Consider the following 72,089-nt stretch of genomic DNA (forward strand, 5'->3'; position numbering starts at 1 on the left):
CCCCTGCCCAGCCAGCCAGCCAGCCTCCTTCCTTCGCGAGGAGCTTTTTATAGCAGCCCCGACCCGCTCCCCGATGGGAGGTTTCTCGCCGCGCTCACGTTACCGTGCGGGTGCGATGTTAAATAAAGGAGGGGGAGGAGGGGAAGGGAGTTCGGCGGGCGCCTAATTAAGAGCCGGCGTTAACCAGGAGGGCTAAAAATAGCTCCGAGAGCTGCAAACCACCCAACCGCAGACAGCGAGCCCCGTCGATCCCCGCCGCGCCTCCGCCGGTGAATGGAGCGGCCGGCGCTGAATGGGCGGCCGGGAGCATGAATGGGGAAGCGGAGCGCGGCTGAATGGGGCGGCGCGCCGTGCCGCCGCGGGGGGGCGCTGTGGCGCCGCGCGGCAGCAGCTGGCGGCCCGGCCGCGCACGTGCCGGCGCGGGGGCGGCTCGGTGTCACCTGGCGGCAGCGGTGGCGGCGGGCGGGGCGGCGGCGCGGCCGGGCTATAAAAGTGTCCCGCCGCGGCACATGCACACTTCGGGAAAACTTCCTGCCTGCGGTGGCGGCCGCCATGGGAGGTGCGCCCGCTCCCGCCAGCGCCGCTCCGCCCTAGGGCGGGCAGCCCCGCGGCGCGGGGCGGCCGCGACCCCCGCCCCGACCTGACTTGACCTGAGCTGCCCCCGGCGGAGGCAGCGCTGGCGAGCGCGCCCGCTCCGCCGGTACCCGGTTGTGCCCTGCGGGGCGGCGGCAGGATGAGAGTGAACGAGAGCGAGCTGAACAGCTCCGTCCTCCCGCGGGACCCGCCGGCCGAGGGCGCCCCGCGCCGCCAGCCCTGGGTGACCTCCACTCTGGCCGCCATCCTCATCTTCACCATCGCGGTGGACCTGCTGGGCAACCTCCTGGTCATCCTCTCCGTCTACCGCAACAAGAAGCTGCGGAACGCGGGTAAGGGGCGGCGGGGCGGCCCGGGGGCGCCGCCCGGGCTGGGGTGGGTGGGGGTCCCGCGGCCCCGGGATGCAGCGCCCCGGCCTCTTCTTCTGCCGGGGAAACTTTCCCCGAGCGCCGAACTCCGGGGCTGGGCTCTCTGCCTCCGTCCCCAGCTGGCGGTTATAGGCTGTGACAGATGCCAAGAGCTCCGTCTTTCCTGGCCAGTCGGTAATCGAGCGGGAAAGGGTATTTTTAGCTCCCGCCACTGAATCCTGGTGCTATTTTTAGCTCTCGGCAGTTCCCACCTAGCAAAAGAGAATGGCAAGTAAGTCGGATCTAAGAATGAATTTTAGACACGGTACCGGGGATGCTGCCTTGGCATACAGTGTGTGTCTGTGCATGCTGAATGCTATTCTTCTGATTGATTTTCTTTGAGTTACAGAAATGTCTCCAGTAACAAATTCTATGGTTGGAGCTTCAAATCAAGCGAATACGAAGTTATAAACATTGCAGTATTCAGACAATTCCCTCCCCCCACCTTTGTTCGCCTCCTACTTGCTGTCTAGGTCTTTGGGAATGGAAAACATCTAACAGAAAACAGCTTTAGGCACTTAAAAAAAAAATCTCTAATTTTGATAGGATAGAATCTGTGCTGGTCTACTGAGTAAATCCCTCTTAGTTCATGGATTATTGGTCAGACAGGCAGGAACTTCTTCAGATTCATTCTGTTTTATCGTGTCAGACCAGCTGCTGTGCACGTGTACCAAATCTGTGCACTCCAAACCCTATGCATCTTTCATTGAAAAAAATACAGGAGCATGGGAAGAGAGCTGTACTGGTAATGAAAGCAGAATTTTACTCCATGACAACTGAGCAGCTGCTTTTTTTTTTTTTTTTTTTAATGCAACTGGGCTGTCAGGGTCTTCATTACAACTGCACTAAGTTCTTTAGTTGGCAGTTTAAAATTCATCTGAGGGGAAACTTAAGCCTGGGCTTTGCTCTGAGCTAGCCTAAGAAAGGTATCTAGTATTGGACTCTGGCAAACAGTGGCATGCTTATCTTTCTAAGGTTAATTCAGGTAATTCAAGTGGCTTGTCTGCTTCAGTCATTCAGCCATAGTGGAATACCACACACAAGATCAAAATGAAGAGTAACAGATTTTAACTTTCTTCTCCCTACAGTTGCCACTGATGTAGATGCTAAAAGTTATATTATATTCCTGCTTTCACTGGCAGAAATTTCATTCACTGGAGCTGGCAGGGTAACACATGCAATAGCATGTAATTGAGAGGAGACTTCAGTTCCAGAAGTCCAAGTGAGCACTTGACTACTCTTGTTCCCTGGAGAATTTTTAGATGGAGAGAGAAAGGGTTGAGACAGGCATGTTTCTTGGGTTACTCTAGGGGAATGGGTGATATTTGCCTCCTCCTTAATTAATAAATCTGTGCTCTAGCACTTCTGTGCTTAGTTTGCAATACAGATGAGTCTGCTAAAGTCTGAAATGAACGTGGTGTCTGTTTCTGGAGACATAACTGAATCCTTGGGCTCTATGTTGTGCGTACTCTCTGCTGCAGATATCGTGTAATCCCTCCTGACTCTCAACACGTGCTCACTTGCTCACTCTTACTGCATTTCTTGTTCTTGCCTTTTCTGTCATAGTGATTTTAAGAACTGCAATAAACTGGCAACAGCTAGGAGAATAGAGCATTCTTCTGAACACAAAGTGTTTGAGACTGGAACATGAACTAGATACTGCTTGACCCTCTGAAGTTAAGGATTAACTAAAACAAGTAGATACTTGGCACAATGTGGTAAATAGTTTATAGTCTTGATTTAGGAGAAAAATAGGAGCAAGCTTTTAAAGTTCTTATGTTTGGGGCTTTTTTCTTTTAAATATGGTCAGGTTTAGTAAATAGATTAAAGGAATCTTTGAAAATAACACAAGTTTTTAAAAAGGTGTTTTAAGTGTTCTTGACTAATCCTGCAAAAACCTGTAATAACTTTGTGTGAGTTATTAAATTGGGACTTCAGTTAGGAAGGGGTTACTAAGGCAAATAAACTTGTAACAGGGAATAAGTATTTAGAAGACTCTGGCCTAATATTTGTAAATTTGAAGACTAAAGTTTCCCAAGTCTTGTTTTTTCCTAATTCAGATTATTCAGGAAGAGATTACATTGAAAATAATCTGATTCATACATGCAACTAATTTTTAACTTGGTAATGCCAAAGGCAGTTATTACTTTTTACAGAAATGTAATAAGAAAGAAACTTCTACTTTTGCAACAACTTATAGTAATATAAAAGTCTTGCTGGCACATTTATTGAGGAAAAAGGACACAGGATGAAAATTCCACTGGAAAAAGGTCAGGGAGGAACAGAAGATGCCTCCTGAAGAAAATGTATCTCACTGAAGATTTTCTTCCCTCTTTGCAAGAGAGGACTAACAGAAATAAGGAGTATATAACCCTTTCACAAAAAGGTGGATTTGGTGGGGGAAAGCATCTTGCATCTATGTCCTACTCTCTATTACATATCTATTGGAAGATACTACAAATTGAACCTGTGGATTTACAATTTTAAAGTGCATTGGGGAATAGTAGGAAGGCCTAGAAAAACCTTCTCAACAAGTGGTGTAACCTTCCTGACAGTCAGAAGGTTAGTAAAAGACACTGATCAAAGCAGAGAAGTCAGTAACTCAAAGAAGTTTGTCTCAGCAAGCGAGGAGTGTCTGATACTACAGACTCCTTCATAGGCACAAGCATGGCTTCAATAGATGCTCTTCTAGACACAGAAGCTGATGATGCAACTGGTAGGATCCTCTTTTATTTAATGTACTTGACTTGTAATAAGTTTCATAGTTCTGGTCTGTTATTTCTTTTATGGTGGCTTGTAATCCAAGAGGCACCTGACACCAATTCAGTCCTGATGGGAACAGCTGCAGTTCAAAGCTGACCTATACAAAGACTGAATTTGGTTTATGATATCTGTAATCTTTTAACTTTGAAACAAAGTTCAAGGGAAACATTCAAGGCATAAGGATTTTAATGACCATATCTTGGTATCATATTCATGAACTTTGAACTGATGTGCCTTCTTTAATAACTAATTTTTGAAAAGAATGGGAATAGATCATTAAAAAAAAAAGTTTTGTGTAAATATTTGTCTCATCAGAAATAAGGCCATTCAACTGATCCACGCTGGGAAGATGCAATAACTAGCCTTAGGGAAGGTGTATTAAAAAACTGTTGGTACGTTTAACGAGTGGAATTTTTACTTGAAACTGTCAACACTGAAATAGAGCATCTCAGAAACCCAAGGAGATCGTTTAAGTAATTTATGTAATACTATGTGCAAATTTGGTGATTGCTGGTTATCCTTATGCCTTTGTTGTTACCCACACCAAGAAAAACAATGCATCAAGAACAAGGTGAGGGAGCAGTTCTAAGTCTTTGACTATGGAGATCAGTTTTCTGGTAGTGGCATTAAAATGTCAACACATGCCTGTTCTTTTGGCCTCAGGTGGATTTGGGTACTCAGTGTCTGTAGGACTGGACCATTCTTAAGGTCAATGAAGAAAAAGTTTTCCTGAATGGTGTTACACCTCTTGCTCTTCTTTCTCTTCCTGTTGAAACTGTTCTCTTGGCCTGATGAGTTGCTTTTTTTTTCTGGGCGCTTCGTGTGCTGAGGTCCAAAGGTTCCCTGACTACCCCCAAGAGAGTCCAGTGTGGGAAGGGAGCTTCCAGCAGGCAAGAAGGGAGGCCCAGCAGTCTCACCTCACTCCTGTGTGCCTGTCCTGTCTGCTAACACTTGGCATGGGTTGGGATAATCCAGGGACTGGTGCCAAGCTGGTAACTAGCACCTACCAAATCAGGGCAGAAAGCTGCATTCACCTGCTTCTCACTGATCTCTGTTCTCTGCTAGGTATATTTGGGGTTTTGTACTTTTTTCTAGTTTTCCACATCCTTGGCCCATATGTTTTGTTGCTAAAGCTTTGTTACTAGCGAAGAAGGTGTAGAGGAAGTTTGCTCAGGGCCCCTGGGCAGCAAGATGCAGCTAATTTCACTAGGACTGCACACATGCTTAAACTTAACTATGTGTGGTAACAACTTTTCTGAATGAGATGGCGATGACAAAGGGAAAAACCCCCAATGTTTGTGTGCTCAATCTGCCTCACCTGCTTTAGATCCCAAGAGTTCTGTGAAGACAGCTCTGTGAGTGCTCAAAAGAATACAATGAACTCAAGGGTAATCTCCCTAAAATCTCTTAACATCAGTGAAGTCACTATTGAAAGGACTAAGTAACACAGCTACTTTATGATTTTTTTCATTCTTTACTGAATAGTACAGCCATTGTAGAATTAGAGTTGGGAATCCATCAGTAAGAGTTTCATTTTGGAGCTCTTCAAACTCACCCTGGATTTTGATTTAAGCAGTGTAAAAAAATAGTTGAAGAGTGCTCCTCTCTTAATGCATTTTCTAGAATAAAAATTGTAAAAATAAGGATGGTGCTGTCTTTTGATAACCAGATTGGAGATATCATCAGCCTTTTCAGAAAAATATTGTTCTTGATGATGTTTTGTTTTTTAATTTTAAAATTATAATGTTAAATGTTCAAGTAAAGATTGTTTTATCTTATAAATGAAACTCCTGTTGTGAATTGAGACTAATGAAATCATTCTTTTTGTCACAGGTGAACCCTGGACTTCATTTTGTGTCCTGAGAGACTATGGGTAGCCCGACCAATACTTGACTCAAGGAAGAGAACTTAGAAGATCAAGTTATAGCACAAATTCAGGGTTCTGATAAAAACTGAGATGTTGATGACAATGAACATTATTTCAGAAATTAATAACTTCCAGTATTAAAAATGGTAAGCTGTTTGGGAGAAGGGAAAATGTCTAGAGGAGATGCTGAATCTTGCCAATTGTTGAACAGAACTGAGCATAAAAAATACAGTTTCAATAAAGTTGTTCCTCAGACTGGTTTTGATTGAATAATTTACTGAATCAAAGGTTTTCTTCAAAGACTTGTTTAAATGGTGCTTTACTGTTAGTGACCCAAAGATAGAGGTGAGTATTTCAAATAATTAATAATTTATTCTTACTAATGTGTCTGTCAAACTCAGCTACTTATTCTTTTTGCAAGATTCTGCATTTTGAAGTTTTTAGAGACATTGCTTTTTCTACTTAGCTGCTGTCAGTGGGCAGTGATACTCATGTGCTGTACTATTTGCTCTCTTTTAGGTTATTTTTTGAGGAGTTTTCCCTTTTCTCATAGTTTTTTTTCATCTTTTGTTTTATCATTAGCAATGTCTGATTTGCTTCTGCTCTTATCTCTTTCCTGTCTCTTTTCATGCTATCCACTTTTCTTTCATAGATACTTCATGTCTCCAGTGGTCAGACATCATCAGCAAGTCTAGGTCAGTGACTGAAATGCTACCAAGAGTAGGGATCCAGTGCTAGTGTGGCAATGTCCATTCTGTTTCTCTGGTGAGGCTTACTTTCCTAGGGCAGTAAAAACTTTGCAGTGTCAATTCAATGCTATGCATCACAGTTCACTTTTGCAACATCAATGAGAACTTGTCCCCGTTGCTCTTGGCAGTTTTTCTTCTAGTCACATCTCTGAGCTGCCTTAAATACCCTATTTCCACTCCTGAGAAAAATTGCAGACCTCTGTTTCAGGAGGACAGATGTTACTAAAAATTCCTCAGGATAATAAAACACAAATTGTTAACAAGGCAAAAAAATCTTTGCTTATTGAATGAACCAATAAACATGTATTGAATGTGCATAGTCAAGTAATGCTTGGGACTATAATACAAAAGCTGCTACTAAACAGATCTGAAGTTCTTTCCAAGTCCTGAAGTCACAGGTGAACAAGGGGCATAATCAAGGTTTCTGCCTTAAATGACAGAAAAAAAGATCGGTTGACTTCTTACTTTCTTTTCAAGAATAGATAAAATGTGCAAATGAACTTCACCAGTACCTTTAAATTTGGATGACAAGCATGCTGCAAGCTTCCTAACATTTCCTTTTTTATTTTTTATTTTTTATTTTTATTATTTCAAATAGAGAAACAACTGAAAGTAATCAGCAAAGCTGATTACAGCATTTAGATAGTGGCTTCTGTAGCTTCTAAATAGCTTTGTGGTAGTCCCTGACCAGTATGTACAAAAGGTTTTGTGTTCTATAGGTTGTTTTAATGAGAAGCCAAACTTCCCTTCCTTGAAGTAACAACACCAGAAATAAAAATATTCAGCTCATTCTTTTCATTTTATAAATTTCCTAAAACAGCAACATGTTTTTAGATATGCTTTTTGAAGAATAGATATTAGACTACTGGTCTTCATTAAAAATTCAGGTCTTGATTTATATCAGAGAATCCTGTGCTTGAGTTGGGAGCTTGAATTTGGTTGTTCGGGTTTTGGGCAGGGTGGTGGGTTGGGTTTTCTTGGTGGTAGACTCATCTTTCCCATTGCTAGAATTCCACTGAAGTCTTTCAATGTTTCGTTTGGACTCTCTATCCTATCCTAAAGAACCCCTGTTCTCTAAAATGAGAGAAAATAGAATCAGCCAATTTAAAACACTTATATGTGTGACCAAGCACTGAAATTCTCTAGTCAAACACAACTAAGCAGCTGGAAAGGTTTATGGATGGTTTCAGATTATGTTTTTCAGGTAACACCTTTAAACTGACTGTTCAGCTAACTTTATGGTGAAAGTTGGACTGGATATGTACTTTTTTCATTTAGGCCTACAGAAACTCCATTCAGCATGATGTGCACATGATATTTTACATGTGTTGCTGAAATATAAGGTATATTTATATCATATTGCAGTGGGGTTGTTTTTGGCTGCAGATGCAAGGTTAGTAAAACTGATTTGCCTTCAGGGGGAGGTTACCAAGCAGAGGTAGTTTGCCCCTGTGTTGACAGAGGTCAGCTCCATGGTTGGTATTGAGGTCAGTGTGACTTCTTTCTTGTCAGCTGTTCCAGCTGCACCGAGTAAAAGCCTATTGAGGTTATGGTGCAGCTGGCAGAACTTGTTACTTAGCCAGACAAAGTGGCCAATCCTGTAGAGATGAACCAAAGTGGTGAATGGGCATGAGTACAGGGATTAGCTTTGAAAACTGGTGTCCAGTCACACCATGCAGATGTTCCACCAGATCTTTTCAATCTGTGAAAAAAAAATGAATATTCTTTTTCCTCAGTAGTTACTACAGGTTTCATTTTATGTTTCTGTTTTCCAGAATGACTGATGAACAGTTTTCTACTCCTTAGTCTAACTTGATTTTTAAGGATACATTCATCTCCCTGTCTGTATTTGGGAGACAAAAGTATTTTTATTTTCACTGTCGAAATAGTCCAGTACAGATAGGGTGTGACATTTTTGTTAGGAATACTTTGAAAATATGGGAGTTGTACATTATGAGGAATCAAAGTTTGCATAAATTCAAATTAATAATTTACATCAGTTGCATTTTTATTTCATTTGGGATGAAGAATTAATAAAATTTTGTATATTTTACATTAATATGCCCTGTCTTAATTATAGTAATTATTTACATTAAAGATGTCTCCAGATTCTCTGATGGTGTAATGCTGAGATCTGCCTTCTGTAATTTGGGTATTGCAATGTGCTGCAACTAATATGCAGGTTCACATAATTTTAATCTACTTTTCAAAACCTAGGTTCTTCCCACATTCCCATTATTCCATATTACATCTCTGAACCTTCACTGAATCTCTGTCACTGAATTAGCCCTCACTTAGAAGACAGGATTGAATGTGACCTTTTAAATCATCAAATACAACTTTCAGGTGTTGTGGGTGTTCATAGAAATCCTTTTGGAATCACCTTGCCCCTGCTGAAGAAGAGTGTTGATACATTGGAAGGTGACTCAATGAGGTTTTGGGTGCCACATTCCTTGAAGTGTTCAAGGCCAGGTTTGATGATGCTTGGAGCAAGCTGGTGTAGTGGAAAGTGTCTCTGCCCCTAACAGGGGGTGGAACTAGATGATCTTGAAGGTCCCTTCCAACCCAACCCAGTCTATGAATCTCATTGCCTAAATATTTTTTCTGTCAGTCTATGTTTTTTGCTGTTGTACCAATATTACATAGCATTGCTGTTCCTGTAATGAGAATAAAAGTATCACCTCTTGGCTGTTGCTTTGCTAGTCAGAAAAAGGTTGATATCAAATTCTGTTAGTCTTTCTACAAAATAACCTTTCCCCTTTGCAAGAGGGCACCACCTCCAGGGGTATGTCCGGCCTCTGGAAATAACTTCTCTAAAAGTGAAATCTTAGTTTTACTGAAATCAATAGCAAATCTCTTGCCAAGGTCAGTGCCTGTCTCGCTTCATTTTTTTATGCTGCAATACTTGCTAGTGAATAAGAAGATTGCTATACTGCTCATAGCCTTAAACCCTAAGTGTGGTAAGCAGAGAAATCTTCCATAACTCTGGAGCTGGAATAGGATTTTTGTTGGATCACTGATAGTGTTGAATACAGGTAAGGGTCATAAGTGCCTGACCTACATATCCTGAGGGGAGTGCATTGTAGGAAGCCACTTACAATTTCATGTATAGTAGGTATGCAAGCTATTAAGTCTGAAAATTGATGCTTCAAGAACACACTTGGGAATAAAGAAAATACCAGAGACCAGCAATGATTACTACTGCAGTGGTGCCCTTTGTAGGGTTACAAATGGGAATTGCTACTTAGGTCAAGAACAGTTGTACTTGTACTAGAGCTGTCTGGTCAGATCACATAAGTATATTCTTGATATATTTGTCCTCTTCTACTTTCTAGGAACTCATTTTTCTTTATTACATTCATTAATCAGAGTAAATTGCTGCTGTAGCCTCACTGTACAGATGAGTGGCTCTGTTGTGAATTATATCATTGTATATGTATGATGTTCCTTTGGAAATTTCTCAGTCTGGCTGTCTGACCACTAATTTTTCAGTTCTCCTTTGCTGCTTTTTTCCCCTTGTCTGAAGAATTGTACTGTTGAGAGTCTCTGCAGTGCTTTTAAGCCCATCTCATTCTCCGTTCCTGATGAGGTAATGCATTCCAACACCCGTCACTAAGGATTTTCATAGCATTGGCTGTGTCTTGTCTTGGGTATGTACAGAACCACATTTATGTTAAAGCACATGTAAATGCTACTGGTTTTTACCATGTTGCAGAAGTTATTCAAACCAACGATTGTTTAATTTTGTGTAGTTTGGGTTCATGAATTTATAGATAAATCCAAAAATATTTCTTCTAATTTGGTGGGGTTTTTTTTGCAGAGAGAACTTTTTTCATTTAACCTTTTTTTTTCCTACTTCAAAATCTGCTGGCACATTGTAATTCATACTTTTGTGTATTGATTGTGGATATACACACTCCAGAAATTAGTCTCTCATATGCAGAGCAATATTCAACATTCCTGAGTGAAGGAAGGACAGTAATCTTTACCTTTCCTCCACCTAGACATAGATGCTGGCTTTAGTTCTTGGGATAAATTAGAAGAATTTTGGTGGTTTTGTAATTCATAATTATTGAGACAGCTTCTGTGGGAATTTTTGTATTGGTGAGTGTCACATACTCTTCATGGCCAAGCTCATTCTAACTGTTCTGGATGCAGATTTTCAGGACTACAGAGTTCATAAAGTAATCCTCATCAAGCTCAGTAAAAGAGCTTTTCATCTCCTCTGTAAACTGGTAAGTATGAAGAAGACAGCCATTTGTCTTAGCATATATTAAATATCTAATGTAGAGCTCAAAATACAGTCAGGTTTTCTTGCTGTTGCAGCGAAGGTTTTTGTACAATTTGCTGGCAAATAAATCTGGGCGTTTTGTTTTCACTTACAAATTTGTGTACGTACTATTGTTTTTTGCAGCTCTCCTAATTCCTTTTTCTCTTGCCCATCTAGTGCATCCACTCCTGGAGTGCGTGATAATACTGTCAACTCTGAACATTTTGTTGGTTGGTGGAAACAGTCTTGTTTTTCTTAATTTTTTGTGGCATAATACTTGTCTCTTTTGTAGGCAATCTCCAAAAATATTTTTTATTTACCTAACATACCCACTTTTTCTGCATGTTCCTATGAATTTGTCGTGCTTCTGCTCATCATATGTTTGCACTTTTTCTTTGGATGATCCATACCTATTGGGTATTATGCTGGGGATGGCATAAAGATAACCACTCCTGTACTGAAGAACAACTTTGCACTAGTCTTGATAAATTGTTTGCTGCTGATTTTTTTTTTTTTTTTTTTGTGTGTGTGTGTTTTCCTTTGGGTTTTTTCCCCTACATTTTTCCACTGAGTATAGATGTCAGTTTTTTTCTGAAAGGCTCTTCTTTTAGAGTTGTTATTGACTTGGATCTCTCCCTCATGGTCTCCTGTACACATTCTGTCAAAACTGGTATTTATACGCTCTGTAAAAATAGAATTCTGAGATGCTGCACTATTCTTAGGGGCATTAGGAATACTCTCATTTTAAATGGAGTGCTACTTTTATAATTATTCCTGGTAAGAATTTCTAATGCATAATTTGTGACAATCTAGGGGAGATTATACAGCTATGCAAAGCTTGCTCTTGTACCTTGTTAATACCACTTGCAGCTATTGTTACCTGCAATGTGACCTAAAGATGTGGCTGAGTCTTACAAATATGGACATGCAGAAGTATGAATGGAAAAAAATGAGGTGTACAAGATAAGTTTAAGTAACCTAGTGGGTGTAGAATTTGCAATCTGCTTGGTATTGGTGCTTGTTTTATAGTGGGATATCCCATCTGTCACAGGAGTGATGCATCTTTTCACTGCAAGCTTTTTTCATTGCTAGTGGGTGTTTTGTTTTCCTTTTCTCAAGCTATTGCAGTGGCAGGGCTTTGGTGCCAGAATGCTTCCTGAGGTAAAGCTGCCTGAGCACATTTTTCTAGTGCAGACATAACTATCACCAAAGCAGTGAATTGATTTTGAAGATCTTTTGGTTATATTTAGATATTCATATTATCTCCTGTCCCCATATTTACTCAGAAAACTTACTTGATCAAATTCAAATTTCACAGAAATTTTACCTGTTTCTGTCTTTTGAATTCCTGATCATTCATTGTGATGACTGGATAGAATGTTTGCTTACTTACTCAAAAACAAGAAACTGGCTTGTCAAGCAAATAAATCTCCAAATTATGAATTTGCTTGTGTGTTTTTTTGGTCTCCTCTCTTATACAGGTATGAAATAAATGAAACTTTCAGTGGTAACACTGCAAAGCGGCTCCAGTATGTTTCATTTAAGCTAATACCTGTTCTGAATTTATTATTAAATTATTAAATATTTACCAGCATTATTTTAAAGATTTGTTTTGTTGGAAACACTACTACATATTCACTTGATAAGTGCAAATGCAGTATGTGATCAAATACTTTTTATAGAAACACAAAATGCTGACGTTTTAGTACACTGGAAATAAGGGACTCTCTAATGATCATCTGTAAAGTAAAATTATTTTCTGTCTTCTATATTCAGAAACTCTGAGCCTATACTGAGGTAAGAAAAAAGTCATATGAGCTGACAAATTAGGAATGCAGTGTAACTGGAAAAATTAGATTACTATGTCAGCTATAGCAGGGCACTCATTAGTCTGTAATCCTAAACCTAACCTTCCTCTCATGGGTGTAATTACTGAGTTGGTTATTAGAAGTAAGGTACTACTGTCTGCATGTGTACCTGTATGACTGCTTGGGGCTGGAGTCTTTGTGTTAACAGAGACCACTCTGAGGATTAAAAGCCCCTGTGCACATGCAGTGATTACAGCTGCAGTAATTACAGTGCTCGTGGTGAACTGAAAGGGCCTCACCACAAACTTTGGTTCATTTGAGGTGATTTCAGTCCACAAAGTGTCATTCAGCTAGCAGCCTCAAAATGGTACTGTTCTTTCTTGCTTTCTTTAGTTTCTCTTGCTTCTGGAAAAGAAATTGGACCCTTCAGAATATTTCAGGATGAATTTTTTGCTGTTTGTGTCATTTGATAAGTGTAGTTGATAAGTATCCTTATTTGCCCTGAACTTAATTATTCAACTTAAATTTTTAGCTCCAACTTGAAATTTTTCTTGGCCACTGTGCAGAACAGTGCATCTGCTCAAGGATACTTCTGCACCATCTGTGAAATGGATGTGCATTGGAACTAGATGCCATCATAAACCTACAAACAGCTTTCCAGAAGAATCTTCTCTTGTTCATGGCATCTTGCTTCCACCAGGTTTCTGATCATCTTAGATTGCACTGTTAAGGGAATTCATTTGATTCAGTTCTTGTACCTGATCATTATCTGACAGGGATAACGAAACATTTTGTTGCTCATAAGTAAAGCAAACCAGCATGTTATCCAGCATGCCCAAAGGTCTATATAGTACATACAAGTAGGCATAGTTAATTCTGCCTCTTTTCTTGCCCTTTTTTCCTCTGGAGTGTTAAGCAGCTTTAGGTTGTTTTTCCAGCTCTTCAACAACAAATGACAGCCATCTCTCCAATGCTGTTATTTTTGTTCCTTTGGAGGAGCAGACTTAAAAGATCTTTTATTGAAGTTCTAATGAAAAGGCATCAGTTGCCCTTTTCCTTACTGTCTTCCAGAACCATCTTCCCAGTTCTCTGTAGACTTCATTGACTCCATATCCATACTCAAAGTTCAGATGTGACCTTTATCTTTCAATCTCTGTCCATATGTTGAATACTAAATTACTGAGCACTTGCATACATATGACCTCTGTTTTGTTTTCCCTGAGATTTTTGCTTTTAGGACAGTCCTTTTTGTCTTTCTATCTGTCATGGACATTTTTCCATACTTATTCCCAGCCGAAGCTTATAATTCATTAAATTTCATTTGATCCTCTTATAGATCTTGCTTTATGGCATGATTTTCAGGCTATCAGTGTAGAAAATATAAATCCATTGTCTTCTATTGCTTTTTGCAGTCCTTAGACAATTTTTTTTCTACACGTTTTCTATAGCAAACCCTGTTTCCTTTTAAACTGTGACTGTATTTAGGAAACAATGACTTTAAAAATTGCAATTTATCACTTAACATATTCTGCACCTACATCAAATGCCTTCAGTTTACAAATCATTGTGAAACACCAGGAATGTTCAACATATACAAATAGGCTTGATAGCATTCCAGTTAATGACTACTATTAGTAGTATATGGAAGAAAGTACAGCAACAATGTAACTTCAGAAAAACAATTTGAAAATATAGGATTTTTTTTGTAAGTCAGGGAAAAAGAATTGAACAATCTGAAATGTATTTAGGCTTTACTGACAAGTGTTTGTTCATTCTTGCTGTTTGACTTTTTGTTTGGATTATGGCCACTGGACAATACAATCTGCTTGTAGTTAAGCTGTTTAGACCAGTACTTAATGCTTTGCTAATTGTCCAGACAGGTGGCTTGTTTTAGTGAATCAGCATTGCCTTAAAAATTTCGTGGTGTACTGGCACTGTTCAGAGAGGAGGGGCTATGGGGAAAGGAATGAATAGGAATTTTGACATTAATTTCAGTGAAGTGAAGCAAATGGTAGAATAATTTTGAACCTGAAATTCCCATTTTCTAGTTTTGGGAATCCAGAAAAAAGAAATCATTGCATGTTTTTTTCTATCACTAGTGACTTTTACTGATAGTGTAAAAGTATTCCTTGGGTCTAAACTGATTTCCCTGATAACACTATAAAGCCCTTCAAGCAGTAATAGTGTATTCATTGTGCAAACCACTGACAGAAAAAAAAAGGTGACAGAAGTATGTAATGAAATAATGATTAAGGCACTTCTAAGTATGGAACAAAGTATTCCAGCCACATGATTTTTTTTTTTTTTTTTTTTTTTTTAGAATCTGGAAAATCTGGATTAGGCACTAATTAAAAGTGGTGACTGTCATTTAAGGTCCTGTGTATTCCATAGAGTCTACTCTGTCCAACCCTAATTAGACTTTATGCCTTTGGCTCTGGAACTGAAGATACCACTGGTGCTCAAGATTCTTACAGATCCTTAGTTTTCAGAGCCTCTAAAGTTCTGTCAGAGTCTGTTACCCTTTTCCAATTAGACTTGAACAGTGTAAAAAATTAGTCCAGAACAAAAAAGATATTAGATCACATGTTGATTCAAGATAAACAAGCAGTACTGTATAGGAAAATTGTAGGCAGAGTTAGTCATGTATTTGAAGAAGAGAAAGGACTAGGATGACCTCCTAATTCCTTTCTATACAAACTGATAGAGGAGCATGATTTTATGGTCTTTTTTTTTTTTTTTCAACCGAAGTAATGCTCAGCTTTGCTTGGGAAGCATTTTCCAGGAAAATTAAATATTATCTAGAATTGACATCAGTCAGTTTTATTTGGACCCATACTGTTTATATATTTGATGTATTTTTTGAGGCATGTGCAGTGCTAAGTAATTTCTTATATTCTCATGAACATTTCTCAGCTTCATTCTGGCACAGTCTTTTGTCCCAGTATGACAGCCAAAGTTTTTTTATCCTAAATTACTGCAGAAAATGTGATCTTCCACAGCACCTCTGTTCCATAAAGAAGCCTTGTACCAGACTATAACTGCAGCTTTTCTTCTGACTTGGTTTTTCATAGAATGAAGATATAATTAATGCATTTTATTTCTTTTACTATATCCCCAATTTTATCGGATCCATCTTTCTACTTTCTGTCATTTGCTTTCTTCAGTGTCTCGTCATATTCTCTCTGAATTTGTATGTTTAGCTATTTATTTTGTATCTTTAGCTATTGCATGGATGCCTGTAGTGTCTGAATTAGTCTCTCGGTTCTTTTGTCAATATTGCACTAATCCACTGTTGATTTTATCCCCAAAAAGAATAGAAAAATATTTATACTGTGTATCTAGCATGCACTGTTTAGCTCAGTATTTTTTAAATATAATTTTCCTTTTTTAGAGCAGTTAATTTGTTTGCACCAGCTATTTGATCACCTGATCTTAAACATTTCTTAAATTGTGTATAGACTGTTCTTATTTCTTAATAGCTGTGTTAGATCAAGATCAATACAAATTGTAGTTGGGAGAGTGCCCTAGGGCAATGCTATTAACTTTTTTCATGACAAATTCACACCGATTATATGACTCTACCATTTCTAGGTGTATTTGTGAATCTATTGGTCAAAGTCCATTTCATTAAAACTTCAATATATATATTAAAGGAGCATAAGAATCATGACAAATATGCAATACACAGGAATGTCTACAGCCTCTCAAAGAATTTCAGGTGCTGCATAATGAGATTTGAGTGATGGATGCATGTTCTGACAATGCTTAGTTTAGCATATTTAGATATAGCAAAAAAGAAGCTTTAGAACTTCAGTGGTGCTGTAAAACTTCTTGAGAGACAGTATTAACAACTATTCTTGTTCTGGACGGTTGCTTCCAGCAAGTCATCTCACCTTGGGCTTTTTTGGATCCTTTCATATCTCAAATGTGTCGGGTAAGAGTGTCAGACTGTCTTACCTGAGTGAGGCCTATTATCTCTGTAAAGTGAGTATCCATAATAATGCAGTATGTTTACTTGTCACTTTAAAAAGCTTGAGAGAGCCTCTAAATACCGTGAAGGATACCAAGTTTCTCTGAATCCCAAGCTTTATATGCTATTTATTCCATAGCACTTTAGAGATGAGGCAGAGATTTGTGAATTTGTGCTTGGGGTAAGTCACTTGTTCTGAATATGGCAAATTGTGATTTTATTTCTCACATTTGTGACCCATTACTTCAAAACATGTGTCTTAATGTAGAGTGCACAGTTTTGACCTGTGCAGAGCCAGGAGTTGGACTCAATGATCCTTGTGGGTCCCTTTCAACTCAGTATGTTCTGTGATATATCATTGCACATATTAATTTCTGATCTTCAAGTGTTATACTCTCCCTGCTCTTTTGTTAGTGTTCTATGAGTATGTCAGTATGCAAATCAGTCTTGATCTTCCCATACATTTTTAAACAATTTTTGTGTAGCTTGTGAAATTCTGTAAATGTACCTTGCATGATGCACGAATAACTTTGAAACACTTGAATTTTTTCTCCAAACATCCTTTATTATAAATTCCTTTTGCTTACAAGTGTTTTAATCAATGCAGATGTCCAATACAGCTCCAAAAATGAAATTATTCATGTAATTAGATGTTTTTTCATGATCATGTACTGACACAACTGAAGTTGTACCGATGTTTTTTGGGTGAGGTGATAGAATGAAGATAAACGTTAGGGGATGTTTGCTTAATTTTTTTTTTTATTCTAAAATATATCATTTTGAGAGGCATCAGTTAGATGGCACATCTAGGGGATTTCATGAGACTGTGATTCAGCTGATCCTTGGTTCAACTACAGCATAGTCTTTTCAGTACTGCTGTATCTAAACATTTGTTACTGGATTATAGGTGTTGGATACTGTGACCTCCCTCTAAAATATCTTAATTTCCATATTTTCATATAATATCATTTAAAACTCCTATGTCCATTTGTCTCTTTGATCTGGTGTGTCATGAAGATCATTCACTAGTGGTACAAGTTCCATAGGTCATGCAAATTCTTTTAGCTTAATGTCAGCCCTTTTAACCATGTTGTTTGACTTTTCTGCCTTATATTGCCTATCTTCAATGAAAATAGAGCTTTTAGACATTTTCACTCAAATGACAATTCAAGTTAATGTCTAATGTGTTCCAGAATATATTTTCTGTCACTTTTTGCATCAGTACCTAAAGCTTGTGATGTTCTTCACAGAGCTGGTCTTAAAATCTTCATTTTACCAGGTTGAGTGTCATCTCTTCCACCACACTTCCAGAACCTTTCGCGTTGTTGAAATCAGAAAGTTCACAGATGATACTGTACTCTGCCATAAGTAGTAAATGGGCTTGAGTTGCATATCTCTCCTTGCCAATTGCTCCCATCGAAGAAACTGTTTTAATGTGTTCATCCAAAAAAAAAGCACTCTTCTATTCTTGCTGGGAAACCTACAGTGGTGTTTATTTTCAGGCAGTTCTCTCTGTTTTCTCTTAAGAATGTCTGATGATCACGTTCAGATGACTGCAGGATATCTGTGAATAGATTTACAGTAAATTTTACAGGTCTCCTTAGCTTGTGAATTTTTAAACTTCTAATAAAGTTATGTCCTTCTAAACAAGGTGAAATACCAGTCAATGGTGACTATGCATGTGTGAAAATTCTACTGACAGCCATAAAGTTGTTATAAATATAGGCTTGGCATAGCTTTAAAATCACTACAAGAAAAGCTAATGCTATTTGCTACTATAGCTCTGGTCTTTGCCACTTAAATTGCAGACTTCAGAACTTTCTAGAAAATTTATGTTCTGGTGACACTGATATTTATACATTTGTTATTTTTAAGGGCTAATGAGTGTCTTTGACTTAGAAGTATTATCATCAGAGAACTAATAAGTATTTTACATTAAAACATTAGTCTGGCACTAGAAGCCAAATGTTCTCTCTAATAAAAGCTAAGTTAATCAGAGATGACTCCTGAAAAATCTTGTCCCTGAAGAAAATAAGTAGCAGAGCTGAGGTCAGAGTAAACCACAAGTCAAGCCACTAGCATGGCTCAAAGATTTGTTAGCACAGCTGAAAACTGTAAACAGAAATTTTCTAAAAAGCATTGCAGTGGTCCCTCTGTTTATAGTGCAGTGTTTAAATATTGAATCTCTTGTGACTAGTTTAAGGGTAGAGCACAAATATGGAAAGAGTCTTGTTTTCATTTCCACAAGCCTTATCTACCAATTTGAAAAAGTATTTTATAAACCAGAGGAAAAAGATGAAAGAGACACATATTTATGGCAACAGAAATTAAATTACATAGCAATAGGAATAATATTACCAATTTCATGCTTTTATCTATACTGCTTATCACGGATTGAGCTTCTATGTAGTAAACATTGCAAAAGCACCAAAAAGAGTTCCCTCTTAAAAGGGTTACAATTAAGCCATTATGAACTCGATTTGTGCAATTGTTTATTATTTGAAGTCTGATCAAAGCAGTATCCCAGAATTCTCTGCTAATCATTCATTCCAGATGTGTGTCAGAGCTATAACTTGGATTACAGTTGGACAAGACATGTGGCAGACTGAAAGACTGTGTGATGTTTGTGCATCATATACTAAGGGAAATATATCCCTATTATATGATATCTTTTCTATTTCTCAGGGCAGAACCCCTTACAATAATTACTGCATTTCTAACTAACATCTGCATAGCTTTAGCTGCACATTTTCTGCCCTCTCTGTATGTGAGAATACACCTACTGATCTATTTATCTTCAACTGATGAACTGAGTATATCTCAAACTGTTCTTTTCAATTCAGTGTCATATTTCATCTATTGTATGAAAATCTAGAGCCATCAGCTCCCTTGAATTCAGCTGTGTGGATTTTTTACCTTGAACTGAGATTCTCACAGTGGATTTTAATAGCTATGGTATTGCCCACATTTTGTTGTGTGAAAGTAGGGTGTCTGTGCCACTACCCAGTTTGAGAGTTTTCCCCTTAATCTGCTTTAAATCGAAACCCCACATCCTTAACTCCTGTTAGTTCCCTCAGCTTTAGGTACAGGAAGGCTACTCTAAGGTCTCATCAGACCCTTCTCCGGGCTGAGCAGCTCCAACTCTTTCAGTCTGACTGCCCAGGAGAGGTGCTGCAGTCCCCCCTGATCAGCTTTGTGCCCCTCCTTGGTACCTGCTCCCGCAGGTCCACATTGTTCTTGTGCTGGGAACCCCAGAGCAGGATGCAGTATTCTGGGTGGGGTCTCACCAGAGCAAAGTAGAGGGGCAGAATCCTTTTCCTGTCCCTGCTGTCTATGCTGCTTTGGATGTACAAGCCTGGAACATGATTGGCTTTTTGGGCTCCAGGTGCTCATTGCTGGGTCGTGTTGAGCTTTGTGTCAACCAGACTCCCCAAGTAATTCTCCCCAGGTCAAAAGTATTGACACATCAAGACTGCAGTTCAGAAAAACTGAGAGGTGGAAAACAAGTACCAGCTTCTCTACCCCAACTCTGGAGTAGAGAAAGCAGCAGGAAAGTTGGACCCACAGGAGCATTCTTGAGACAAAACTTTCCAGCTAAAGAGTGTACAGGGTACATCCCTCCTGTACTGTTATGGGCAAGCAGAGAGTTGTGAAGATCTGTAAGTGTTAGCGATTTTCTGTTTCTCTCCTTGAGATAAAAGGTTTTTTGTGTTTTGGGAGCTACTGACTGGGAAATAGTTCCTTCTGTCCTCTTCAGAAAAACCTGGATAGGTAGGCAAGGCTTTACAGTTTGCTGTAAGGACTTTTTAAAAAATTAATTCCTATTGCCTTTCAATATAGTTGCATCACATAGAACTCACATGAAGTTTTTCTTTTTATTCACATGGCCATTTTTGTACAAGTGAAGAGGACAATAGGTGGTCATGGATGAGTTGTTGTGGTTTGGCTTTTTTTTTTTTTTTTTTTTTCAGACAGCATTCTTTTTCAGGGCAGTTCCATTTAAACAGGTAAACATCTTAATGATATTGAATGCCCCAGTCAAACAATGCCTATCCCTGAATCTAACATAAGTTGAAATGCTTTTGCAGTGCTTAGCTATGCATGTCACTACTGAAGCGTCTGGAACTGAAAGCTATTATGAAGATTTTTTTAAAATCTTTTTTATCTTTTTTTCTTTCTTGTCTAAACTAAACTTAAGATTAAAATGTAAACAAACAGAGTGCTGACACTATATTTGCAACAAGTCCCAGGAATATTTCAGTTACTTCAGATAGTTCTGTCTTCATCTTACTGCAACACCTCCACAAAAGCAGATCATGATTGATGCATTAAACATCTAGAGGGAAAAATAGCTTCAGTGCCAGTTATACTTGAGAAGGAGAGGCAAAAGTATTTTGTTTTCTATCCAGATACTCGAGGCACTTTCTGCTCAAATGACTCGGCTCTTCTTCTGGTAAACAAAGTGTTCAGAATGAAGTTCCTAAGACATGTTTTCTAGCAATAGTAACTGAAAAATTCTTTATGTCACTGCATCTACATGCCTCCTATGCCCATGCTCCACTCAAATACATGGATTTATCTAAAATCAAAATTTATTCCAACACACTGCATTCCCCTTTGGCTTATCCTTAGCTGCTTGAATTGTCACAAAAGTCACATTAATAAAGGCAGCTGCTTTTCATCAAAATAAAGTTTGTGATGCTGTTCTTTGAGTACTGACAGGCCAAAGCTGTGCACATCAATTGAAGTCCAAAGTTCAGAAAAAAATTTCAGCTAAATTTCTAGGGCATATATGTTTTTGTTATTTCCAAGTTAATTCCCAGGTGGTTCTACAATTTACCCCATCTTTCAATATTTTTCATATGAAAGCTCGTATGAATGTTATGAAGCAGCCAGGGTTTTTTTTTCTGATGGCTAAAGGCAAGTGGTTGGTTTGAAAATGACAAATTTGACCATTCCCAGCAAGAAAATAAGTTGGCGGTTCCTCTAATCAAATTTTTTAAGCTAAATTGCACTTTTTGCAGGTTTTTTCCTCCCAAAATTTCAAAGAGCGTGACTGTCATAAGGAAACAGAATTTCTCTTTAGAAACAAGATGAGGTTACTCCCTCAGGAATTGCCAAGCCAAATCTGCCTGACCTGTATGCTTTGGAATAATATCATTAACAACTGCATGAAGTAGAAAGTCTCTTTAGACTCCATCTGCATTGTAGTTATCCCAAATGGGAAAATGTCTCACAGCAGTACTTTCAACAGTTTAGAAATTATATAGCCCCAGTGATTGCTGTCTGATTTCTGCCTGAATGCAGTGTATAAACATGACCTTAAAAAGAAAATTTAAAATGTTTGGGTACTTACTATATATGTATATATATATACACACACTTACAGTTTTGCTTGTAGTTGGAAATTTTGATTTGTTCCACTCTGTGTCTCTTCAACCGTTTAGTCTTTGGGGAATTTAGAAAGCAGCACTAATAGCTGCCAAAATACTGGATATGTCAAATTCTATAGGGATGAGAGAAAACAGCTGTTGTAAAAATGTCGAGGAGTCAATCTGGCTCTTATCCTACCTAACACAGGATCAGCTCTACTAACATGATCCTGAAAAAGGATCACCTTGGTCAATTCATTACTGGATTTCAGAATCTTCCTGCTTAATTCTCTGCTGTAAGGTTATGGGGTAAAAACTGAGTTTATGCATACAGGAACTACTTTCTTCTTCTCTTCAGAGTTGCTTCTCTTCCTGCTTCTAATGACATGTGAAATTGATGAAGAGAACTCAAAAGTATCTCTATCAATTTGTGAGGAGCATATCTTTGTCATATGTCTGTGAGGCATACAAAGACTAAAAATACATAATCATTTTTTAATAACACAATATGAGAAATATTAAATTGCTCTTTATCCTTCAGCTAAGACTTCATGAAGAAAAGTCTCAAAAGATTTTGACCAGTTAGAAATATACTTTGGGCCCTGATAAGAATCATCATATTGAGGTTTATGGCAAAAAATGTCTGCATATTGTTTAAAGCTTTTGAAGGCAAAATCTTTAAATTATATTTTGTTTTTATGCTTCAACATAGATTATATTTTTATGAAAAAGAAAATAATTGCTTGAATTTTTTTTAAATTTAAAAAATAAGTTTTTTTCTATAGCTTGAAAGCCGCAAGGTATGGCTTAACAATAAAGTTTCCATACTTGTGCGTTGAAAACAATCTTTATCTTCTTTCTGAAGTTTAGTTTGATTTTTTTGTTCCCTGAAAGTTTTTTCCAGCACCCTACTGATGTTAATGATCCATTACTCTTTAAGAATTCTCAGAGCCTAATTATGAAAGCTTGGTCAGTTTGATATGTTGCAAAATTCACTTTCAAATTCTGTTTCCTTTTTCCTGGTTAGGTCTTGTAGAATTTATTTATTCTTTGTAATCATGTCCAAGGAAAGCACCTTAGTCTGTTGATATTTGAGTAATGTTAAGATGACCCAACCTTAGATGATATACAAATCACTGTCTGGAACACTTCAGTGTGCTTTTTGCAGGCACCATCTAAAAAAAAAACCAACACAGAAAAAAAGGGGGAAAAATATATTTTTGATTGCTTTTCATTCTACTGAGGATAGAAAGGGTAAATGCTGTTTCTTCTGTTGCAATTTCTGAGAGATTTAATCTGTTTTGCACATTAGGTAAACAAATGAATATCTCTAGGAGCAAAACTTTCTACCTAACAAGTACTACGTATCTTTTCACTGATTATAGGCTTGAAAAAAGTCTTCCAACCTTTTCACATGCCTTGCCACCTTTCTTTCATAAAGTCCTCATTTTATCAGCCATAATTTTAATGACAGTTCTTCTGGAAGAAAAACTGTGTAACAATTCCTCGGTAGGTACTTCTAATATTATTTAATCCTTTTTCATCTACTGAAATCTAATTTCAGGTATTCTCTTTTGAAAAAGTTTTCCATCAAATTATGAAATAATAACTCTCTATATCTAATTGAATCTGAATTTATTTCAAAGGCAGTATTAAGATGATGAAGTAAATGTTGGTTGACTCTTCACATTTGGAAGAGTGAATGGCAATATTAGAACAATCATGAATTATGCAGCAAGTCATGATACTGGTGTAAAACTTCAGATGCTTGAATTTGACTAACACATCAATCATCAGTAGAGAAACTGGAATCCTGCAGTTCAATCCCTAAGTCAAATTGTTCCTTTTGATCCATTTTTATGGGGGGTATTTTCCTGAAGTCTTAATCTTTATCATCTTCTGCTTTACAGTCAGTGGACAGCTCAGCCCATTATTTTTGCACCATTCAGCCTGTCAGAATTCATTAGCATGCCATCTACAGAGAACTCCCTCTGCAACCAACTGTTTGTTAATTCATCTACAGCAAACTCTGAGGAATTTTGTCAAAAAGCCATTTTAGGCAAAATATTTGACTTATACTTCCTTTGACACTATTTTGCCAAAGGTTCAGCAAACGTCAGATTTTTACAGCTCACCCACACTTGGTAAGATTTTTTTTCTTGAGATTGTGGAAATAAAGTACTTTAGCAATGATTCTGGCAGTGGGTAGATACTACAATAAAAGTAATGAAATATTATTGCATCAAGCTGTTTAGAACTTTTTTTTCCCTGTGGGGAATTTATCTTCAATTAAGTACACTAAAAATAATAAGTTGCAGTATCTTTCAATTTGGAAGTTCTATAAGAGACATTAATTACTTGATGTACCTAAAGCATATCTTTCTGAGATTGCTACAGGGCGTTGAAACTTTCTTCTTTTAGAATGCAATTTATTCATTTTTGTTAAGCCTGACATACTTTTGTAAAACTGTTTCCATGAGGATGACCAGCATCTTCTTTAACTGAAATGAGCTACTTGATTTCATTCTTATATTGGAGTGCCAAATACTTTAAACAATAACGGACTTCAGTATTGTATTTAAGTTTATAAATAAAATTCCTATAATTTTTTCATCTTTTCTTTTTGCCTTCACAGGAGTGTCAAAATAAAAGTCTGTCATATGCAGGAGTTCTTTCTCCTCTGTGACTATTTTCTAGGCTAAAAATGCTTAGGCAATTTTCTAAACAGGAGACATACTGTATTGTGTCAAAGAACTAGACACCAAAATGTCTACAGATCAAAGTACCAACCAAATTTGCTGTCAAGTAGCAATCAGAGTACCTCAATTAGGAGTACAGTATCAGAGGCATCTAAAAAATCAATGGAAATGCCTGAAAAACGCTGGTCAGATGAGCAGAATTCTCCATCATGTTTTTTTCTCAAAGTCTCAAATCTTCATAAGAGTGCCATACAGAAGGTTGATAAAAATGAACACTATTATGAATTTTTTGAAAGCCTTTATTTTCTCATTAGTCAAACAGCTGGTTGCTGTTTGCTCCATTCCCCTAGTAACTATTTCTAGGTTTTAGTTTGCTTACTGGGATAATTACTCATTCTTAAAATCATACAGTGTATCTGAATCACTGAGAGGAAGAGAGAGAACTATTAGCTATAACAGAGAATGAACAACGTGAGAGGTTTCATTGAAAAGGATGAAGTTTAATTTTTCTCAATAAATACGCAGCACTATGGAACATCATTATGAAGACACCAGAAGCCAAAATAATGAATGTACGTCCATACAAGTTGGAACAGAGGTACAGAGGGACTAAGAAAAGGAAGGCACAACTTCTTGCTTCTCTCTACCTCTTTTTTTCTTTTTTTTTTTTTTTTTTCTTAACTTGCTTAGAAAATAAAGTAATTGAAGCCATCATTCTTATTTTTTGCCTCTGGAATCTGAGTGTGCAGGAGTTAGGTTGCTCTGTCTCAAACTTAGCAAATCTTCAGGAAAAAAAAAAACAATAAACCAACACAGAAATAAACAAAGGAACAAAAATCCCCGATCCCAACTCCAAAAACCCAAACTCCAAGGGAAACAATGTTCAGAATCTGCCCTTTCTAACTAATTTGGAGAAGTTACAGAAATTTAGTTATCGGAGTTAAATTTTGTCAAAAGGGATATCTTTCACTAAAATAATGCCTGGAGAAAACAGACAGACTTCCAAATGTAGACTCCTCTAATGAGAGCTAAGAAAAGCTGGCAAAATCCAGATAAGTCCCATGTACACACAAAGGATTTTATTTTAATATAATTCTGCGATAGATTGTAGACTCTGTAGGAACATCCATTCAGTGCAGAAAATTAGAAACATTCCATTGTTTAGTCTGATTTAATAATATTTACCACTTGCTGGGTGCATGCAGAGAATGGACTCTCAGGCCTGTGGGAAAATCTGGTCACTGCAGTGACACTGGAAGTAGCAATTAATGGTTCTGTCTGTTCCCTGAAGCACCCCACACACAGGAAAATATTTCATGCAAAACATCTCTCAGTCCCTAGAGCATGTGCCTGCTTTTCTCTTTGTAGCTCTGCAGGATTCACCTGTGATAGGTACAGAGAGCAGTCACCTTGAATTCTCCAAATCTTCTCGATTTCTCAGATTTGGCTGCTCTAGAAAGTGCCAGGATCAATTTACGGCTTCACTGTATTAAATATATAAAGTTTAGAGATGAGCTTGCATGGGGCAGATCAGGCTCTGACTGCAAGTTAACAGAGGCTGGCTATTCCCAGAAACTATTACTTTGTAGTGAAGATTATATTGATATATCTGAAGTTTTAGAGCTTAACGATCCACATTATCAATACAAATTCCAATCTACATCTGCTATAACTGCTTTTGACTCAGTACTATGATATGACTTTAACTAATCTGAAATTTCTGAAGATATGTATTTTCTTCACTTTCTTATTTTAAAAAGGAATTAAAAGCCCATTGACATCAACAATAAAACTTTGGTAAAAATTTCAGTATGAGTTGGATCTGATATTAATTCTTCATTAGAAAATAATTTCAAAATAATGCCTTAGGTTAGAATTTAACACGTTCATAAAAAAAAAGGTATAGGTTAAAAAAAGTAGTTTTTTAATTAAAAGGCATTCAACTCGTTGTCATTTCCACTACCAGATACTAGAGGGGAAAAATGTTCCATGTTTTTAGACCATTAAGATGCAAACTAAGCTGTAGTGTATTCCATTTTATGCATCACTTCTCAGAATAAGAATGCAGAGTATGATACATTTGTTATAGATTTTCTAGTTGTAGCAGGAAATGATTAATGATACTGTATTCATATTGTTATTGATTCACTGAATTAGCGCTCAGACATGGGGTTCATATGAGTATTCATTACTAAATAGTCAGCTGGCATCAAGATGTGATACAGTCTGATTATTTAATCCTTACAGAGTATGAAAATCCATTAAAATACAATGTATTTTAATTAGAACATAACAACTTTGTCCAGGTGATGGTAGCTGGTTCATTTAATTTCTATGTACAGATAAGTTCTTGTGAACATGATAATTCACAGAAACTGCGTTTTTTCTTTTCTATTAAATATATCCTAATTTTCATAGACACAAAGAATTCTTCTATGTTCGTGATTCTGTTTCTTAAAACAAGTCTGACAGATGTTTTTTCTTGAACTCCACACACTCTATATTCTGCTTTACCACAAAAAAAAATCGAATAGTTAGAGCTTTGCAAAATCCAAATCCTTTGAATATTCATATCCAAATATATGTCACCATGCATTTTACTGGGAATAAATGGGCAATTTTTTAGAAAATTCAATTTTCCCCCAGACAGGCACAGAAAGTAGAAATGTTGAACAGTGATGGGTAACAAGTAGACCAACATGTGTGTGCAAGTGTGCTCCACAAACTAAGCCCAAAAAACGTTCTGACCCAGGTGTTGGGATATCTTTAGTACTATAGGGCATATAGCATTAGAGGAGACCATTAGAACCAGTGAGTTTTTACCTGCTTTCTTTCTCCATGTTTCTGTTACAACTGCTTAATACAACCTGCTGTTTGTACCGCTGACAAATGTGATTGAGATTCTCACAGAAGCCCAAACAAACTAGATTTCTGGTTGCCCCTGAACCTGAGGTCTGGGCACCAAGGCCCTGAGGTCCATTTTAGCAGCTCAAACCAGGTTATCCTGTGAAGATATCTCTTACCTTAATTCTTTTGCTGTCTCTCAGCAGGTTAGTTTTGGCAGAAGGTGTAGGAATACTCCATGTAGGGCAAAGATGTGTGTTCTGTTTTCATATTGATAGATAAAAGAAACAGAGTGAAAGGGAGGAAAGATAAATAGAGGTGTCAGCCAGGAGAATTACTCAATATAATTGGTTACCCCTTGTCTGAGTGCTACAGTACAGTGAGAAATGATGCTGTGCTAGTTCTACTAGGTGACAAAAGATGAATTGACAAGTAAAGAATAATATGAACTTCTATTTGGTATTCATTTGGTAGGTGAGAAGACAAGACTGCAAGTACACTTGGGGACCACAAAGGTAGAAAAAGGTGATCGTAACAAGCAAAAGACTGACACCTTTCTCCAAAATTATTTGATTGGTTTGCTGTTTATCAGGAGTCCCCAAATTTTTGATGAGATTATATTCTAAAGTGTAAATATATCTGAACATGAAGGAAAGGAGATCTAAAACCAACAACCAACAACATTGGTTGGTTTAGTCATCTGGAAGTAGATAATTTTATAGAGAAACAGCCAAATACAGTTTAGACAGGATTCCGTACAGCTAAATAGAATAACTGGAAAGATTTAATACTTTTATTTTTTCTTCTACAGATTTAAATTTATAGATATTTTTCTGAAAATTCTCTTAGCAATTCTTCAAAATTCCTGTGCCTCTCTCAAATTAAGGGCTTTATTTTTCATCAAAATGTGCAATTAATTAGATAAACCAAAGCAACATGTACATAAAAGTAATACATCTATAATGGAATCATATATAAAAGGGAAGACTTCATATGTTTTGGATGGCTTCATTCACAATGTATAGAAAATGTGACTTCTTAGCAAGGCTGAAACCATTTCCAGACAATGGTTTCCAAAAATAAATAGTTGGATTATCTGAACACATGTCCATTGCTGATGCAGTTATTAAATGTCATCTTCAGTTTTAAAGAAGCTTAAATCACTCCTGCTAATATCAATGAGGCTGATGTATGTTCAACAAGGGCAAAATATATCCCTAATGAATGAGAATTGTCACTGAGGTTTCTGATTATGTTAAATAGTTTAATTTTCGACTATTCTATCACATTGCTTTCTAACATTATTAGTCAACAACTTGGTCTATCCTATGAGTTATCAAAAAAATGCACCTAAAAAAATCAACGTTGTAACAGAGTCAGACTTGATATATACCTAACTTGATATGAACCTAAACTTCTCTGATACTCCTTGAGCTGTTTGTCACAGCTATCTCCATTTTATTTCTTGTTCTATATTTATAACAGAGACACATACCTGCATAAAATATATGTGCATGTAATCATTATTTTTGTATGTATACAAAGACAAGATTTTTCTACTGTATTTGCATAACTATACATAGAAGTTTTAAAATAATCATCCTAGAAGGGAATAAGAGGGCTCTCTATGGAAGAGACTGTATATATTCAGAAAAAACTTCATTTTGTTCTGTAACTTCTAATTTTTTGTCTCCGCCCATTTAATAGAGATTTTGTCAATTGCAAATGCAGTGTTTTTCTAGTATTGGAATCATAACCAATAAAGATTTTGGTATTGGACTCTAAGCTATGCCAGCTCTTAATCTCTAGAAACATTTATGTGTAAACTAGAAGAAACAGGAAAATATTTTTTGTTAATCTACTAACAAAGATTAAGAGCAATTCAAGCTGGATTAGCCTGTTGTATTCAGTGTCAGTCCTATTTTGTAGTACTACAGATAATCCCCAATGGCACAAAATGTTATGGAGAGAATTAGCAGTACAGGACTTGAGGACTAATACAAAAAGCCAAAATGAAAAAATCTGGCATAGTCTTAGTTTCTTCACGTTGCCTCTACGGTGTTCTTTTCTTTCCTATTGCAGCAGTGTGACATATATACATGGTCCTCTAATATCAGCCAACTCTCCTGGAGCATTCTGCTCTCCAGGGCCATACCCTCTGAAAAGGTTGAAATGTAGGGCTGTGATCCTGCTTTTGTGCCTGACTTCTCTTAGGATTCTGAACTCCACCATTTTATGTTCACTGCAGCCAAGGCTGCCTCTGACATTCAGATTCCTCGTTAATTCTTCCTTGTTCATAAGTACCAGGGCCAGTGTAGCACCTTTACTTTTGGCTCCTCAGTTGCCTGTGCCAGGAAGTTGTCTTCAGTGCTCTCCATAAACCTAGGCTGCCTGAGTCCTTCTGCACTGCTTGGTACCTTCTGGTAGGTATCAGCGTGGCTGAAGACTTCCTTCAGAGCTAGGGGCTTGTAGAAACTGTGCATCAGTGTTTTAGAGACTCTCTTTCAAATTTGATTGAAAAATTTCAAGCGTGAGAAAAAGGAACATCCAGACAGGAGTGACTTTAAAGCTTTTTTTTTTTTTTTTTTTTTTTTTTTTGGAGGTTCCATAATATTTCAAGATTTTACCTAAAAAAAGGATTTCTTAACATTTAGAATCCAAGATCGATCCTTCTGCTGGGATATTTATTTGTCAATAAATTTTACCTCATCCTGTTTTCTCACCATAGTATGTACAGCAAAAGATTACCAATAAGTATAAAATATGAAAAAAAAAAGAAGAAATGTTCGATTTTGCTTTCTTCATGCAGATGGAAAAGTATGTTTTCCTCTATTCTCTTTTTACTGTCATTTATTTCTAACCCAACAACCCTAGGGTAGTGCCTAATATAACAATTGGGACATTTTAGCACCAGCTGCTGATAGAGTAAAATAGTAATTGGTGGGTAAAATTTGTAAAGCCACCTCAAGCTGCTAGATAGCCAATTCAAGCTAAAATTGGTACAAAATTTGAGTCTAAACATTAAATGCAGCTTTGAAAACCTGAACTAAAGTTATTAAAAACGCTATGACTGAATCTGCTGCAGGTTCTTATCCCTGTTGTCTCTACTGTCAAATCATTACTAAACCCTCTCTTCAAATGGTAGGTGTTGGCTGTGTAACCAGCCTACACAACCAGTTCTGTATGAACAAAATTAAAGCCTACATTATGCATATTCCTAGCACAGCTCAATGGTCCTTTCTGAGGTCTGTGTTGTACATTAGGGCCATTTCAGATGCAGCTAAATTGACTGCAGACTCTGTTTTAGCCAGTTCCCCACAGAGTAGTAAGAGTCAAAGCCATCTCTGTGTCTTGACCAGCAAGTAGATTGGAAAGTACTTCTTTTATATATGTACAGCCATCTTTCCACTGCAACTCACAGTGCAGGAAACATGTTTGCTTACTCCTTAGAATAGACACTGTCAAATATTACAGACAGCTTTTATAATATCCTATTTTAAAAAATGACAGTAAAGATTCACTACTGTCATGCACTGGGTTGCTAGCTTGTTGCTAGCACTGATTTGGTCAGTTTTGGAATATTACAAAAGAGTGATCCTTAGTTTGTTTTTTTTTTAAGCACTTTGTACATAAGCTAAATTTTTGTTTTGAAAGGGAAGACTGGTGACTATCAGCTGATTACTTATCCAGTAATTGTTTCTCTTATAAAAAATCAAAAATATCCGGTTACTTACTTCTGCATATTCCCAAGTCATCTCTCCTAACTGAGATATTTTCATAGAATCATAGGACACTAGGTTGGAAGGGACCTCGAGGGGGATTAATCTTTATTGGCAAGAGCATAGTAAAGCAACAGTCCAGGCAAGATGTCTCAGCACTATGTCCAGCTGAATCTTAAAAAAGTCCAACAATGGGTAATCCCACACTTACCTGGAGAGATTATTCTGCACCAGAAATTTTCATTGTGAAAATTTTTGTGTCCAATTGGAATCTTCCTAGGAGTAACTTGTACCCATCACCTCTCATATTTTCCATGTGACTCCTCCTAAGATAACAAGGGAGTTAGTCTTTAAATACAGGAACATGGTGATAAGAACTTTCCAAGCTTTTCTCTCTGAAGGCTGAACAAACCTGGTCCTCTCAGGCTTTCCTCACAGCTTTCCAGTGGTTTGGTCATCTTTGTGGCCCTTCTGTGGACTCTCTCCAGCCCACTTCTCCTGGAAGTGGAAAAGTATTCTCCAGTACACTTCTATTTTGTATAGTGGGGACCAAAACTGAACAGAATATTCCAGATGTGGCCTGACAAGCACTGAGCAGAGTGGCACAATGACTTCTCTCTCCCTGCTGGTGATGCCCTTGCTGGTGCTATCCAGCATCCTTTCTCTGCTGCAGCAGCAAACTGTTCACTCATGGTGAGCTTTTTGTCCACCAGACTTCAAATCAACAAAAGCGAAGCAACCATTGTAATCATTTATCCAATGCTGATTAACTTTTGAAGATGGACTGCATTTAGACTACAGATGCAGGCATTATGAAAGAGCTGCACTGTGTTCAAGTCATTAACTTGCTACTTTACTAAAATATTTGTTCTGGACTAATTTGTGGATGCACATATGAAATGCTAAATTTACAGATTATTGGCTCAGAAAAGATTCTTGACTTCAACTTGGACACCCATCTGTTTCCCAAAAAAAAATTTTTAAAAATGTCATTGCAACTTTATACTTGACTTTTCTTTGAGTATTGAATTTTGAGAGCAGATATCATTAATATCATTTGAAATGAGTGGAGCTTGACAGGCATATGCATAGTTTATTGCATAAAAAAGGTTCCTAGGATATGATTTTCTCATATTTTAATCCACACTTGAAAGTTATCTAAAATATTTTTTAAAAATATTTCAAATGTAAATTTAAACTTTGTGAAGCAACAGAAATATTCTCTATGGCAACATTGTTCACTGGACTAATGGTATCCTTTAATTAAACAAGCATATTCTTAATGATGGCTTTGGCAGGCTCTTTGCAGAGTTTTTCACAAGTAGTATGATCATAGCTCTCAAAAAGCCAGTGGGCAGAATTATGGTGTGCAATATGCAAATTCAGATTGATTTGATAATTATGTCTCAGAAAAACTTAGAAGTAACTGCGGATCTTGAGAAGTTGCCCTCCTTAGATGTGACTGATCCCAGAGCCGTTTTTTGCATACAGATATGATCTGAACCTGAGCCAAAGCTTTTATCTGTACACTTTCTAGCTTAATGGAGAAGGAAAGTGTTTAGAAGCTTAAGCAAATTTCCTCCAAGTCTGATCCCTGTCTATATCAACTGTTTGGGCATATTGGCTCATAGACATGTTTTCAGGATTCTGAAGAACTTACCTTTTTCTTCTATGCAAATCTTCTTGCACTCGGTGATTCTGATTTAGCTGTGTTCAAGAGCCTTCTGTTATTTCCAGTGTTTAACTTTTTTCAAGTTCACAGTCACCTACCAAGAAAAATATTGACGATTAGCAATAATGCCTAAGAAAAAAAAAGATTTTTCCTAAATTATAATTATTTTAATTCAAATGTACAGAGTAAGATCTGAACCAAAATAAAATGCTGCCAACAAACAGAATTCTAATTGGTGACAATTACAATATCCCCCAATATACTATAGTATTTTTATATGTATTGGAAAGAACTAAAAATTATTGTTTCACAGACTTATAGCTCAAACAACTGGCCAGAAGTTTCATATATACTGAACTGCTATGTCACCCAATAGCACAGAATTTGTGAATATGAGAAATAAATGGACCTCTAAAAGCTCAATGTCTCATAAAATGTATATCTTTCAGGTTATATAACAGAAATTTGTACCTGTGGTAAACATTGTAACTTCTGAAGCTATATACTTATTACAGTAGATAACATATGTCACTATGAATTGAGAATTACACATGCTTCATTTATTAGTACTATTTTTTATTTGTGCATATTGTTCCCAAATGATCTAAAAGCCAGAAAAGTGGGTATCTTGCATCATGATGGATAAGCTGATTTAAAGAACATTCTCACCCAGTCTTCACATACAAAGAGCAGATGAGAAACAGGCCATAGAACCAGTGGATTATTTATGTTCTCTCAGCTTTCTAAACATGCAACATGCACAAATCTTAAAATGCTCCTGCTATTTGACGTTAAAACTGACTTTTTAAAAATTAAATAAAAATTAAAAACTAAACTTGTTAAGGACATGATCATCATCTTTAGTAGGAGTTTCTATTTTTACCAGGGCATTATGCTGAAATTTTTGGATAGATTTCAATAGGATTATCTGAAATCCTATAGAATACTAATAACTGATTTTAGGCCTTGATAAGGACACATTTTCAAATGTATATGACTTTAAATTTGAGAAACCACTAAATAGAATTATTCTCAGTGCCTGCAACCGTGTACAGTTTCCTCAAAGTTGCTGTGCTTATGTTGATGAACTTAAGCAAACATATTTGGATCTGAAAGTTTTCCTCCAATACAACCACAAGAAAATAGAGAGAAATGGCATATAAAGCCCTTGAACTTTGTCTTCCATTTACCAGAAGGTGAACACATATCCAGCAGCAGTATTTTCCTGCAATGATCATGGCAGTTACAATTTCTCTCGAACACAGAACCCGTTTTAGAGATGGTTAGATGAATGCATATTAGAACAAACACTGGCCCTTTCACTTTTTATGTTCTTTTATAGCTGGCCTTTACCAAAGGAATACAGGGCTATAACTGGAAGATTCATTCATGCTACTAAATCTGATGTGTAACTTGCATTCATTCTTAAACACAACTCAGAGCAAATAAGACAATTTTATTCCCAGAACAGTTAACTTTGCAGGAGAAAATGTCAGACTTGATAGATTTGTTGACTTCAGTGACTGCACCAAGATTTCATGACACAAAAAGTATTCACCAGTTAGAATAAAAAATTAGCTGAAAGATTGAATGTAGGTTTAATGGTAAAGTTTGGATAAAGGACATAAGCTTTTTTTTTATTTATTCTTTCAAATATTTAATGGTTCTGATAGTTTTTAATAAAAATTCTAGTACAACCTCCATGAGACATTGCCATGTGTTTATAATGTCAAGATCACCAGAATAGGGTATTTATATTATAATTTCTGAAGATTTCCAGCAGCTAGATAAGAAACAAATTCAAATTCACTTTGGTTTACACTTGCCACTGGCAAAGGCACCAATTTTTTATTAATTTCATGGCATAAAACCTTTGGGACAAAAAGCTATCCATCACTTAGTGATGGACACTGTGATATCCTTTCATGTATCTACTAGACTAAGGAATATGAAATATTTTTCTTCAGAGGCTCTCTTTCCCCATATGCCATCCAACATCAATATATCTTTATGAGAAAATATGAGGAAAAAAAAGCAAAAGGATTGGTCCTAATGTGATTAAATTATCTTCAAAAGCCTCATTCTTTTTGTTTTTGGAGCATCCATGCACTGAAAACAGAGCTTGTCATTCAGGGCTAGCACGTCCTCCACGTTTGAGCCTCAAACTACGGGTAGAAGAAGGGGAGAAAAAAAATCAAAGAACAGAGAAGCAGAATAATAATAATAATAATAGCCAGTATAATTTTGGAAGTGATCCATCAACTTAGTCTCTATAGAAGTGACATATCTTCAATATCTTCTGCTGGCTCAGGTCAGGCTGGACATGACCACACTGCTGCTCTCTTAAGATTACTGGAAGCCCAGAATTAATAACAGCCCTGTCCTAATGAATGCAGCCATTTTTTGAAAATAGAAATTTTGCTTTTCTGACCTTTTAGCAAACTCTATAACACACAAAGTTGTCTGTACTGGGTGCTAGGGTTTTTTAAATTAAACTCTTGATCCAGCCTCATAACCGTGAGATTTTTAAAAAATAATCCCTTTGCTCAGAAAATGAAGGTAAAATTCTACAGGAAACCCTGATCCTACAGTATAGCAAGGCAAAGCATCACCCATCAGCCTAAAAGACACTTAAAACAAGAACTTAATTAAAGTTTTTCTCTTGCAGACTGAGGGATGTGTCTCCATTATTAATTTCTCTGGTATTATGTGAGATTTTTCCACACAGAATTTCAGTTTATTTCTGTACACGAAATTCAGCCCAGATACTGAAATATTTCTGCTTCCTTTAGAAAGCATTATTTTCTTTTCTTTAGTCTTTGTCATGAAAACCAAAGCATTGAGATCTCTGGATTTTTTTACCCTTGAATTTACTTCAAAGTACATTAAGAACGTTATATGAATGAATCTATTGGGGTAATTTTATTCATTCTTAAATACACTTGAGTGCAAATAAATTAATTCAGTCTTCAGAATAGTTAACTTTACAAGGAAATAGGTTATGCCTGATTTTTTAATATAACTGAATCATAATGAATTAGTAAATAGAAATACAAAAACATACTATGTTAAAATAAAACTCCAATCTACTTAACTCCCATTACACTTCTTTATAATGATGCTGCTTTTTCTGGATTTGATTTTTAAAATATGTGTTTTTATTGCTGCTTGGAGTTTTCTTCTAGAAAAGCATTGCTTTAATATCACTACACTCCAGGTATTTTTCTTCTGGGGGGAATGAAATTAATAAAATAATAAAATACAGTAATATCTGCTGCTGGAAATTTCCATGTGTGTTTCTTGAAGGGCTTGATTGTGTCCAATAATATCAAGTGTGAGTAATATACATACAGGAAGTATTCATGGTGGTTTGATAATTCTGCTAGATTTCTGTTATTGGCTCTTTTGGGGATTTAGATTTCTTCTCATTTCTATGAAGTTCGATAATCTCAGTGAGCAAGGTTCTGTAGGGAGCACTAAAAGGTCACTATATAATAATGTGTTCTCAGTGAATCATTTTATGTATGAACAACATGCTTATAAATTATGAAATACTAATGCAGGCATTTAATACTACAAACCCTAGTCCCAATACTCTATATTTGTGCAATTAACTGAAATTGATGTAAGGCTGATTGTTAATTTGAAGCCATGTATAGCATGATTTTTAAACCTCAAATCTTAAACGGAATATAATCAAATACACATCAACATCTAAATTTTTATTATGAACTAGGGACAACAGTGATTTCAAATAATCTTCCCTATTCATAGAGACACAAATCCATGGTAGTCCCTATTTTTTTCCTGCCATATAGCTAAGATGGTTTCTAGCCTTGTATAGCCTATATGTTTTCTACCTATATATATTTTGGGGAACTTCTACTTGCTAGATGTCCACTGGAAATGCAGCACAGCAAAGAGGCAATCTAGAAGGTTCCTGGAGAATATAGACCTGCCTGACACAGGTGGTAAGTGGCCCAACCAGTGGAGGTGCCCCACTAGTGGGTGCTGGACAGGAGCCAGCTGGACAGGAACCAGCTGTGTGTCCAGGTGCCCATGGCCAATGGTATCCTGGCCTGTCTCAGCCACAGTGTGGCCAGCAGGACCAGGAAAGGGATTGCCCCATTGTACTCAGCACTGGCGAGGTTGCACCTTGAATTCTGAGTTTAGTTTTATGTCACACGCTGCAAGAAGCACATGAAGGTGCTGGAGCCAGTCCAGAGAAGGGCAGCAGAGCTGGAGAAGGGCTGAAGGACAAGTCTTACAGGAGAAGCTGAAGGATTGTTTAGTCTGGAGAAGAGGAGGCTCAGGGACAACTTCACTGCTCTCTACAACCACCCAAAATGAGGTTGTAGTGAAGGGGGGGTTGATTTCTTCTGCCATGTCTCAAGTGAAAGGATGAGAGCAACTGGCCTTAAGCTGTGCAGGAAAGGTTCAGATTATGTATTAGAAAAACAAAAAATAGCAAACCACTGATAGAGAGGTTGGGCATTGGAATAAGTTGCCCAGGGAGGTAGTGGGTTCACTATCTCTGGAAATATTCAAGAGACATCTGGATGTGGTACTTGGGGATATGGTGTTATTTATGGTGTTATTATGGTGGTGCTAGGTTGATGATTGGACTAGCTGAATTTGAAGGTCTCTTCCAGCCTTGATGATTCTGTGGTCTGGGTGAGCAAAAATAGACTAAAATGCATATTAATTACCCCAAAATAATATTTTTTTTGCTATTATTAAAGAAGTTATTATAGAAGTTATACTTTTGCAGTCTATGGTAAAAATCACAATTGCAATACATTGCATGAACATTTATTCAACAACAATCTTTCAAGGCTGTCAAGGTTTTTCTGAAGGGCTGCATAGCACTCTGGGTTATCAGCCCCTCCTCCCAGCTTTGTGTTCACTGAGCTTGCTGAGGAGGCATCTCCCCCTTTATCCAAATCATTGATGGATAAACTAAACAATACTTGGTTTCTTCCTTTGATACTGGTCCTGCTTTTTACATCTTCTCACTTTTATACCTCTACTAAATATATCATATAAATAAGTAGTTTCTTATGCTGGAAGAACAAGATTGGGTGGGTTTGTTCATTTGTTTGACTTAGTGATTTGGCATAGATTTTTAATTCCTTGCAGACTTGCAAAAGACGTTTTCAGAGACTGTCTTTAGAATGAAAAGTTTAACTACTGCTCTTCTCTCCTTTAAGTCTGAATAAGGGTATTAGCTTTTTCTTCACTCTGCTTGCCACATGTTGTTAGTAAAGGCATATGTGGGTGAGGTTTATCTCCCAGAAGAAAGGGGAAATTATTCTCCCTCAGAGGCAGCTGAGAAGGGTCAATAAAAGCAAGCACCAGCCAACAAGAAGATCAGGCACAGGAAGGCATCAAGAAGAGAGCTTACAGCTACAGCAGGAAGTGGCATGGCTGAGAAGAACAGAAAACACATCAGGCCTAAGAAATGAGAAGAGGACCACAGGAGACCATCAAATGTGGAGCTGACAAAAATCAATTCTGAAGAAAAGAGGTGCCTTAGAAATACAAAAAATGCAGGAAAAAATGTTGGTTTTTTTTAATTCTATTTCTTACTTGGTTTTCTTCACTGAGCTTGCTTTAAGAGGGTTAGTTGATCTGTTTTAAAGTTCTGACCAGATCAACATCCTTCTACAGCAAACTTACAGGAAGCAAGCTTTTTAATAAACTATATCTAAAAACACTGTAAAGAACTGACACAGTCCTATTCCAGATACTGGAATTTATAAACAAAAAATCCACTTGGGCTTTCCTAAAATATTAATTCAAGTCTATCAGGAAGTGACTATAATTCCAAGAAATTCTATTATTGCCCATCAATCGTTTCGACTGACACACACATAACTTCCATAAAAGATTTAGAATGAGCTTTTTGACCTGTTACCAAAATAATTAACTTCTGATTCATGAACTGACCAGTTTTACACAACACAAATGAAAATTGTTAGTCAGATCTTTAGGGGAAGCCCTCCTTCTATTAGTTTCAAAAATACATGAATATGCTGAAGCAGACATTTTTGTGCTTATACATGGAAACAGCTAGAGTGGTTCTCTGAGGAGCTCAAGCTGTCTTTTAAAAATTTTGAAGAAATCTTTTCACCTACAAAGTTAAATACCAATCTTTCTGAGACTAAAGTAAGAAAGTCTAGGCAGTTTTAGATGAGGTGTGAAAGATAGTTTTCCCCTCCACCATGTTTTTTTAGCATTCAGTCACCTGTAGAACATTTTACTAAGATAGCGTTTTAAAAATTAGGTGATTATTCCCTAATAGAACAAAGTAAAGAAATGTGAAGCTACCATTCAGTGCTGTTTGAAGCTCAGGCTTCCTTACCACTCATTCTTCTTCACAATAAACCTCGAGACAGGTTTTGTAACACAGTATAAGTACATGGCATCCTTGACATACACTAATTGTACAGAACTTCTACTTTTTGGCATCCTTTAAACATAGAAATACTTTTTATTAATATTCATTGAGATAGTTATCCCACATTTCTTTAGGTTTCTTATTTTTAGTTTCATAAGTAGTAGTGTTGACTTCTGGCTTGCTAAATTTTGTTAAATAATGAATTATGTTGGCACAAGAAAGCTTGTGCCTAAAAAAAGATGAAGAACTGTGCAGTAAGGTTCAGAGAGAGAACTGGGAATGTTTTTACTTAATATTTAAAAGGATACTATCTTTAGCAGTCTATATATAGCTTTTCAGCTTGCTTAAAAGCTTTTTGTTTTTCCTGTAAGATTCTTGCTAACATTTAAACAATGGTAGGAAGGAGTATAAGAGAAAAAAATAGGCATTAAAAAAGGGAAGGAGCTTCACAGCTAAGATATTATATACATAATGTATGAGATTAGGATCATAATGGTAGTATAGTTTTCCAGATTTGTTTTATTTTCACACAGTGAAAGGGGTTTTTTTTATACTGGAGATATTGAACTTAATTTGACAAATTGTGTTTGGTTTCTCCAAGTGTTCTGTCAGGGTATTTCTGAGTCATAACAAAAATCAATGGGTACAAATAATTCAGATGAGCTATCATAACACAGCTTTTAAATGCACCCACACTGAAATTACTATAATACAAAATCCAATACTTTTGACAGCAAGTGTAGGTTTCAGCAGTTTTGTATTATTGTGCTGGACAGTCTTGTGCAACATGTTAAGTAAGAACTCTGAGTGATAAGTTCTGAAGACATTTGTAGGTACTGAAAACCAACACCATTTATATATTTCTTTCACTATCAGCTAGAGCCATAGACTCATAGTTTTTTGACTGCATTCACTGATAAACAAGCAGTTTAGTCTTAAGCAATAAAAAAAAATGCTTTCTGAGAAATTCTACACCACTCTTCCTGAAAGTAAAACCTAGAGAAAAGGCAAATAACTGAAACAAGATGGAGAGGAATAGCAATTCAATGATGCAACAACCCACTTATTGGCTCACTTACACTACTTCAGCTTGTCAGTGGAGTTAGCTGAATCATTATTTTAGCCTTTTTTTTTTTTTTTTTCTTTTGAAAAGCGTACTTCTAAGGATGCAATGTTTGGCAAATTCATCTGTATGCTGAATTATATGTCTATGTAAGGGAGTTCTCAATAAAGAACTTCATTTAATACTGTAAGATAAAAGGCACAAATCCAAACTCCATTTTATTTCTAATAAGCATTAAATGCAAAAATGTGGTTTTTAATTAAATAATTAAAATAGGATATTGAAAAATGTTGGACTTCTATAACAGTAGTTCCTAAAGAGAAGACAAATCCTTTAAGCTGACCTCACTTATGTAAGCTACAGTGTGGAAATACCTGAAATCTTCTATGATGTCGAAGGATAATCGTACCTCACTATTTGTCTGACTACTTTTCTCTGAAATAATTGGTCGAAAATTTTTTTCTGTTCTGTATGAAAAATCCCATCATGCAGGGGAAAAAGAAAAAAAAATAAAGAAACAATCAATAAATGAGGTCTCATTAGGACTTCCAGAGATCTGGTCAACCCAGAACCAACTTCTGTGAAAGTTTATCATACAGACCGATAGCAAAAAATAGATAATTCAGTTAAAATTTAAGTGGAGATATGCTTATTACCTACAAGTATAATAGTGCATCCAGTTGCAGAATAACTAGGTGATGTACAGGAACATCAGTACTTCTCATATCATTGTATACTCTAAAGGCATTGGCATGAATTTAGGATAGCTTAGTCTTTTTGCCTGCAGTGACGTCACTGTCTAATTTAGGCTGTCTAGAAGAAATACTGAAAAAAAATTCATAACTTTATTTGTCTGAAGAATTACAGGAATGATGACTTAAGGCTGTTTTTTAAAGTTGTCTAAAGTTGTCTAAAGATAAGAATCCCAGGGAGCATTAGAATAAATGAAAATAATTTATGGTCATTCAAAGTCACAAGTGTTAAACTTTATCTTGAATTCTTTATAGACTGTTGCTACTAGCAATGAGAATAACATCAGAGAACTGAGAATTTTATTTGCTCACATCTATTTTAGTTCTATGACAGGACTAGAAGTCAGATATGTAAGTAAAAAAACCAAAACAACAAAACAAAAACAAGGGGGTTTAGTGCAGTTAAAGTGCATGTTTCCTTGTGCAACTTTTTGATACAAATTAAAATACAGATTTTACTTAAGGTAGTGCAACATCTTCATTCTTTCTCCTCTAATACAAAATTTCAATTGTAAAATTTCAATCAGCAACGTATTTTAAATATATAATATCTAATCTAATTTAATCTAATATAATCTAATATAAACAAAAAACATTGTTTTGGAGTCAACTATGCTGTGCAGGAACTAAAAAATTATGATTAAGGAATTGGGCCAATAATGAATAAACTAGTTTCTTCCTTAATTTCTTGTATATTTCTTATAGGTTTTTTTATATTTATGCTTCCTTTATTTCTTATAAATTAAGTTCTTATAAATCTATCCTATATCTAAATCAATTTTTTAATAATACAAGGGACACAAATATAACCCTCTAAACTTTTGACAGATTGAAATTGCCAAGGCTATCACTTTAATTGCTTGCTGCAATAATCCAGAATATCTGCTCTGAGAAAGTTGTATGCTTTGTTGTTTTGTCATATTTTGAATTTGCCTGACACTCAGTGCAACCAGTTTAAGATCTAATTTGTATTTCTTACCACATTTTTACCCCATTGTGGATGGTGCAGAACCCTGCAGTTGGTGTAAGTTCCCCCCAAATTACAAAAGAATGTGTTAAGTAGAGGCTTCTCCTGGAAGTCTGTGAACACATACAAACAACAGAAAAAGGAGTGTAGTATAGGTGTCCAGTTTGGGGCTGGAAGAATGTATTCTGGTCCAATAGCTGGAGCAAATTTCACAAGGTTTTAAAGTCTTTTTACAGAAGAAAGGAACTGCACATCTTGGCGTCTTCACTCTGTTTTAATCCAGAGTTGTTTTCCCATACCCTGTTTCCTTTTTTCGATTGTCCATCATAAAGAGGAAAAGACAAACAGTAGAGAAGATGGATACCGAGGTCCTTCACCTTGCTGCCATGCATATGGAAGTTCCACTTATTTGCCCATCTTTCAGTTTCCAGTGGTAATGCATTTCTGATGGTATAGAACAGCAAGAATTCTTGATACCATCAGTCACTTTCATAAACAAACCCCACTAATACTTCAATTAAAATAGTCCTTATTCTGGTAAATTCCCCATGATACTTGATACCATTAGACTTGACTTCTGCTGCAGCACAGTCAGTAGAGAAAATGAAGAACTGAAGGGAAGGGAGGAAGAAGTTAAGTCACCTGGGTCTGTGATAGTGGCAGGTGGAATACACTCTAAAAATCATCAAACTGATAAGGTGGGAATGAGTATGATAATCATCTGTGTCTTCTAAGAAACTCGGGGCAACAAAAAAAAGAGGGGAAAACATAAAAGAAAAAGGCTTCTGTCAGAAACAAAAGACTTTGGGTCATAAGTCAGTGAGGAGACAAAAAATATGGTGATGGAATAAATATGAAAAGGAGGAAAAGGAAGAATAGAGAAATAGAGAATGGCTTGAGGAGGAGAGTGTGAACACACATGTGTAACTATATATAAGTGATTTTTTTCTATAATGCTGTTTTCCACTTTCTTCGCAGGTGTCTTATCACTGCTGATTTTAAGAGAAAGAACTAGGAAGACTATTCTATGAAGTCATTTTACTAGCTTCGCTGTACACTGGCTGAATGACTAGCCATACAGTTACTAGTCATAACAGAAAAGAAAATTATTATTTTGTCCTCTTGAGAATTTTTAAACATCTTTTTTATCCTATGAATAATTCTGGACAAATTCGGCCACAAAATCTTGTTACATAAAAGTGTGATTTTCAAAGAGATTCAGGAAAGTGATTTTGTGTTTGCAATGTTTTATACAGTATTTCAGAGCCTTTCCTGTCAGGCTCTCCTGTCAGTTATGTGGTTGCAACTTCACTCTCCTGTTTTCTCCAACTTATTTTCTCAAAATACATATTAGAATTTGGAAGGGGATAGACTGCATCTTCACACTGTCTAGTCCTGACAGATCTGTGAGATTTTGTACAGACACAAAATGTAATTATATTTCATAAGCATCCATCTCTGCCTGTTCCTACATTTGAACTGTATTATTAGTCTTATTTATCTGAGCTCTGATATTACTGTGAACAGTATAATTTTTGTCTTTCCATATATTTTCAGTCTCTGGTGCAAATACAGTTGAAGGGGCAAAAATCTCACATTGATTCCACTGTGATGCAGTTCAGTAGCATGATCCTCTGACATCAGCATTATTGTTATTCTAATCGGTTTCATACAGCTTGCTGAACCTCAGTGTTCTGTAACATCTAGGCAATACCTTGTTGGAGAACAGGCTGTCCACAGGATTTTTCTTCCTCCCAAATGAATCAGAGAAATTAGAGATAGAAAAGATCAAGTCAGAAGTGGCAATATAATTCCCTTCTGTAAAAGTGGATAAGTTATTCAGGCAAATCTATTTGATCTCTGAAATATTGTCATCATGATAGAAAAAGCTGATGTTCAAAGGGGATAGAAGTTCTGACCTTGAAAAAAACATCACCACCCCCCTCCCCCAGTAAACTGTAGAAAGAACAGGCCAGGCAGATACCAGAGCCAAAACCAGGGTCACAGAACTTGAAACACTCACCAGTATGTCTGCCTGCCCTGGTTTCTAACTTTCACCTGTAAGACAGCAAGATTTGTTGATTCATGTCAGCATCATTACAAGTCTTCTTGATATTTTATGTTGTGTCTTAGTTCACTCTTGGCTGAGCAACAAGAGTCACTTTTATTTCTATGTTTTAAAACTCTAAAACCCTATGACAGTACCAGTTTAATACAATCTTGTTACAGAGGTAAATAGGTATTAGCTGTGATAAAAATCCGTAAAAGAACAGAAGTCTTGTTCAATTTGCTGCTGCTTCTAAAGCAAAATATCTTGGACATGAACCTACCATGTAGTATCTCAAAGCAAAATATTTCATGCCTCTGCATAATGTAGCAGAAAGATGAGTGTATCCTGAGGTGCACTGTAGCTCTGAGAGCTATTTAAAGTGCTTTTTAAAATGGCATTTCTTAAAAGTTGTTAAAAAATACTCTGACTACTTTTAGATTTGTTTTAAATTCAGTTTCATGAGAGATCTTCTGTCAGTGTCAACTCCTGTTTAGTCCTGTGTTAGGTGCCTAAGTGGGCAATGGTTGTCTAGGCCTTTTCTTTATTTCTGCTTTCTTCAGGTGCTTTATATTTAATGTCGGGTAAATTCATCCAGTAGATAGTGCTGCCCTTCTTGGCATACCCAGAAATACCTCAGCCTTATCAGTACTGAGGTATTCAATACCCCATGCACCTCCTAAATCTGCCACAAAATACAAACTAAGTATGCCTCTCATGTGAGAGGTCCAATATAGAGATATTTTCAAAGCAGCCATGGCATGTCATACAAAACTGCCAGAGGCAAGGAACATCCCCAAGTCTGTAGCACTCATCCAGCATATGGATTCAATTCCCTTCTGTGCCTGACAGTAAACTCACATCACTTTCCTCTCATCACTGAACTACCAAAAATAGCAGCAACAAATATTTTTAGACTGTGAGAAGGAGAGCAGGAGCTTTCTCACTCACATGGGACTGCAGAAAAAATGGTAGGTGATAAAACCACAGAAAACTGTATGTTGTTTGGCATATATGTAAAACCACGTAATCTCATCTGCATACTCTTTGGCTACAATCAACTTGGACCAGATAAGCAACCATTCCTTTGGTCTGAATACTACATTATTTGTCATTGCCATTTTCTGCCAATTACTCTTTCGTGCGTCTGATTTTCTTGGCCAGAAGATGGCATAGGCATTTCAAATTTAATTGTTGCTGCAGCTTCGCTGGAAGATTCTGTGTGATAATTAATCCAAATACAGTATGGCATTTTCTTTTCTGAATGCATCAGTAATCTTTCATTTATGCTGTGCTGATTATGTGAATTTTTCTTCAACTTTCAGCACAGTGAAATAAAACATTACAATATGGATTCTGATAGCTTTTTAAGAAATCTATTCTTCAACATCTCTCTAATATGCTATTATGTAGTTCTCCAGCTGTCCAGACCTGTAAGACTCAGGACCCTGAATTTCTATTAACTGGAGTTAAATGTTGAGGTTACTTAGGTCATTTCAGTATCTGAACTTACCTGACACTAAGTATTTCTACTTTAGTAAGATTGTAAATGAGTTCAAACCTCTAATATTTAATACTCTCCTCAGTGCTAACAAGTTACCTGCCCATCATCATTACTTCTGTGGGCACTGGCAATGTCTTTAATTGCCCTGTTGGTTTCATTAGCATCCCAACTAGATGATAGAAGGTCTGAAAGTCCCTCCTCTGATGGACAGATGTGTACATTTGAATGAGGTTTCATGAAAATTATGAAGCAATACAAGGTCTTTTCTAAGCTTAAAAGGAAAGAGAGAGGTTTTCTTACATATATTTAAAGCCACAAGGTTGACTATGGGCTTTAAACCTCTCACATCTTCCTGTATCACCACCTGCAGCATCAGGGTTAACTTGCTTATGAGAAGCAAAACCCACAGGCCCATCATGCTATTCAACTTTAATGTGCACGTGGACTTCTTGATTTAGGACAGGTTTATAAATAGTGTCTTTAGTTTAAAAATAGGCTTTTCAGATCTAGGGGAGTTGATATTATGATCTGTAAAGTGAATGAAGCTCCCAGGAGTAACTAGAGCTTATGTAATATTTATTCCTACATTTTTGCTCAGCTGTTTTGTGCCATTTTGATGCTGAGCTGCAAGGACTGTTAGTTTCTTAGACACTTCAAATCTTTCTTCAGTGAAGCTAAGACTGCACGCTTGCTTGTCTAGGTAACCTTACTTGACTTTGGGGTTTTTCCTAAGAAACCGTGGTCATTGTTCCCACTTACAACTATTTTAATTTAGCAATTTCTGATCTCTGTGAAAACCCAAACTGTGCTGCCAAGTACAACTTTCCAGTATTAATTTAATGCTAGAAAAATTATGACTGATCTTTTTCTTGAAGCATTCTGACTGGCTGATCTCCTAGGTAGAAGAAACACAGAGTAGAGCTAAGATCTGTTTCTGGATACATGTACAAGAAAATTTTATTAAAGTTTTATTAGGTACTCACAAAAACAGCTTTCACTCCTTGATTTTGTAGTTGTTTATGTTGCGGTTGGTTTTGGATTTATTTTTTTTTAAAGTGAAATATTGGTGCTAATGGAACAACATTCAGGGCAAAAAGGTTCATGGAATATGAAGCAAATCTAGCTTTAATATTTGTCATTAGGACACTATTTTGTGCATGGAAACATCATTAAATAAGCAGAGACCTGACACAATGCCTCTCTAAGGAAGAAGTTCATCTCTCTAACGCTGTACCCAGTTACGAGGTATCACATTTAAAGTTTCTGATGCTGCAGGCATTCACTGGTGAGCACCTATCATAGTCTTATTTTCAGCTAGGAGCATAAACTCTCAACTTAACATCCTGAGCAAGGGCTAGATTAATCGGAAAGATTTCATAATGCCAAAAAAAATCTGTGAGATATCCTTGAGGAAAATTGGCAGAAGTATTAGAATTATCAGAAACTAGTGCTTAAAAATGTAAATAAATTTTTGTGCCATTAGATGTGTAAAAATTGTGTGCATAAAAAACTTGTCAGTACAGTATTTAATGCAGTTTAATGTTTACAAAACATGATCAAAATATAGGAAAACATCCTATTAATTAAGGCTAGTTATGAAACAATTGGAAATGACCATTAACATATCTGGCAATATCTTACAAGTGGTGAAAAGACAATAGATAAGAATGACATGAATCTGATCATTAGAAACTAAGTTTGATCTTCTAAAAATTAGCAGTATTGGACCAATTACACGATCCTCTTTCCTTAAAGATATACTTAGCAAGTAAACATTGGAGGTCTGAGGCAATGGCCACTGAAACAAAATCCTTGTATGTGACTTCAGTGACTGCTGCATGTACTCTTTAGTCTTACCTAAAAAGATAAAGCAACTCCAGCTGGCATAAAGACTAAAACCCTCACCTAAAATTGGTCCAACCTGAAGCACTAATGGAAACATGATGGGATATGTTTCAAAATGCAACTACATGATGAAAACATGATGACTTGTGGAATGAATTGGTGTAAGAAGCCAAAGCATTATTTATCCAGGAAAAACTTTGAAAAAGGTGAATAGAATAGTGACTTGGCAAAAAATATTAAAAGGTATAGAAATAACTTGTGAAAAAAAGGAGAAAAAGTAGCCTTACTGATGTTGCCAGCAATATGAGGTCCTTTCTAAAATTCACTCAGATTTTCTGAGTACCAGATATTCTATCTGGAACCTCCCTAATGCTGTAAAGCACTGTTGTTTTTTTTTTCCCATACATAAGCCGTTTCCCTTTTTTACAGTTGTTTATTTTCCCTAGACTAAATATTTTAGAAAAGTAAAAGTACTTCACAGTCCTAACACTTGAGGAAATACCTCTATAGACCACATCACCCTCAGTTCTCATAAAATTACCAGAAGAATGTAATTTTTAACCTGCTGGCCCTTCATTCTAACTCTATGGCAAGCATTCAGCACGACTTAGTCTACATAACTTTAATCTTTTTTTTTCCATTAATATTCTGCACATATTTAAGTTGCTAGAAATTTCTGTAAACGTCCTACTTATCATTCAGGACATACTTTGCACTAAATCTAGGGAATAACAACCCACACAGTAATTTGTGTATGTTCTGCAAATACAAGTTGCTACTGATACAACTACATCATGCAGTTCTTATTGAGGCCCTTATATTCATTTTGACATCTCGGCAATCCCATAAGCATTTTTTTTAATAATCTTTCAGAGTCACAATTTTTACACTCAGTTAATAATGTATTATGCTCTTGGAAAAGTCGAATTGTCTAGGAAAACACTTTTTTGTTTTCTGTTGCATTGATGCAGCTTTATATTCAGCAGGTAGATCTGATGTTGCTACGTGATTGCTGAGCAGAAAGACTTCTTTTGGTGAAAATATTTAGTGGAACATTGCTTTAGGCAGTATCTAAAAGCATAACCTGCTCAAGCTGGTTACCAGTAGATTATCTTTCTTCCCACATACATCCACTGCACAACATTTACTTAAATTTATTAAAGCTCATTTGGCTTATGTCAAAGTCAAGAAATTCAACCTCTGCCTTCTCAGTTCAGCCAACTTATGTTAATGCATAATAATATATTCTTTAGGTACACAAATCACAAATTTTTTTCACAGTAACGTGATCTTACTCTCTAAATAGAATGAATATTTTTTTTCTTCAAGGAAGAGTTATTCAAGATTTTGATTTTGTGGCCTTTTTGAAGGGTTCAATATAGAACTTCAGGCTTCATTTATAGCATTCTGTTCAAACCTAAATCTGAAGATAAAAATTAAACCTTTCCTATATACCTTTTTTTGATACCTCTAAAATTCCAAGTATTCTACAAACATAAGAGTTTAATTTCACAGTATGCCATTATAATATGGGAATGTCATAGATTAGCATTATTTTTCAGTGATTGTGGTACCTAAAGTTAGGATCATGTTCGTAAATTGTTTATTATATAACATATGAAAGCTCAACTTCATTTCAGATCCAACTTCAGGGTCTTAAACTATGAGCCTCAAAATATACAACCATCATACTAATGCCTCTTTTTTTTTTTTAGCTTGAAATTTTTGTCTTAGCAAAAAAATTTTCAAGCTCATAAGGAAAATGTATCTGAATTCAAGTTTTAAAATAAACCTTCCTTGAAAGGCAAATTCAAAGTCTTGTCTGCGAAGAGGTATTTGGTCTCCAAGCAGTTTCAACCCCCAATGCTTTATTCATTCAGCTGACATGTTAACCACGAGCTGGCAGCTTGGGACTTGATTTCCAAAGTCATTATTTCATTTTTGTTTTTTTAAAGACAGGCTAGTAGGATATCCTGTAAGCCTCCTGCTAGCCTCTAATTTTCACATGAAACAGCTTGAGTTTCCAAGACTTTCAGTTTGTCATTCTACAGCAGCCAGTTGAAAAAAACTGGAGCTACCATGGTGCATGAGTTTATGGAAGCCTGAAATTTGGTTGATTCAGAGTGCCTACTCTTCCTAGAATCATTTGTTTTCAAAGCTAGAACTATTCAGAGAAATGTATACCATCTGTCACCTTTCAATAAAACACCTTCTAAAGGAAAAAAAAAAACCCTTTTAACTTTGTCCTTATCATTTGGCTAAAGTGGGTAAATAATGACAATATTAGCAATAATAATAGTGAGCAGAAGCAAAAGTTTTAGTGGATGGCAGAGAAAGAAGTTTAGGATGGGCAGTCTCCAGCTAAGCAGAAAGTTTAATAAGCAAATATAAATAGAATTCTTTCAAGTATTACATTTTAATAAGTGTCTGGAGTTTATATGTTACCGTTTCATCAATCCTGCAATATTCTGGACAGGAGAGAAAAAACCTGCCAGCAGCGCCTTTTCATTTACTTTCCACTTCTTGATTCGTCAGATAAACAAAGAGCTCCAAGTTCCATACAGTTGCTTGTTCTTGTATCAGTTGCTGCTACGTCAAGGATAAATTCTGAAAGCAGTGCTTTTTTCCTCTGTCATCTTCTGCTTAAAGAAGCTCTGATGTTTGTGCTGAAATGATCTGGAATTCTGCCAAAGGCTTCAGGATAAGCATATTTCAGTCTGGCAGTGAATCCCCAGTCAAAGACAAACCAGCTACAGACACTATCACAAGAAAGTTATTTATAAATCCAGATACTAAATCAAGGAAAAGTAGTGTAGCAGCCTTTTAATCGAGGCCATTTTTTCCAGGTGCCATTAGTATAAATATAAAATGTGGTACTTTGTGCATGTATCAAAATTTAAACACAACAGTGTAGGTAGCATCCAAAGAAAGATAATTTCCTTGGTTTTCTCTGACAGTATTTGCAGATTGAACATTTCTAACTGGACATTTAAAGCCTGAGATTGGTAAGAGACTGTGCATTTGAAGATATTTGAAATAATATATTAAAAAAGTAGTTTTGAGAATTTCAGCAGCTAAAATGCCCTATTGGTCCATATATACTTTTGCCTTTCCTACTACCCTGCTATTAACTGTTTATATTTTGTATGCTTAAAATAAATGCATAAAATTCACCAAACCCACATTGGGTTAGCACTAAAATTGTACATCATCTAAAACTAACAATATATTTTATTACAGGTTGCAATAGAAGCTCATATTTAGTCTTCCATGAATAATCTCAGAACTACAAAGTAGAATATCAAATGCCTATGTATATATGTGTTTATATACCTACAAGCATGCATGTATAGATAACATTGATAGCTTTCTGTACTTATGGACATGAACAACTAGAGCTTTACATGTAATAGTTATTAAAGAAATTATTAAAAGTGGCATCAATGTCTCTTGTAAGCTTCTTCTTAGAAATTGCAATGGTTGGGAGGCATTCACATGGGTTATCATTTAAGCAGCTAAAAAAAGAAAATATAATCTATTCTCAAAAAATGAATTCAAAACATGATGGATTCCATTGTCTTTGAAGAATATAATCTTCCTTTGTTTAAAAATGATTCAGCAGAATGTTTCATTGCTTAATTTTCCAGTTTGGAGGCAGAGAAAAATGGGGCATCAGTACTGTCTGGGAACTGTCTAGGCCACTGCCGACCACCTCTTTTTTCACTGAAGAGCATGTCTTTAGGAAAGACAACTGAGTCTATGTTTAACTAGACTCTTAGAAGTTAAGATTATTTAAGTACTTGTCAGCAGATTCAAAGAGAATTATGTAAAATCATAATAAAGTCATGGAAGCTTGAAATATAAATGGGAGAAAAGACAGTTTAATTTCAGGACTGGAAAAGCTAAGGGCTAGTTAATGGAATGAAAGGAAGAGAAATAAAGAAGGTAAATGTGAGTTTGGAAATTTATTAGTAATATTATTTTTGCTGATTTTTCAAGAGAGACCATTTAAAACCAAAGCAAGCCTTAAAGTTATGAATATTTTAATTTGATATGAATTCTGTGTGATTTAAAGAATCCAAATAAATGGCATGATAAAAATAATAGGTAATGGTAGATAAGCTTAAAGGCAGGTTTTTTTCGAAAGGTGCATCTTTAAGTTAGGATACCTTTTTGAACAAAAAATGAGTGTCTTATTTCTGATATAGGACAATGAATTTTGAGCTAGAAAGTAGAAACTAATTACATTTAAAGTATTCCACTGAGACTGCTCATTAATATAAAGAGAGCAGAAATGACAGAGAGAGCAAAAGAAAAACTAATACTTGCCTTTTTATATTTATTTTACAGGAAATGTGTTTGTTGTAAGCCTGGCAGTTGCAGACTTGATAGTAGCTATCTACCCTTATCCACTGGTCCTCACATCTGTGTTTCACAACGGATGGAAACTGGGATACCTACACTGCCAGATTAGTGGCTTCTTGATGGGCCTAAGTGTCATTGGATCAATCTTCAATATTACAGGCATCGCTATCAATCGGTACTGCTATATCTGCCACAGTCTCAAATACGACAAGCTGTACAGCGACAGGAATTCTCTGTGCTATGTTGTTCTTATATGGGTCCTCACATTCGTTGCTATCGTGCCCAACCTGTTTGTGGGATCGCTTCAGTACGACCCCAGGATTTACTCGTGTACATTTGCACAGTCGGTGAGCTCAGCATACACAATAGCAGTTGTGTTTTTCCACTTCCTGCTTCCCATAGCCGTAGTTACGTTCTGTTACTTGCGAATATGGATCCTCGTAATTCAGGTAAGGCGAAGGGTTAAACCAGATAACAAACCTAGGCTGAAACCACATGACTTCAGAAACTTTGTGACCATGTTTGTGGTATTTGTACTGTTTGCAGTCTGCTGGGCTCCTTTGAACTTCATAGGCCTTGCAGTGGCTGTCAACCCAAAAACTGTAATCCCTAGGATTCCAGAGTGGTTGTTCGTGTCTAGTTATTACATGGCATATTTCAACAGCTGCCTTAATGCTATAGTATATGGACTCCTGAACCAGAACTTCAGAAGAGAATATAAGAGAATTATTGTCACTTTTTGTACAGCAAAAGTTTTTTTCCAGGATAGTTCTAATGAAGCAGGAGACAGAATGAGAAGCAAACCTTCTCCACTGATTACAAACAACAATCAAGTGAAGGTGGACTCTGTCTGAAAATGGGAATCTTACTATTATCACTCAACAGCATCCCTAAAAAAGTGTCTGTTTTATTAGACCTCCTGTTAAATATTATAGTGAAATATATCCTCTACACTGAAAGCACTTTGATAAAATTCCTTGCATGGTGTTTGGAAGCTTGTTACAGAGCCTTCACATACAGATCCTATTATACAATGGTATATCCCTTGTATGATGACATAATGATATCTTTGAGGGAATAAAAAGTTATGGATGGCTACTTTTTTCTTAGATGGAGATAAGCACCTAGAAAGAGATTGAATCAGAAGTATCCATATTTTCTGGTTCAATAAAACAAATCATAAAACAATTCCTGCCACTTTCCACATGCTTTTTCTGTCCATGTCACAGTCCTGATTCTAAAATCTCTGAGAATTTCTTTTAAAAATGTAATCAGACGTTTATGTAATATATTATGAGATGTGAAGTGAAAAATCAAGGTAATTGAAAATTCATTAGGATTTTTGATAAGTACCTCTATCGATATTTCATTGCTACTAACACGGACACGAATATAATTTTTTTAAATATTAAACCTCACAAGCCCTCCTAGGAATGACATTCTCAATTGACTTCTCAATTTTAAAATAGCTTTTAGGAGGAGAAACATGCCTGAATGATTATCTTCAAAGCTCCAAGGGCAGGAGGATAAACAGCAAGGAAGGAAAAGAACCATGATTCATCAGCTCAAGCCGTTTCAGCATGAAAAAGAGGTGTAGGAGGGTTGGGAAGAGAAATTTAAATGGCCATGATTTCTGAAGAGACGATAACTCATGAAAACAGAAAGTACCCCAGAGGAGTTTCTGGGGAAACACCTTCTAGAAACATAAGTGAGGAAGGGCTGTTATCTCTCGCTTGTGTACAAGACAGAAGTTCTAAATCTTTGTGAGAAGATTAATGCATTTAATAGGTGTGATAGCTGAGTATGACAGTTTTGCCTGGTGAGTGGAATCTTAAGCCCATGAAATGCTGGGAAATAAGACCTATACAGGATGAGAATTTAACATCTTTCTGAAATTGATCTCCTGAGAATAAATTGAGGCTAGAAGTTATTTTTTCGTCTGCCACAGATAAACTTTTCAAATTAATAATTAGGTGTTTACCATAATTATGAACATAGTGTAATAACCTAGAAGAATTAGACACCTTTAAATAACAGGAAAGAGAAGATACTACTTATAACGGGGGTACAAAGAGGAACATGTGATTCTCAGGACTTTCCACAGACAGCAGGGAACTCTTCAGTAAGGGGAAGTACAGTGGGAAGTGAGGAAAAATAGCAAGACAGGCTGTCTCTGGCAACAATGAATCTCTCTTTATAATGAAGTCCTCTGGCAGAGAAAAGTAATTCACAACAATAGGACTCACCTTCAAATTGACCTTAAAAAGAAAGAGCATTTAGTTCTGGAACGAAGCTCCAACTGTCATACCTTTTAATGCTCAATTGTTTATACCTACGGTGATGTTCAAGTACACTTGAGCTTTTCCAAGCCAATTCCACCAATGTCAGTGGGACTAAGAGCTTCTGAATAGCCATCAGAATTTTGTTAATCTATGTTAAAATGTGAATTTTACTTAAACAGTTATTTTAAAATATTATTTACTGTACTGGAGATTTTCTTGAGCTTTTATATCTTTGAAAACAACTGTCATTCTCTCATAGAACTTTTTAAATGCATATAAACCTAACAGCATTCCATCTTTCTTGGATCATAGATTAGTATACCCTTGGTTTACTAATGAACTAAAGAGAATTAATTCATATTTACTTGAAAGCCCCACTGACACTCCATCATCTGACCAGTTTCTTACCTTAAAAACAGGTGCCTCATGTCAAGTTATCAACAGAACTAAGTGAGCAACATTGTTAAACCTTGGATATAAACTAGCAAGTCAATGCATTGCTGAGGTGCTTGACTCATCTTTGTTTACATTTTCCAGTCAGAACCACTGTGTAAATAACCAGCTCTCTTCTATTGTGGTATCATCATATGATATGATACAACATGATTTACAGCATAAAGTATATCACAGCTTTCTTCACTGTGATTTCATCCTTGGAGGATGCTTAGCTCTGTAATTTTATTGCTTTGTGTGTAGTGATTTTAGAATAGCAAGGGAGGCGTGACCACCTTACAAGTAAATGAGTTTTTCATGCAAGAAAAAATACTATTTAAATTATTACAAAAATTGCCTTATTTAAAGCATATTTTCAATGAAAATTATGTCTTATTATATATCTATGAAAGTAGCATAAAGACAGTTAAAGTAGCTTAATCATTAGTAAATTTAGAATTCTCAAAGACCTTTCACTTTCCATTTCCCACAGAAAATGTACATTTGTATCATGTCTACATATTATGAGCTGGTTCAAGATACTGTATCCAATATGTGGGTTATCTGAGGAATTAAAGTCCCCCATAATTCGCAAGTGCTAAAATATATTTTTGATGACAATGAAAACAGTTTGCTATATGCAACAGAACACATTATACCAAAGGTATATATTTTATTGAATAGGCCTGTAATAAAAATGGAGAGCATTTTTCAGATCTGTATTTTGAAATATTTGTATTAAATCTAAATCACAGAAATGTGCATGTTGGTGATGTTATGAGCTGTTAAATATAGCAATAATTTTAAGGAATTTATGTCTTGGTTTTCTTTGGGGAGAGAGTTTATAATTTTGTTTAAATTACTATGGATGAAAGCTTTGGATAATATCTGCTGTCCTCTTGAGATTACCTTTGCATTTACTGCCATTCTGAAGTATGTTTTTGGTAAGGATTGCAAAATTACTCATTGCAAAAGTAGAAGAATAATGAATGATGCTTAACTCTGCAGTAATGGTTACTTTTGATTCAAGTTTATTGCTTCAAAAGAGTCAAAGTGATTCATGCAAGACAATCAGCAGCCTTGCCAGCTGCTCACTGACAATGAGCATGACTATGTAAGTCAGCACCTCACAAGATGTGACTCTTTATGGTCAACATAAAGATGACTGGTGAAAATAATAATGATTTCTGACCATTCTAAGGAGATGCAGTTCGAAACATATGAGATTTCTTGCTTCTGTGGAAGTGGGTGAGCGATGGTATGCATTTCTTCATTCCAAGTCATTAAATTTTCCCCTGTATGAAAGGTTAGCATATTACAACTGCATTATTAAGAGTTCTATCTGGGTGGTTTAGCTAGTGTACTTGTACTATAGCAGTCATCAAGCCTGGATAGATTTATTCCTAAAATGCAAGTCTTAGGAGTCTGTGGCATCTGCAGAGGCCCATCCCTTTCCTACTTCCTATCCATTTCTGGTCTGAGCCCCAGTGAAGCCAAAGGACCTCTGTGAAGGAGCAGGGAAGCATCCCTGTCCCCCTCCCTGTATACAGCACACTGAAGATTTACAGCCTTATTGAGCGCTACCTTATCCTGCAAGAATTCCTCTCCTATATCACAGTCTTGATTATGTTGACAATCTGAGTATGGTCCTATCAACACGCCTTGAACCTTTACCAATAGACAGTTTTATTGGTGGTCATCTACATTGCAAACTTCACGTTTACAAAGAAGCTTGGCATTATTAAATATTTACCAGCAAAGAGAATCTTACTGAATATATTAATATCAAACAGGGTAGTTATTGTATTTAAACTGTAACTGTATGCAGCAATGTAGTTTCATTGGGAGTAGCTTTGCACATTTTCTCTTTGCACATTTTCTTCTACCACTGGGTTAGTGTGCATAGATATGAAACAAACATATGTTATTTCAATAGACATAATATGTAGCAATGATTTTATTTCTTTTTCTTCTAATTTGTTTTAGAAGGCAGGTATATGAATCATCCATAATAAATAGACTATCATGAACAATCTGTATCAGTGTGTAGTGCATCCTTCTATAGTCATCATATCTTTTTCTTCCTTTTGACCACTTTCCAAATGTTATCATGTTAGATCTGATTAATTATGATATACGGAAGGGAACTGTTATTTCCCTTCCATGGCACTGAAAAAAAAAGTCATAAAAAAAGATCCTTAAAATGTAATACACATGTACATAAATATATGTGGTCATCCAATTTTAAATATAATTTCAAAAACTCCTTTTATTTGAACAACTTTTTCACAAGCTGTAGTAATGTTATTCTTTAATTATTTTCTAATAAATGCACTTTCTAAGTATCACTAATGTGGTTTATGAATAATTAAGAACTACAAATGTCTGTCATTTTTCACTGAAGCTTGGAAAATCACACATGCTAAAGCTGACTTTCTTAGCAGGAAAAATATTCAAGTAGTGGCCTGGCTTATAGCCCATGTACTGTATCTCAATTTTTTGCCTGTAATAAGAATTCCATTATGTGGTTTTATGAATTTACTTATTAAAAATATTATTCCTACCTCAAATATGTGTCTGAGAGATTGCAATGTGTATAGCATGGGAAAGACAGTGTAAGCCAATAGCCTTTACAATTTTTAATAGAAACAAAAGTAAATCCAGCAAAGAAGTACATATGTTAATAATGGTCATAGAAAATATTTTCCCAGTTGAATAAAATACTCATCACTCAAACTATCCTAGCTACCAAACACTGACTGAAGTATGCACATACCATTATTCATAAAAGTATATACATTATTCCAAAAGATTATTCCAAAAGTTATACCCAAATAGTCTTTGTGTCTGAGTTTCATCTCACATAAACCAGTATAGCTTCACTGATTCATGTCAGCTGAGGATTTTGGTATATTAGAGTCCATAAATGTAAAAACTAGCTATTTTACACTTTTACACAAGCAATATATAATTTATTTCTATTAAATTCCCCAACTGTCAGATGTCCATGTTATAGGAGAATGTGAATCTACCTGCTAAATTAACCTCATCCAGTGGATCTCTTTCTGTGATTTCTCATTTTTATAAATAAATATTAAAAGTCAGCACTCGTTTATGCGGCGTCAGTCTTCATTGTATAAGTAGCAGCGACCTGCTAGACAAGCAGAAAATTATACCAAACTTAAGAGATTCAGAGACAGGAAGTCTACTTACCATTATTCTTTCTGCTTATATCGCATGTGTGCACACAGATTTTATTTAATCATGCCAAGCATTTTACTTTGCACATTTGTTTCAGATTCTTAAAGTTTTTATATGTAAGTACATACTCATCTTCAATATGTACAAATATTCAGCTAGTTTATAAAACTCAGAGAAGTGTGATGCTATTATTGGGTGTATGTTTCAAACCATTTTTCCACACAGTTTAGGCTGTGAATTGTTCTGCCACAGTGCGTAGCCTACACGAGCCCTAAACAGGTACAAAGAAACAGTTGCACTGATCACTGATTCACAGAAAGAAGATTCTGCTTAGTTTTTAATGGTACAATATCAGATGCCTAAAAATTAATATGAAAGAACTTCATTAAACCTTTTGTGACAGTTTAAAAAGTTACATAAAAATATTGTGTAGATATATGGACTATATATACATGCTTTAAAAACTTCAAGTCATGTCAAAATACATATTCCCCAAATATTATATTCAAGTAGATGTTTACATCCAGCATAGAGAAACATAGCTGCTACAGCCACATTAAACCATCTATAGATCCCTTAGATCCTCAAACTTCTGTTCCAGACTGGCTGAATAGCTAATATGCCAATCATTTGCTCACTCTGTTCTAGTCTTTCCTGGTAGTTTATTAACATGCAATATCTCTCTTACCATAAACTTCAACTAGCTTGAAAGCAGAAATATTAATAATAATATTTATGTTTATATCAGTCATCTCTCCCAACCAATTTTGATATTGATGCATTTTTTTCAGAACAATTGTTAGAAATGCATCTCCTTCCAAAAATAATCCCTTCTTATCTCAAGCTCAAGTAACATGCTTTTCTTCCTCAGCTTTGACCATGCTATCAGCTTGGCTGTCCCTTTTCCACCTGTTCATTACAGTGAACACATGCCATAGTGCTCTTGATTCTGAAATGTCCTATTGTGATCTATTATTAACACTCGGGTTTTTTTCACAGTAGTTTGGTATCAATTAAATACTGTCTTGCAGACAAATTAAATATAATAGTTTCACTACTAGTGACTCTGAAAAATCTCTGATTTAATACAAGCATAAAAATTTAAAGCATGAAAAGCCCCAAGGAATTATATTCTTTAAATGTAAACTTTGATTTATAACCTTTAAAGTAATTATTTTCTTTTAAGGGCTCATTAATCCCATTTACTCCTTATCTTTTTCTCCACGTGTCAAGAGCCCAGCTTCTGTGCTGAGGGAGGAATTAAATAGCTGCTAGAATAAGGGTTGCACTTGAAGTCTCCTATGGGCTGCGTCAGGAAGGGAAGACAAATTCAGAATAGGCAACACTAGGTATTGAAACATTTGACAATAACTGTCTGTTCCTAAAGATTTTAAAGAAAATAGACCTTGTTACAAGAGGAGCTCAGCAATAAGGAATAGTGAGTAAGAAATCACCCCTGATGTTACCATCAAAAGACTGTTAGGGGAAAAAGGGAGCCTGTCTTATAAATGAACCAAGATTTTACTGCTAGTCTAACTAATATTTTATTGGTCTTTTTAAAAAGTGTAAGTTATTCCTAGTTCAGTTACAATTAAATTAACAGTTGAAGTACAAACCATTTAAGTATTGTAGAAAATATTTATTTGTTACAATATTCAAGTCACGTATATGTAGTATATGTATATGAAGTATAATTTTATACATATAATCTAACATCTAGCCCTTCTTCCTCTTTTAACACTTTTTCAGTACTTCTGAGTTATTGTTATGGTCCTATTAGTTGAGATGACAAAGCCATAAAGAAACTGTAAAGTTATAAAGCCACCGAAACCTCCAAGCCTGAAGAAAAGGACCAGCATGGGTGCAGTTTCTGTTTGTGTAAATTTGTTTATAATATTCTTGTATTTTGGTTCTTTACAGCGTATCTGACAGGAGTAGTGGACCTGTCACTCCCTTACCCTGTGGGAAACAGCCCAGACTGTAAAGTCTTATGTTCATTAGGATATCTTTTTGTCATGGAAGGTCCATGAAACATGGACACAGAAGATAGGTGTTTTGTCATCCCAACAGACTTAAAGGTCTGTTACACTGATGTCTGCAGTTAGCTGGGCCAGGCAGTCAGACTGGTCCTAAACAGGACTCTCCTACTTCTTTCTTAAATTGTTTCTGGTTTACTCCTCCTAGGCAGAACTTGCATTTGATTCACATGCTCCTAGAACATTGGGATGTCCAGGAAAGCAGTAATCAAAAGACACAATCAATCTTATGTAACGTTTTTATTGAAATTTGAAACAAAATATGATCAAACCTCCAGTATAGCTTTAAAAAAAAAACCATACACTTTGCTTATTTAGGATATTGCTGGCTGATAAAAACCAATACCCTAATAAAAAAAACCCAAACCAACAAAACAAAACCAGAACAAAACAAAACAAACCACAAGAAAAACCCAAAACAAACCCCCCCTCCAAAAAAAAAGCTCACTGTTTTTCGTAGATAAGTATGTCTGTTCAGGAAGACAAGCCAAGAGGCTGTTGAATATTCTCCTAAATAACTGCAGTGCAGGGTCACATCTAAAGATGAATATTAGGTAGTGCCAACTCACCGTCTAATCATCGTTAAGCATCGTTAAGGGCAGGATGATGCCTGTGTGGGCAGATGGAATGAAAAACATTCCATTCATTGCAAAAATACACAAATAAGGAACTTCGGAGTAGTGTCTGTAGCCACACGAAAGCATTCTTAAAAATGGGGTTCAGTTTCAGCCTCATCACTTACTTTCTTTTTTAGTTTCATTCTTCAGCATCAGAACTTTTGGGCAGTGTTCCATGCTGCTGAGAAAAGCTGTTTATCATCTGTCTATGACATTCTTGGTTTCAGTTCTTCCTTCTATTTTGGAAAAAAAAAAGAAAGCGCTCAAGGAGAACCCTGATAGTGCATTCCAAATATGTGAGGATACAGCTGCACATATATAATTGTAGGCAGCTATGAAAATTATGTTTGCGTTCATAAAGGAATGTAACAGTCATAGGGAATGACTGAAGTGTTTGAAAATCATATGTATTACATTTGTTTTGTCAACACCAAATGTCAACAAAGTGAGCTATACTGAACCGTTGGATTTACATTTCCCTTTTTATCCTACTTTTCATTTAATTTCATTTAACCATCCTGTTTTCTAGGTGGTAGAGATGTCAGCAGAAAATGTTGGAGTTACCTTTACATTTGTGTGTGTGTGTGTGTGTGTGTGTGTGTGTGTGTGTGTGTGAATGATTGGCTACTCTCTTCTAAATCACCCTGCAGTGGGTCTTCCTTCTCTCTTAGCCTGATTTTCTGTGTGTTTGCCAGCTCTAGATGAGACACCACAGTGACTCCTCTGCAGGCAGAGCAAACTTCCCACTCCAGGGCCTGCCTCCTGATGTGATGCTTTGCTGTGCTGGGCTTGGTGCTGGCAGCAGCACCACACACAAATACTGCAAGAGGGAAACGTCTCTGAAAGGTTTTACCGGTGTTTATGAACCTCTGGTGGGCATGGACCACAGGACTAAAAGCCATTACTGCTTCATTTTACTGCTCACGAGTCCTTAATTTTTCCTCCCTAGGCAACAGAGAGCACAGCTGCTAATACCAGGGATCAAGTTATTAATGGATTTTAACTGAGTTGTGACCGTAGATTCTGTGTAGTTTTTCCTTATTTTCAAAGCTTGAAACTACAGAAAATGAAGCAAATTGGCAGTATTGTTTGGTTTTGGGGTTTTTTAGTTATCAGATGTTGAAATCTAGAATTTTCTGAGTTTGCTGCTTCTAAAAAAGCAAGTGTTTTAAGTCTGCTGATAAAGTGAAAGAGAATGTAAGTAGTTTATACTAAAACACCACCACTCCTTTTGTTAAATTTTTTCTCTTTACATTTATGTCAGCATATCTTGCAGGTAAAGACAGTGTGAATTGTGTTTGAACAGAACATCTGAACTTCTCAGGTGTTACCAGTGAATTTTATGCAGTTATGATAGTCAATACTAGTTTAATTTTATTATGGAAAATTGGAGGACATTGTGATCTCATTTATATGAAATGTAGCATCAGGATACCACTATTTGTCTTTTTTTAAAGGACACACTCTGAAAGAAAGGTAAGTTTTTTGCAAATTCAAGACTGAGTTATTATGTTCTTTCTGCTTAAATGCCCCTTCACTTTTTTAGAGCTAGCCCAGTATATTTTTTGTTTCATATCCGAAAATTTGTCTAACATTGATATGCACTGCTACTCCATGGCAACAGGAATTATACTCCCAGCATGGCTATACTTCTGTAATAAATGACAGAGGCAGCACAAACCGTTCCTCTAACCAGCCATCAAACACATGTATGCTTTACTTGCAAATAATATTAGATAAATTTTCCCCACTAAACTCCACACCATGAATTTAATTTTCTTTCTGGAATAAGAATGAGACTTATTCAGAATTAAAAGAAATAGACTGGAGTTGTTTCCCTGGATCACTTGGGAAGTTGGGATTGCCAGCCTTAATCCTTCACAAACCATGAATCAAGCACACAAAAACCAGAGAATGGCATTAAAAAATTATTTCAAATAATAATAATAACAATAAAGTACTTTAATTTGCCTTCTATTTTCATTTCTTAAAAATGCAACCATATTCATTTTTTTGATCCTTCTTTAAAAGACAGACTTTGTCAGATAAGAGAGATATTCCCCTGTAATTCTAAATGAAAAGTATCGATTATCATAATCATAAGGAAATTAGAAGGTGAATAGTAAGATACGTATTTGAAAACCAGCAAAAGCATTCTCCATGTACTTCTTCCATGCTCAACAGCACAAGAAGCTTCAATAAGCTTTGGTATTCCTTTATCACTTGAATGCAAAAGTAGCTTGTGAATAGTTGGGAGGATAAATCACCCAACTATTACTTAACACCTCCACTCTGTCAGTCTTTCCCTCTATTATTTGCAAGTAATCCTAGCTAGGATCAGGCAGTGTGAAGAAAGCATAATGAATGAACTGCATGTATAATGTCTCAACTGAGATTTTTATTGCTATTCAGTACTGAGGAAAATTTGTGTATTAAAATAAACTAAAAATAAATAAATAAAATTAATACTTCTACTGAAATGGTAACCTAAGAATCAGGTACATTACACATATTCCAAAAACATATTTTCATAAAAATAAACACAGAAGCTAATTATTCCAAGTAGTCAGGGCTTTTTTCCCATTAGATAATTTTCTAATCCAATTTTTTCCCTTCCAAACATGCAAATGTTTTAATGCTTAAAATAGAGACAATTGTAAAACAAAATTCACTCATTATGATTGTTGATCCTATAGATCCTATAAGGCTTTCAGGGCATCCTGAGTGCATGCCAACTGGAAGACCTGGAGGACAGGCTTCAGTTCAGCTAGCTTGTACATCACTTCCAGCACATGTATATATCTGGATGAGCAAATACTGATGAATACATGCACTCCTTTTGTGCATATCTGAAACCATTTTGTACAAATCTAGAGCAGCAGCTAAGGACAGCTGGCTATATTCCCTTTTAGGAAATATTTATTGCAAGTCAAAACCAGAGGTCTGATTTGCAGAATCATGAGGGTATTTCAGGACTCCACATGGCAACAGTCCTTAGTGGCAACCACCAGAGAAGATGTATGTGCCAGCAGAATAAGCCAATCATGTGGATTTGGTTTAATAACATCATTCAGGATTTTACAGCAGCATACAACTCCTGACAAATTCTATCTGTACTTATATAACCTTTTCAGGATTAGGAATTATTTCTAAAAGTGTCAGTATTTTGATTGCCTTAAAATTGTCTCCAAAATATCGTTTTGAAAATTAAAACTAAAATAAATTAATAATGCACCATCATTTAAAATATGCATAAAAAACATTGGCTCAACTTTTACAGTCCTAAAAAAACCCACATTTAAAAGAAATAGCTTTAAAAATAGAGGAACCGAAGCAAGAATTCAAAACAAAATAAACCAAAGTCAGGATGCCTTCATGAATAAAAAATTATCATTTTGCTCTGTCTGGTTTCGACAAAGCCTAATTCTGCTATGGGGGCAGTGTAACCAGCTTAAGATATACAGCTTTAGGTTAATTCTTGAGAACTAAGGTACAACTACCTGTATTCATCAGGTAGCATATTTTTTTCCTAGCCTTAAGCAGACTCTAAGCTAATTTTCTTAGCCTTTTTTTTCCTTTATGGGAAGCACTCCACACTACTTTTATCCACTCAGATTCCCACGGATAACAGTGTCCTGTGCTTCTTGCAGATGAGAAGCCTCCAAGCTCTTGCGTAGGATCTTTCCAGAGATAACAGGGGAGTAAGCCATGTGCTGAGTCAGCTGTTCTGGCATACGGCCCACAAGTGCAGCCTCTCCAGCATGGAACTGCACAGGAAATTATTGTGTGACTCATGTGCAGTCATTCTTTTACCTGACAAATCCGTAGCAATGCAGTCAGCATTAAACTCAGATTTCTGCACTGTAAATCAATTTAATCAAGGCTGGAGATGTGCCTATTTGGAAGCCAATCCCACAAATAGTATGGATCTTAGACCTATTGGTATTAAACTAAAAACTTTTTTCATTTGTTTTTTATTATTTTTTGTTAACATACCAATGAATTCTGCAGCATACTTAACATAGCTGTGTATCATTCTCCCACTTTTTTTTACTAGAGCATCAATCTGAAAATATCCATTTAACTGTAGGTATCCAAAAGATGTTAATAGGTCATAAAAAAATGTAATATGTCATAAAAGATGTCATATAAGCTATCCAACATTCACTCAAAACTTTACAAAATTTAGAAATTTAAAACTTTAACATTATTAGCCTAAAAAGTAGTAATTTTTGAAATCTTAGCTTTTACTTGCACATAATTAACTATCTTCTTGTCACACTGTAAAAGGTCACAGGATCAACTATGATTTTTTATTTATTTTCTGAGTCCTTAGAATAATATGCAGGACTCTAAGCTGGTTTATGTGAAAACTGAGGTATAAGTTTGTGAAGTGCTCAAGTAGCGAAAAATTTTGGCTTACTGGAACACCACTTTGATTACATGAAAGCACATGAATTTTTAAAAAGCTTCTTGGATTTTATAGAGCCTGCATAAGTTGAGTATTCTTAATGCAGAAAAGGGTAGAGACACATCTCTGAGAGAAATTTTACATATGGACTTGAGAAAATTTCTGTAAACTTAAATTTGAAACTCAATTCTAATAAATTTGTCATGTAAGTTGCATTCTGTTCCCTATTTTAATTCAAGTAATTTTTGTTATTTTATTTCAACGTATTAGGTCAGTGTGCAATTATAAAACTTATAGCCCGAATTTCCAGCACAATATGACACACAGACTAGAACACAGAGGACAATGTGTATGCAATTTGGATTGGTATTTAATTCTATTTATTAATGTAACAAATACTGTCATATAAGATTATTTGAGTTATAGTAAAGAAGTTTTTTGATAAATTACTTGGTTAATTTTAAACATAAGGTTCAAAACTTTCTGCTTTGAATTCCCTAAGAAAACTAGCTAAATTCAAATAAAAAACATATGAATTACTTCTTTTTTTTTTCTATTAAAGATATATTGAGCAAAAAACTTTTAAAAAAAGTTTAAATAGTTCAGTTTGTATGTTCTACAAGGTACTTTAAAAATGAAATGTGCTTCTCAGAATTGATAATACACCTATCTCTATTTCAGTCTGGGGATGAGTTATTTTGATTTCAGAATGCACTTTTTTCTAATGGATGGCAATTATATTGTATAATATTTTTTAATTCCAGGGAGCTAATTTCAAAAGAGCACTGGAAAGATCCCAGCTATCTAAATTGCTAGAGCTGTTTTCAGAGGCCACAGAAAATGTTGCTGCCATCAGTCCGCCTGTAACTGCATATATTTGCTTCCGGATTTGAAATACTTATGACAATAGTTAGGTTTGATGAGCTTGCCCCTCTCAAGGAGCCAAACTTGGATAAGAGCTCACAGAAGCTTATTTATAGCTGTACTTTCAGTCAAAAGGTGAAACACACATAGAAACTGCAGGAAGCACTGTAATAAAACACAGTAGGAAAGAATGTTCTGCAATTGTTTTATCTTGAAGCATCCCTTGCTTTTATATCAAAGCAATGCTGAGGTAGCAGAAGAGGCCAAATTCAGTCACTGTGTAGGTGATTAATGGCACTTTCTACCCCAGCAAAATACAAATTTTTGCCATTATCTAAATGCAACTATGTGGCTCCACCTCTGCAGATAGCGGCTGGTGCCTTAGCACTGTGGCTCCGACTCTCTCCACAGCCCGAGCCAAGGGGACATGGTCACCACCAGCTGAAATGTCCCACCTGCCGGGATCTCCTGCCACTGTGCTAACTAGAAGAACCCCAAAATGTCTTTCCTCAGAGGACTTGGGGCCAGGGCTTCCTTGGCATCCAGCTGCCAGGTAGTTGTCCTTAAACAGTACCTCCCCACCCCTTGCCCAGGTGCCAGGTTCCCCAGTCCACCCAAGCATCTGGACTTCAGCTAGCAATGCCATGATTCTGCACCAGGCCTTTGCCTTTCCCCTTCATCAAGAGGGATGCAAAGTGCTCATGTGTGGTACCTGCTGCATCCACTACTTGCATGCAGTGGGAGACTATCAGGATGTTAAAATCATTGGCCAAGGTTCTTTTGCAGAGAGCTGAAGCAGGTGCACATTACCCAAAAGGCAAAATTCAGTGTGCATCCACAAGCGCTTGCTGAAGAGAAGCCGCCCAAGGAGAAAGGGGGTTTCAGACTGAGCAGAGCCACAGGCCAGGCACAGCTTAATTAGAGATATTTTCCGTGGGGTGCAGGGTGTGTGTGTGCGTGCTTAAGAGAATGTGGATCGCAGAAAAATGGGTAAGTTCAGTCTGTTACAGGAAGGTAATTTTCAATTAAAGTTCAGCAGATTCTTTGAGGCAAAAAACATGGCAGGCCAAGCAGAGCACCTGCTGCTGCAGCCCAGAGGCGCCGTGATGAGCCAGCTGTGACCGACATCACCTCGGCCAAGGCAGGAGCTGGGGCTGGGCTGGAATCGGAAATGTCACCGCTGGGAGCCAGGCACGGAGCTCTCGGCACTGGGAAGTGACACCACAGCGAGTGTCCCCGGCGTGTGTCTGCTACCGTCGGCACCAAGGTCCGGGTCAGGATTTTGTGTGGTCAGGAGCGATTCCTCGCCCAAACAGAAGCTTGCCTTCCAGACTAACAGCTGAAACTCACCCAGACACTGACGGCATGCAAAGGGAACTGCATATGGACTGGAGAAGGTACTGGCAAGGTCCTAGACCTGTGTGAGACAGTCTGGATGGCAAGGGACCTTTAAGCCTTTAAATTTGTTCACTTCAATTTCACTATTTGCTAGCGTGGAGTTTAAATGGGTGAGTTTATAGGAACTGCAGTGTGGGAAATAGTTGCTCAAGCAAGGTTAGTTTACCTGTGGTTAATTTGCTTTATTTCTGGAAAAGAAAAAGAAAATGAGAAAAAGAAAAAGAAAAAGAAAATAGAAAAAGAAAAAGAAAAAGAAAAAGAAAAAGAAAAAGAGAGGAGGCATGCACTCAGCATACTTGTATTATTAGCCTATTTGTATTATTAATCTTATACCAACATTTAAAAATCTGCAGTGAAAAAATGCGCATGAAAACAGACCTCAAATTTATGAACACAAATTTATAAATAACATAAACTAGTTTATAAAGTGGGAAGAGAGACTGAGATCCTATCTAACACCTTGGAGAGCCTACTATGTCACAGAATTTGTATGAATATTTTGCAGTGGGAATGGCTCTGGTAGGATATCAGTGGTTGCTTCCATGAGTTTTAGTCCATGCTCCCTTGTGTAGATTGTCACCATTACTACTTGCAGAAAACTGTTGTACTTTTTGCAACCTCAAAACCATCATTATAATAAAATGGACCACCTATAGAAGTCACAAAAGGATGTATCTCTGGACTTTAGATGATAATTTAGAAGTTTTTGTTCACAGACATTTGTGAAAACTCATGCATTCTATTTTCCTTTTTAAAAAGTAATTCCTTTATATCAGGAAAGGCTATTGTTATTCAAAATGTATATCTGTGCATTGCTGTAACAAGGGTATCTATAATAAGCTGTGTAATGCAATATACCTGGGGGGAAACCATTCAAAACAAATATCACAATTAATTCAAAGCAAACAGGCTTATTCTTCAACAGGTACCTGCAGATTTGATGCTGCATGCCAACTAATATGTATTTTTAGATTTTTTGGTTTTTCTATCTGGCACACTTATCAAGGGGACATCTGGAAATAAATATCACATGGAAATAAGTGTCACACTGCAATTACTGTTATTGTAACCTGCAAAAATATTTTCTGGAGGCTACAGAGCCCCTACTGCATTGGATAAAATAACATGGTCATGCATTCTGATTTTGAATGAGTTGAATGAGAGGATGACTTCAATGCCTCACAGATACATCTGTAATTTCTGTAATGCTTTCCATATCAGGTTGTTCTTGCTATTTATTTTATTCGGATTTCTGAAACAGCATGAGGATTCCTACAATGAAATGACAGCTACATTTAATTAAGGCATGACTGATGTATCTGCAAATAATCTTAACTGAGAATTTAATTTTTCATTTGGAACTCTTGCAGACAGAATATGATTTCCTTTGGCTTTTTTTTTTTTTTTTTTAATATTCTACCGATTTTTATACTGCTTAAAGAAAAATAGTGCTGCATCTCAAATCAAATAGTTAAGATATCAAGTGTTATCAAATAGCTACTTCTGGTTGACACATGAAATTGATCTGATTAGTCACATCTTGGTGTTGCTCACCCAGGATTGTGAATGCAGGCAATCCTAACAGAAATATTCCCTGTGTACATTAAAAAAATAGGTATTTTCAGAAGCTTTAGCTGTGCATTTCTGTGTGAGCTACTTGTAAACATTCCCACTAATAGAGACTGGTCAGAGGGCACTTGAAGAAAATAAACAGAAATAGAATATGGCCAGAACTGAGCAGAATTCACTTAAATATTCAGGAAACTATTGATAGAAAATGCTGGGAAAATCTGTCCAGCTCTAACATCTGGATGGCTTGAGTAAAAAAATAAAATTAAATCCCACTTTGAAATAAATTTATTAAAGTTACCACAGTATTCTGGGAGCTTGTGTCAGTTATTCCAGAAATCCAATTTGTTGCAGATATATTGGAGGTTCACGGAAGAGGTAAACAGTTGCTGTGGTGAAGAATTCTATGGTAGTAAGTAGGTAGAGGATGGGAAATTTATTTGTTCGTATTATTTGCTCTAGGATATTAATTTAATGTCCAAATTTAAACTGGGCAATGGTTATTTGCATTAGCCATGCTTTAGTGCAAAAACAAACCACTTTGTTATTATCAGTTAGCAGTTTTTCTTAGAGGAAAAAATGAAAAGCCCTATTTCTTGGACATATAAGCAGATGAGCCGTCACCATAGCAACGAAAGGACGTATCCATCGCGTCATTCTGTCAAACAGCCCCTGCATGTGACTCCAAGCTCACATTCCTTACTCCCATCTGAAAGTAGGTTTTAGTCCTGCCATCCAATAAAATCAATACCCAGTAGGATGTTTTCTATCTGTCATAGTTTAGAAATAAAAAGCTACTTATAGTAGCCTTTCTCGTCTTAAAGGAAAAGTAAAGGTTGTTTATCTATCCTATATTAGGAGTTAATGAGAAATAGAATTAGTAGAAAACAGATCATTAGTCTCCAGGAATGCTAAGTTTGCTCTTGCTCTTTATTATGTTTAGTGATTCAGTCATGCCTTTGTTACAGAGTATTATGACAGGTTCTTTGGACAGCTTCCAGCAGTGAGTCTGGTTTAAGAGAAGCACCATGTTTCTCTCCCAGAGTTATGAAAGAGGCTTTGATTTCTCCACCTAAAGGAGGAGAATCACACTGCAAAACATGACTTACAAATCAGGCAGCAGAAACCAAATACAAATAAAAAGCGTTAATTGATCGTCCATTTCCTTTGCAACTCTAAAGCAGGATTTTATTTTCATGTTCTTGCCCTCTTCAAAAGTCTTTTCTAGCTTCTCTCTTAGACTCTAGAAGGTTGTTTTCACCTTGCCTCATTTTTCCTCTTCATCACCATTAGATTTCAACCTTCTCTACACATGTAGTGTGATAAAAGCCAACACATTTGGCCTCTGCTCTCCTGGTCTAATTCCCAGAAGCCTTCCTAAATGTTACAAAAGCAATGGTGACTTACACTTGTGTGGGTTCTGCATTTTATCTCAACGAATTCAACTCAGGTTCAGTTTCCATATGTCAAATGACTACTGTAACAACAGTCTCTGGGAGAAAAGAGGTAACAGTTGCCTCATTAAGTAGATCATGAGGAAACCTTACTACTGATGATTTGAGATCTTTGCTGAATGGTTTGTGATGAATACCAGCTGTGCCTAAGTGTAACATAAACTTTCAAGGGAGCTAAAGTTTCAGTTTAACTACAGAGTGGTCGTACCTTAGGATCCATACACCAGCATGACAGTTATGGAAGATATGGAATGTAAGAGATGGAAAAAATTATGACGAGAAAGCACCATCTCTCTGTATCACTGCTTTAAAGTAATGAATGGTATAACCTACACAAGAATATATGGCTCCAGAACCTGAACTTCTTTTTCCTCAAAAATGCTTTCTTCAGTCTTATCTAGGTATCAATTTTCCATATCAAATTAATGGTCTTGAAATGCTATCTAAGCAACTTCTGTCAGTTTCAGTTAAGCCAGATGGACTGATAATTTCCAAAACTGATTGCCAGAATCAGGCCAGTGAAACTGTTTCCTGTAGAAGTGGAAAGCGAGTTTGGCAGTCTCCTCCTGGTGGTTTTGCCTGGTGTTAATTTTCTTCATAGTAGGTAGTATGGGCTATGTTTTGGATTTATGCTGGAAACTGTAGATAAGACAGGGGTGTTTTTGTTCTCACTGAGCAGTGCTTACACAAAGTCAAGGCCTTTTCTGTTCCTCACCTCACCCCTGCAGTGAGGATTCAGGGGGTGCACTGTGAGTCTTAGGGGAGCACAGCCAGGACAGCTGACCCCAGTGACCATATGGCATCAGGCTCAGCATACAAAGCTGGGGGAAGAAGGAGGAGAGGGAGGACATTCAGAGTGATGGCCACCAAGTCACCAGGACATGTGCTGGGGCCCTGCTCTCCTGGGGAAGGGTGAACACCTACCTGCCTGCCCATGGGAACCAGTGAATTGTTTTGCTTTACTTGCATGTGTGGCTTTTGCTTCGCCTTTGCCTGTGTTTATCTCAACCCATGAGCATTCTCACTTCTAGCCTTTGGGTTTTCTCCTCAATCTCACTGTGGGGCAGTGAGTGAATGACTGTGTGGTGCTTTGTTGCAGATCTGGGTTAAACCACGACACTCATGTCAAAAGAAATAAAGCAAAACACAATGTTTACTCTTTTTTTTATTAGGTGACATTAGCAAAACCAAGAATCAGTCTAAGTACTGTGTCTAGCAGTTCCTTTTTTTTTGTTGTTTTTTTTTTCAAATTAAAAAAAATATTTGAGTTTTAATCCTAAAACAGAAGCTCTCAGGTGCTTGGAACTTCAAATCCAAAGTTCAAATGTTTTCTTCTTACGTTCAAACTAGTTAGTAGTTCCTGGAAAGATGAACACCACACTGAGGAGTGAGACATAAATAACTGTTCTCAGAAGGTTTAAAAAAATGGATGACAAGGCTGTACAGTTTGTGCTGGCTCGATTATTTCACATATAGAGTTCACTCGCACAGGACTCCTTTATGAATTTAATTAGACTGCTTCTGCCACCAGATGTGATTCTCCTTAGCTGCCATCAGGACAGGTCTGCCTAGATCAACCTTAGTGTCAACAGATAAAGCTGTATTTCTTTCCAGTCTTGATAAGTTTTCACCTGACACTAGGGGGACACTAGTCCTTCATCAGAGATACCAGCCTGATCACTTCTCCAATTTTACAAATATTTTTGTAAGTTTTTGTTCCACCTGATTTCTCTGCTGACAAGTTTGGTGCAACAGATCCATTTTGCCTCATTTGGTGAGCTCCTGGGGTTTTTTTTGCATTAGATGTCTCATTGTCCAGTTCCAAGTGGGAACCCGGGCTATCACTAGGTCCTAAATGCGCCAGATCAAATTACTTGGCCCTTCTCAGTTTAAGTTTATGCACATGAACAGATTTCCAGTTTTCCAAGGCTCCTATTAATCAGCTTCTCTATAAATTTCAAAACAGTTACCTTAGCTAAAATAGAAAAAAAATTATCTATAACCACCACATCTTGAAGAAAGGTCTGCTAAGTCATCTTTTTAATCCAAATACTCTATGCTTAGGGAAAAAAACAACAAAGATAATCAGAAAAAATTATTATCATTTTGAAGGCCACAGTATTTTTTTAAAAAATGTTTTCTGTAAGA

The 72,089-nt window shown here is 36.4% G+C and overlaps 1 protein-coding gene across 1 annotated transcript; it reads left to right on the forward strand.

The window, feature by feature from the left end:
• The first annotated feature begins 733 nt into the window (after positions 1-733).
• On the forward strand, positions 734-55,202 carry MTNR1A (melatonin receptor 1A). Its single transcript, XM_014873402.2, has 2 exons — positions 734-926; positions 51,663-55,202. Exons 1-2 carry the CDS (start codon positions 734-736, stop codon positions 52,529-52,531), a joined length of 1,062 nt encoding a protein of 353 aa, XP_014728888.1. The 3' UTR covers positions 52,532-55,202.
• The last annotated feature ends 16,887 nt before the right edge of the window (positions 55,203-72,089 follow it).

This window comes from Sturnus vulgaris, chromosome 4 (genome assembly GCF_052056855.1).
Source record: "Sturnus vulgaris isolate bStuVul1 chromosome 4, bStuVul1.hap1, whole genome shotgun sequence".
Taxonomy (NCBI): Eukaryota; Metazoa; Chordata; class Aves; order Passeriformes; family Sturnidae; genus Sturnus; species Sturnus vulgaris.

Bases quoted from the DNA above. Each gene is read 5' to 3' on its own strand.
- MTNR1A (XM_014873402.2), top strand. From the start codon at position 734: ATGAGAGTGAACGAGAGCGAGCTGAACAGCTCCGTCCTCCCGCGGGAC. The intron at 927-51,662 runs GTAAGGGGCGGC...TTTATTTTACAG, and splicing joins CAAGAAGCTGCGGAACGCGG to GAAATGTGTTTGTTGTAAGC.